General features: G+C 40.4%; 3 long non-coding RNA genes across 3 annotated transcripts; all 3 read left to right on the top strand.

Annotated features, from left to right (window-relative positions):
• Nucleotides 1-27,911: 27,911 nt before the first annotated feature.
• Nucleotides 27,912-29,677, top strand: LOC307267209. Its single transcript, XR_013845392.1, has 3 exons — nt 27,912-27,996; nt 28,737-29,007; nt 29,460-29,677. It is a non-coding gene; the product is annotated as an uncharacterized lncRNA (long non-coding RNA).
• A 3,650-nt stretch (nt 29,678-33,327) lies between these two features.
• LOC307267243 lies at nt 33,328-36,686 on the top strand. Its single transcript, XR_013845394.1, has 3 exons — nt 33,328-33,464; nt 34,196-34,494; nt 34,756-36,686. It is a non-coding gene; the product is annotated as an uncharacterized lncRNA (long non-coding RNA).
• A 239-nt stretch (nt 36,687-36,925) lies between these two features.
• On the top strand, nt 36,926-41,140 carry LOC307266984. The gene is made up of 3 exons (XR_013845388.1): nt 36,926-37,024; nt 39,494-39,801; nt 40,016-41,140. It is a non-coding gene; the product is annotated as an uncharacterized lncRNA (long non-coding RNA).
• Nucleotides 41,141-60,948: the final 19,808 nt, after the last annotated feature.

Below are 60,948 nucleotides of genomic sequence, written 5' to 3' on the forward strand. Positions count from 1 at the left end.
CTGCTACTACTACTGCTGCATAAAACCATCCTTAAAAATGATACAACCTGACTTCTTACACTTCTTACACATTAATTAATCCTTTATGGCAAACACAATTGCCACACTTATTGGGTTTTTCTTCACCATTTCAAATAACGTACTCAAGATGTTCCCACGCTCACATTTTTCAATTGTTTGTTTACAACACAGTTTGTTCAGGACAGCTAGAAATGTTAAATAGAAGGACAAGGACACACAGTTTCATTTATGAAAAGGAACCAAATGACCTTAAAAGGCCAATTTACCGAAGAGAAATTCTTCCATGACATAGCCTTGCGGATAATAAATATTGAGGACAGATAGTGTAAAGGCTTTGAGTCAGTTGCGACCCCAACTGAACTAAAGTATCGGTACATAGAATTTCATTTGTAGTGTTCCACACATTGACAATGACACATTACATTCACAAAAATGACCCAGCAACATCTCTCTTTACCAACAATGTCCTGCTACTCTGGATAGTTACCAAAAAAACATGTTCAAGTTGAGTAACTATGGCAATTTATTATTATATTCTGTGGAATGTACTATTATTTTATTTTCCTATAGAAGGACAAGTTGTCATTTTACTAACGAAAGACACATCATCCACAGTAGCCTCCACACCCCTGCATTTTTGCACTACATAAACATCAAACTACCGTCTTACATTGGCTCTAAATTTTACCAATGAATGTAAATTGCAACAGCGCAATAGAAACTTACAAACATAACTCTTAAGAGAATAAGAGTCCCCAATAACACTGCAATATAAACTACTGTGTCGTATTTTCACCAAAGTAAAAGCACATCAAATGCTGTCAAACAATCTATTGATTTCGGTGTTATCCTTCTTCAGGAACAGAAAAATAACAGGAGCCTGTGGCCTGGAATGGACTGGGCCTCACCTTGTCAAATCAATAACCAGTAAAAGAAAACAACAAAGATAGTCTTGAAATCATCTTCTTTTGTGTGTGTGTGTGTGTGTGTGTGTGTGTGTGTGTGTGTGTGTGTGTGTGTGTGTGTGTGTGTGTGTGTGTGTGTGTGTGTGTCTGTGTGTGTGTGTGTGTGTGGTGAGCGTGTGTGTGTCTGCGCTTGTGTATTTGACCACTGTTTGGTAGTGTTTTTTTTTTTTTATGGGAGAATAATGGTAGCGCCTGTGTGTGTGTGTTTGTGCATGTGTTTATGTTTATCTGGTGTTTGTAATCACGCTTGTTGCCCATCTGTCTCCTCCTCCAGCCCTCCTCTTCCCCGGCCTCCGCTCTTTATTTATTTACCCTGGTCTCATCCAATCGAGCGGCAGATCAGTCTGTGGAAAGGGCAGCTTGCCAAGGCAGCCCTGTGTGACAGAGCAATGCATTAGGACATTAAGACACCCGCTTCTGCACTGGGGGGAAAAAAAATCAATCAACCACCCCCGGATGCATTAGGAGAACCAGAGAAGGGCACCTCTTTTCTGAATGCCATGCAGGGCTGTGACTGGCTTTTGCGACTATATACGCTCTCATATAACTGCTGCCTCCTAGCTGCGTGCACACCTGGCTGAGCTTGTTTGCCTCACTGTTTTTTTTTCTTCTATCCGTGCTCATGTACCACCCAGGAGCATTGAGCTGGGGCTTTTCAAACAAATCGTTAGCCTTGTCTACGAGGTGCGAAGGGAAGCTTGAGTAAGCCAGTGCAGTTAAAAAAAAAAAAAAAAAAACGTACCCCATTTTTCCTGGAGATTCAGCAGATGAATGAATAGGTGGAATATAATTGTTCACTCTCTTTCATCTGTTTCCCTGTCTCTTGCATGGGTTTGGTTCATCCCTCTTCTGAAGGTTGGGGAACTATAGGAACTGTAGATAAAACTGACGTGCAACTTGCCAAACACATAGAGTTGATGGAGAGGCTTGGATGTTTGCGGATGTGATGAAGTTGAAGAGGAAAGAGTATCCAAGGTCAAAACAGAACACAGACAAACTGAAACAGTGTGAAAACAAATGAGACAAAAGAGTCGGATCAAAAAGAAATGGATGAATTAACTGAAGTCAGAGCCGTTGCTAAAGGAAGTTGCATGAGTGGATATGTAAGCTGAGTATACTGCCTGCTGTATCAACTTATAGCATTAGTCTGTCCATCTAACTTTGAGACAAGCGAAATACCAAAGTAGTTCATTTAAAGTAAACCCTGTCATTTCTAGGGGCACTTTATTTAGTGTGCAATAAGTCATTCATTTCAAAACGATACGACAGTTGGACTTAATGAGTGGTTCTAGAAAAAAAAATAATAATCAAGAATTTCATGTCCAACATTTCTAGGTTGTTTAAAGACAGGAGCAAACATGACTAATTATATCTTTGGAAGTTGTTATGTTTCTCAAAATGTGGCAATTATCACAAGTGGTATTATTGATATTTGTTGCTAATTGGTCAGGGAGAACATTTTAAATCCTTAAGAATTCTACGTATCACATTTTCAAAACATCAAAAAGCAAAGAGAAATGCTGAGAAAAGTCGACGCACTATTGAATAGAACCAACCTGTAGATATCTACATCATTACATACCCTCTACGGCGGGGGTCACTAACAGGCGGACCGCGGTCCGGGTCCGGACCCAGACGCCGTCCTATACGGACCCGGACCTGTAGTCAATCAATTGTTTAAGTATTTAAAATTTTGACGGGGCGCTTCTATTTTGACCGGCGCAGCTTTTCTAGACTTTACGGTACTGGTTTAGCGAATCAGGAAATGCTTTCGAGTTAAGCCATCCCGCCTCCTGCTACTCAGGCAGCCAATCGAATCTGTGCATTCCCGGCTCAGGCTGGCTCACAGACAGAGACAGTGAGCTATCATGCGAGAGATGACAGAGAGAAGTGCAAGAATTACGAGAATTTCAGCGAAATAAGTCAGATTAGAGTGAGAAAGACAGCGGGAGGAGAGTGAGAGACAGCTTTCTCTCTCGCTCGCCCGCTCGCTCACCGGCTCCTTGTGTCGCGAGCGAGTTAACGAGCGATCAACAGCTGAGTTTTTTCCTATTATTACTATCTATGATTTTTTCCCCTTTTGTAAGACTGGTGAAAACCGGTCAAGGTGCAATCATGTGGACTCTCTATTACCCTGATGTAGACCTATGTGTGAATGACACAGACATAAGATTGACATAATCACCAATCGCCAGCAGCACTGCATCTACTGCCCACAACAGCAACAGGAAAAACATTATTTAAAAAAAAAATTTGTATGTAGTTTCAATTATCTACATTTTAAGTTTTACATATTCTTAGTAATGGCAGAATTTATAAATACAGGTTAATTTTTTAGCAAGATATTTGGCAGTAGCCCCCACTAACATTAGCGAAAGCTAGTGGTCATCCGTCCCTCAGTCCAGTTATCTGGCTGCTAGCAAGTTATGTTGTTTTGTTAATTTTTCTATTCATCTTAACTATATTAAATGTTGACCTTTTCTTTTATTATTTGCACCAGAATGCTCCGATTACATTCTAAAAACACAAAAAAAAATGACTGGGGGGGAAACCCCCAGACCCTCCTACAGGGGTTTAGTTTCTGACATGTCACTTTTTCAGAGCTTTTCAAAATTGCAAAATAAAAATCCAGTATTAGACAAAGTGGGAGATTACTATGTTAAACAAACATAGTAGGTATAGTGAAGTTTAGAAATGATACATTGAAAATATTTCTCAAAATTATTTAATTTTTCAAAAATGAATTATATATTTTATCTTTATTTTAAGATTATTATTATATTTATTTTCACAATTTTATTTTTAAATGCAGCCCTTCTCTATGAAGAGATTAGTTTCAGTTGAGTCACTTAAATAATACATATATCTTCAGTATTATATATCTATAATTATTTAAAAGTGAGAATAAATATTGTTGAAATGTTTTTGAATTGTTCTTTCTATATTGATCTGACAGTCAGTTGTTAATTACATGCAGACGTTGATACAACTACTAGGCTACTTCACTATATATCACACTGAATCATAACGCAAGTTAGACATTATGATGTTCCGGACCTTTGCTTGAGGACATTTTCTCTAACTGGACCTATTTGAATTTTAGTTGAATACCCCTGCTCTACGGCATGAATTTTTTTTTTTTGTGGAAAAAAATATTTCACCCCACTTTGTGGGAGCTTGGGGGTCCCTGTTGGTATAGCCATCATAAAATCTGCACCCCCCCCCCACCCCCCCACTCAGATTTGGGTTTGTTGCCTCAGAGCAACACTGTGCTATGAGGGTACAAAATCACCAAGGTTTGCTATAATACACAGGATAATTGGAATATAGAAAAACAAGCAAAATTAGCATCAAAATAGTGAGTGTGTGTGTGTGTGTGTGTGTGTGTGTGTGTGTGTGTGTGTGTGTGGCTGGGTTTGTGTGAGAATGTGTGTGTGTGTGTGAGAGTTGTTAGTGTGGGTGTGTTGGGTTGTGTGTGTCTGTTATGTGTGTCTCTGTGTGTGTGTCTGTGTTGTGTGAGAATGGGTGTGTTTTGTTGGTGATGTTGTGTGTGTTGTCTAGTTGTCTATATCTGTGTGTGTGTGAGAGTTTTTAATGTGTTTGTGTTGTGTGTGTGTGGGTGTGTGTGTGTGTGTGTGTGTGTGTGTGTGTGGCTGGGTGAGCCGGTGTTTGTGTTGTGAGAATGGGTGTGTGTGTGTGTATATCTGTGTGTGAGAGTTGTTAGTGTGGATGTGTTGGGTTGTGTGTATCTGTTATGAGTGTGTGTGTGTGTGTGTGTGTGAATGTGTGTGTGTGTGTGTGTGTGTGTGTGTGTGTGTGTGTGTGTGTGTGTGTGTGTGTGTCATCCCTATGTTCCCACAGAAATTGGCGATTAGGTTCCGGCATCACAGCTGGAATAGTTAGAATAGGAGTGACACACACACACACACACACACACACACACACACACACACACACACACACACACACACACACACACACACACACACACACACACACACACACACACACACACACACACACACACACACACACACACACACACACACACACACACACACAACTATTCTCTATTGTGTAGTTACATTACTTAGACATGTGGGACCATCAGGCTGTGGGAACATAGACACACTCCTGTAGTAGTAATAGTAAAGTAAAAAACATTGATTATCATCAAAATTATGTATGAGAGTATTAGCTTCACTTAGTGATATTGCTGAACAAAAGTTGTCTAACTGCATATTGTTGCCCTCAGGCAACGAACAGAAAAACACAGTTATAGTGTATAAATAAAAACAAAATTAGTCTTTAAACAATCAAACATATGTCTTTACATACTTATGCACATGCCCATATGTTTTACTATAAAATTATTGCAATCTAAAGACATTTAGCAGTGATATTCAACTTGCCAATTTGAGGCGCTGTGTCCCATGCAAGTTCGGTTCCTAGAAGCCTGCTGCAACCCCAGATAAAATGCCACACCCACTTTTGTCCCTCATTTCATTGGACTGAGACATGTCAGGTGATATTATAAATACGTTTTGGGTTTTTTTCAATTAAAGGGCCTGTGTGATGACTAAAATAGTGGTTTGTTGCCTGAGGGCAACGCCATGCCATAGAGGGCTAAAGTAGAATATGAGTTCTTGGTACAGTGTATACTAGTTTTAACTTCTAAATAAAGATACGTTTCATTTTGTGTCTGGTTGGAAGAATAAGAGCAGTACTCTGCATTCCCTGCACACTTCATTGCATTGCATGAGATATCCAGGAAAAAAAGGAAATAAGGCAAGGACATTATCTGAGAGCAACCCATTAAAATGAAATGAATATTGCTTTTCTCTCCTCCCTTAGCCCTGCCACGAGATAGCGTCTCTAAACAAACAAATAAATAAATAAAAACTGTAAATAATCCATGCCTGTTTCTTGATTCATTTCTCTATTGCCTTGGCCAGTGGAGTGAGACCAACTTCTTTGTTCTCGCTCCAAGAACCAGCTCTCAATTTCGTTGAAAAAAGGGGAAAAAATAGATGAATTGGAGAAAAGCAAGGGAATGGGGGAATGGGCGGCGGAATGCGGTGACAATAATTGTTGCAAATGGATTTTGCATTCGCTCCAATGCATGTTGTCAAGTGTGTAAGGCTAAGGTTAAGTGCCAGGGTGATCAGTACCAATCTTTCAATAGTATGGTCACTTTCATATTAGGTGAATGTCATATTTAATTCATTACTATGTGCATTAGTAGGCTAAGTTCAACTGTAATAGCATGTTATGGATGAAATATTCTGGTCACTGTCATGAGCAGTACTAGTACTTTGATGAGCAATATGACTTGATCTGTTCTTTCTATGAGGCACTGTTTCTTTGCATTTACTTTATATTTTACAACACCATTTTTTTTAACACTTCGTATATTTCACAATTTGTTATTTCAGTTACTTTCTATTCGTTCTTTTTGTGTCTGTACTTTTAGAAACAACCTCTTAAAAGAATTTCCTTCGGGACGAGTAAAGTTCCATCTTATTGTATTCATACGCACACACACGCACGCACGCACACACACACACACACACACACACACACACACACACACACACACACACACACACACACACACACACACACACACACACACACACACACACACACACACACACACACACACACACACACACACACACACACACACACACACACACACACACACACACACACACACACATACTCATAAAGCTGACTTCTGTCACAGAGATGGTGAAAAAAGAAATAAAGATCCCAAATTAACAGATAAACTGTTATTACTTTAATGATTTAAGTAATTACTCTGCCCAAAGCTACAAAAACATAAAAATAGATAGATAAAAACTGCTCTTTTTAACAACAAACCCCCAAAGCTGTGGGGAAAGATAGTGGTTTGGCTAATGCACCTGTAATGAATCTAGAATCACAAAAAAACAGGATGTTGTTAGGACTTGGTTCAGTATAAAAGCAGTAAACTGGTGGAACCATTTGAACAATTAGTAGCATAAAAAGCCGACGCGAGGAGGAGGAGTAGCTCGGCTTTTGTGTAGAATGCACAGCCAACGTGTTTCAATCAATTCAACCCTTTGGCCTTAGACGAAAATAATAATTAAACTCTAGATGAATTATCATGCCACACCTGGCTCCATAACAGATTGATGGCGAGTGAAGTTTTGGCTTTTGTTTCGGTAAAAAAAAAGAAATGCGCCGGCCACTCTTTCCATCACAACTCTGCACTGGAAGCCTGAATCTGTCACAAGTCACGCTGCTTTCTCACTTCTGGAAAATGCTAATGGAGTTACGTCAGGTGTGCTTCACAGTTTGCATTTGACAGCCACAGCCCTCGTTGTGTGACTAATTAGCGCCAGCCCATTGTTCTGTTATATAGAGTGCTTCAGTTTATGGTGTGTGTGTTGATTGCGGTGTTAAAGCTGAACCTGTGTTAATTGTGTTAAGCAGTTACCTGGCATAGTAGTTAGCTCAGAATCTCACGCATGTCACTGCCATATACAAAGCTGAGGTGCGACTCCTTGAAAATGGAGCTCCACAAGATAGAGGGCCACGGTGACAACAACTGCAATCGGCGATGGCCCTGAAAATAATTAAGATTGAGGACACTATTATGAAAGTTGATGAAAATCTCCTTTTCAGTAACACAGTAACTCATTCAATTTAAACTTGCCGATTGAATAGGGATATCCTTGAACTGTTTAATTTAGTTTAATTTCCATTTTTCAATATGTATTCAGCTCACTGCCGCTCAACATCCCTAAGTGATAAATCAATGATTCACTGGATACCATGGATATCTGTACCACTTTCACAGCAATATATCCAACTGTTGTAGTGACATTGTGGACCACATCCAGGCATTGAAACACAATTTCATGCAATCCGTCCAGACGTTGATGAGATATTGAGTCTGAATTTAAAATATCGCAACGCTACTAGTGTTCCCTTTAAACCCTTGCTTCAAGTGCAAATCCCAAGTGTTTTGAACATATTGTACACAAATCATTTTACATGTTTGCAAAATGGGTATAGAATCGTCATATTTGAAATTTGAAATAATAACAATTATTGTTGAACACCTTTGTCACATCTCCAGTTTCACTGAGAGAATACACGGACATTGGAAATAACCGGAGGACACCTGAAATGATTTGGCATTCAGGTTTTCATCCTGGAGATTCCTTGGGGCCACCAACGTCAACAAACGACATTATGTAAGAGATGGGGCCAGTTGAGCATGACTTCAATCTAGTTCTGTGCCCGTTTCTGTGACAGTCACAGAGCCCAAATGATTCTGCCCAGTGGTTGAAGAAGAAGCATAAGGATAAGGGATAATGGGTTCACGAGGGTAATGGTTAGAAGACTGAACAAAATGAATGGCAGGTGCACACAGATGTATTTTATTGTCCTAATTTATCCTAATGAAGAACAAATGCATCAAAGTGACTCTGAGTGATTTCAATTATTTCCATGGATACTGCCTGCGAAACATCCTATATGTGATTTGCATTGACAGCTAAGTTTCCCAGAAAGACAATACACATGCACTAACAAACACGCACACATCCCAGCTGCCTGAAAACAACACCTGTTAGCCTGGCCGTTTGCCAGATGTGCCATTTCAACAGGTCTACAAATAACAATTTAATTTCATATCCAAGTCCCATTTACACGAGAAATAAATTGCACTTAGCCACCAGCACCGGTCTATGTATGAATGCACTTGTGGAACAATGGCTTGTGGAATGCTTTTAGCCGTGACATGCAAACTTGGCTTGACATAGATGTGACCAAATTGTTACAGTGTTGTATGATCCTCTCGACTTTTCTGCTTAACAGTTCAGGAAGGGAATTTAGAAAAAAATTTGATTAATCAAGATTTCAATGGTATAACACTGGCCTTCGAGCATACGGGAAGCAACTTCTACAAGCTCAATAGAGCCAAACATTTTATAGAATATTATTTTACACCTTGACTCTCTTTTTAAAAAAGGTGGCTCTTTCAGAACATTTAAAGGTCAGTTAGATTCAGCGGGAAATTATTTGCAGACACACACACACACACACACACACACACACACACACACACACACACACACACACACACACACACACACACACACACACACACACACACAGCACCCGTTCCTTCCCCTCTCCAATAGATTCCACAACTATAGCTCTTTGTATCACTGCTGGACAAAGCATGAAGCAGAAACTTGAGCTTTGTCCCAACATAGTATACTGCTAGTACTGTGTGGACCGAGTACTCATCCTCATACAATTGTGTTGTTCTCTCAGTATAAAAAAACACAATGTACTTTGTGCCATTTTGCACATGCAGGAAATGGGAAATGACAAAAGCTGTGCGCTGAAGGACATCAATCGAACTGCAACTTTGGAAAACTGAATGAAACATCACAAAGACACGGGTTTTCACAAAGAATTTAATAATTATTTTCTTTTCTGGATGTCCTTAGTTTTTTTTTACTTGTTCTGCTGTCGTAGGACATATGCCAATTCATTTTGCCGAATATATTTAAATGTTTAAGTTAGAACTAAGTGTTACATTAATTGTGATGGTGATGCTCTACAGAGAACCCAGATTGAAGTAGTCTTCATATTGTTTTGTTTGATTTATTGTATTATGTTTTCTATTAAGTTATAAAACTGTGTTCAGCATAACAAATGTATTGAAGTGCTTAGTGTAGTGGGAGGAAGTTCAAGGTTCAGCTTTGTTGACATTAAACACAACGGTGCAAATGAAATGCAGAAGCAGTAGCCATGTCATGACACACACAGTACACATTGTGTTTACCTTTGTGTAAATAGGACTCATATTGAATAAGAAAACAGGAAAGAAAATTTAAGATATATCATAGAAAAACCCGAGTAAAAGTGTCAAGAAATAATACTATAGATTTTTATGAAAAGGAGATGTTTGAATATGAATATACACATGAATATACAAAGATGCCTGTACAAGTACACACACACACACACACACACACACACACACACACACACACACACACACACACACACACACACACACACACACACACACACACACACACACACACACACACACACACACACACACACACACACACACACACACACACACACACACACACACACACACACGTAAAATTGTAGTGTAGGAGTGGTAAAAAAAATACATAATTTAGGGCTAAATAACATTGCCATTTCTCATTAAACATTCTGGGTGATGTGTATGTTGAGTATCACAGCGCATGAATTGAGCATCAGTAATGAACTATGTGTGATATCCTCCATTAGCCGTGTGAGGGCTTTTCTAATAAAGGTTGCAGGGAGGGATTTTGCCGTGCATATTAAAAAGTTGTTTTTCCCCCCACGTTCGCCTAGAATCCCATCGCCGGGCAATATTTCACCGAGCAGCTTGCATGAGGCCCCTGCTTTGGTTGGTAATTATTTGCTTATTAATTTTTAACCTCATCCCAACAGCTCGATAAATAAACAAATGCATTTAATGAAACAAATTGGTTCCATACCAAAATAATGGGTAATAAATCATTCAAAGCATGTGTATGGATTACACATGCTTCAGCCCTGATTTACATTTAAAAAAAGGCAGGGTGCTGAATTCTTAACCATTGCTCAGGGCCCCAAAAGGCATCTGCTAATCAATATGTGACTGGATTGTTTGAAGCCCGAGGGAGGGGGGGGGGGGGAGGGCAGAAACTTTGTGCATACTGTTGAGGTAAACAAAATCATTGTTGGGCTTTGAAAAAAAGTTAAACACAGAATTGATGAAGTGCTCTTGCCACGCTGTTTACAGAATGGGTAGAAGCAGAGTACAATGAAAACATGCATTAATATCTGATGCTCATAAAGTGAAATGGGCAATGAGGAAAATGAGTCCTGAATATGAAGGTTATAGTAGTACGGCACCATACCCAGTCTCCCAGGCAAACGTTCAAATGACTGAACTGAAGCCAAGCGCAGTGGAGATGACAGCGCTGGGAGCCAATTAAGATAACACATGGCGATCCATCATAGGGATGATATTTGGCCTTTGAAAAACACACGTCATTATACTCGTCTTTTGGTCTTTACTTTCAATTAGGGATTGTTCTTTGATACCTCAGGCCTTGAACCTGTTGCCTTTGGGGCTTTCCAGAGGGTCAGTTTGAGTCTCAATGTATCTGAAAACCCAAGTACATAATGTCTCCCAAGTCCATTAAAGGTCCTAACATGAAACACTCTTTGTATCTGTATGTCCACACATCTCTCTAATATAAATATATTTTTGTTCTTCTCACAAGCACATGGATCCTCGTCCCCACCCAGGAGGTTTGAACTCTAACTGCTTTCCTTTCTGCTTCTTTGTGAACACTCTCTCTGTCCTCTAAACAAGTCTATATGTTGGAGGGATTGTGGCTCAGGTCTTACCTATCAGCTAAATCCTCACTCATCCTTTTAATGTTACGATTAAAAATGTTAAACTTTTTCAAAACAGAAAAAGAAAAAAACGAGAACCAAGGTGAAAAAGAAATGGGTTTCAGTTCTTGGAGGTAAATTATGGAATGTTCTTAGTGATGTATAGAAATTGTGTTGCTCTGTTGAGTTTTAAAAAAGGGTAAATGTGTGTGTGCATTACAAAGGAAAATGAGTAAAATGCAACTAAATAAATTATTACAATAGAGTGAATTTTCAATTGATCTCTTTTTTTGCCATTTCTATTCTTGGATAAATTATGGATTATGAGAAAAATCTTTTTAGAGAAAGTGAAATGAACTGTTCTAAACGTATTCAAATTTAAGTTTTCTTTTTTCTTTGGGGGGGGGGGGGCATCCAGGGTACAAGGACTAGTGGGTGTCAAATGCTGCACAAATTCTTAAGCTATTTCTGATACTGGACTATATCAATAAACAAAAAAAAAGTGCCCTGACTTCGACTCGTACGACTTTCTGGGTGCTTCGAAGCACTGCAGTCATTCGCTATCAATTTACTTCCTTCCAGAGCCTCTTATGCTTGGACACTAATCAGGTTGTAGCTCCTGTGTGATGGGCATTTGTCATTAGCTGTCATGATTGGATACGAAGCGGTCCTGGGCTGCATTCTATCATGACTGTGACAGCCCCTCTGAGGTGCTCCATGATGGAGGGTCGCAGTGAGGTGTCAGCGTGTCCCTCTGAACCAGCCAAAAAGGTAACACACACACACACTCTCCACATCTGCAGCACATGACACATTATGGACTGTCACGAAGCTCTCAAGTTATTGCTGCACCGGGAATCTCGAGTCCCTTTGGGAGATTTTCAAAAGTTTGTCCGACAGATTTTGAGAGATGTAAGTCAAGGGAAGGTTAATAAATGGATACATGTGTGTTGAAGTGGGTTGTGTGTTGGTTCCAAGTTCCTTTTGTCAGGGGCCAAATTTGATGGAGCGATACAGTCACATTGACGATGTTTGTGCTCATTAAAACCTCCCCGTAACTGAGAGACTCAGCAGTTACATAGAGAGAGGGTTGTTTGGCAGCTCCAAGTAGGGTTTCCTTATTTATTATCAGCAATAAATCAGTCAGATCAAATCAAGTCAAGGTGATCATAGCAAACTGGTCTTGTGTCACGTAGACAAAACACAATGTTCAGCAAAAGAGATAAAAAAATATATTATATATTATAATATTTTCACTCAGAAAAATCCTAATGAAAAAAGGTGATGTTGGATGGAAGCGGTAGGCTTATTCCTCACAAGTCATCTCATAGTTCTATATCCAATCATTAATTCTAAGAGAACAAAATGATTACAGGCTTGTATTGCAGGCTTCTGCTGATGAGTGTGTGGCTCTCATATCATCATAGCAATCAGCTCCTTGGTGTAGTGTGTTAGTGCGTCACAACCAGACAGAATGGTACAACAACAACAACAACAACAACAACAACAACTCAGAGATCCCCGGGGGCATTCCCTACTGGAAACAGGAAATGCAAAATGCAAATAAAAAGTTTGTCTGCAAACATGGTTGGGCTGGTGGGTGACAAACTGATAGTTTGACTGGTATATGACGACCAAAAACTGGAGTCAAATTCCTTGTTTGCACACACAAAGCACTTTATAGTATACTAGTGCAAATAACTGATTCTGGTATCTTTCATGGCAGCTACCTATATAGGCTATTCTGTATAGCTGTAACTGACCAAAATGGGGGCCTCTCTGAGATCAGTTTTGCTCTCAATATAATGTATTACATATAGGGTTATTACTAGTACATTCTTTCAGTTGTAAGATCCAAATCATTGCAATTTCTTTCAGAAGGAAAAATCTATTTTCTGAACAACAAAAATAAGAAAGACTCCTGGAGGGGACTGTAAGTGCCTTGTTTTACTCTTTTCTCTTTGGGTTTTTGAGCTTAGGAAGAGAGGACTGTAATGGTGTCCTTGAGCCTTTGGTGTCATACTCATATGTCTACACAAGCAAGCCTGTGATGAGTCTGTGTAGCCTCCGGCCAGCCAATAACACAACATGGCGAGGCCCCCTGTTTGAAGGGATGAGATGGCACAGAAAGTCTCCAAGGAATATTCACTCTGGTCGGGAAGTGATGAAGAGCTAAATGCAGGACACAGAGTCTGATGGTCCCACCGGGGCTGCTAGGGGAATACATCAGTTTGTCGCGGCAATGTCTTGAGCATCACTCATTTCTGTTCTGTTCTAGAAAGCACCCTCTTGGGATTTTCTACCTTGAGGTGGCTACTTTGTCAAGCCTGAGTTAAATGCCTCGTGCAGACGGTTGAGCCAGTGATTCTGGAGAAAGCTTGTTGTCAAAATCAGTGAATATCTCCTCACAATCTCCTACTTTGCGCTGCAAAGAAAAATCCAGTTTTAATACACATCCTTTGCTAACATACCCTTTGTTTACATACTGCTTATTAACACTGGATTTTTGTTTTTCAGTGCACACACGGTACAGGTAGTGGATCCTGAGCAGATATTTACTGATTTTGACAAAAACTGATTTTGACAACAAGTGTTCTCCAGAATCACTGACTCCGCCTTTAACAGCCTTCATGTGTTCCGCTAGGTCGCAGGGTGACACCTCCCAACAGATGGCATTGGGGCCTGTGTCGACTTGTGGCACAGCGCGAGAAGAAAACTAACAAACAGTGTAGCCTTGAGGAAGGATGGGGAAGACACATGACAAAAACTGTTTCGCTTAATGCCTGGATGTGGTCCACACAGCGCTCTATGTGATGATCAAGCTTTATTTCAAGTGGCAACCCCCTGCCCACCTCTCCGTTGATTAATGAGGGCAGAGCAGATGCTGTGGGTACGCAGCGGTGGGAGTGAAGAAGGGAACGGCGCTCGTGTCATTCAACCCGCGCAACGACAGCCGTCATTTCTAACCCTTTGCATCAGCCATGTCTGGCTGTGTCCATGGGCGTGTGCACACCTGTGTACGCTGTGTGCATAGGCATCAACGGGCTTGTCCTTCAGCGATCATGCTGGCTCTCTTTGCATTTGTGTGTGTGTGTGTGTGTGTGTGTGTGTGTGTGTGTGTGTGTGTGTATGTACTTGTACAGGCATCTTTGTGAGGACCAGTTTAAGCTCCTAACCATCGGAGTGATGACATTTTGCCTGGTCCTCACTTCTTTTAATAGCTGTTGAGGGTTTAGACTAGGTTTTAAAGTTCAGGTTAGAATTAAGTTTAAGGGTTGGGATAACGCATTTAGTTTTGTTTAGGGTAAGGGGCTGGGGAATGCATTGTGTCAATTAATGTCCCCAAAAGTATTGCCGTATAAGCGTGCGTGTGTGAGTGTGTGTGTCTGACTCTTTCTCTCGTGCATGCAGGGCGTCTGCCAGCTGGGGTTGAGCAATAGCGACTGTTTGGCATTCTAATGTGAGTATATGGACATGAAAACACTACTTTGAATAAATACATGCCTGTACACATTTTCAGAGTGGCATTATTAATCTAACACAAAGCATCACTCTGAATGAGCATTTTTTTAACACGTTGAGATGGCAAAGCGTGGAGTGTTAGTATGCCCGCTTCATCAAGTGCAATGCACACTGACCCACGCAGCCTGTGTGAATGTAATCGCAAATACATTATTTGTCTTTTTGTCATTTTCACCAACAGGTGCGACCCGGCGACCTGGTAATTTGTCAATTGCAGAGCATGAAAAGCTCTTCCAATCATGCAAATGTGCCATGTGTTTCCACCGCACTCCATTATAAAAGGCGTGATGCAAGAATGATGAATTAATAAATAAACATAGGAAAAGCAACAACACATTGCCTAGAAATAACATTGTTTGTGTTTGTACATTCACACATATATATAGTTGACATATGGCGTATGCATACTAACGCAAACATCTGAATCTTCTTGTATTTCTCACCACACAGTGGATAGTGGCTTGATCTTGCAACGTTCAGTGTGCCGAAAATAAAATAAAATAAATCAATATTGAGAATATTGTTCTGAGTAGTGGGTTGTCTTTTCTGTTCACGTTGACGGGAATGTCTTTTGACTGACATGCTGGTGAAGCATTTTCCTCTCCTGTCACCGCGTCATAAATCACTCTGAAATATTGCCATGGAGGGATCACACCTCTTATTGCCATTTCTTGCCCCCGGGCTACTCCCTTGCTTTTATTTTATGGATTTTTTTATCACTGGGCATAAATTAGTTCCTACTTAAGTAGGTGGACAGGCTCGGGCCCCGCAAAAAAGCTAAGATGAGTGTCCTCCTAACCACTTGTACAGATTTAGAACTTACTTGTCGGTCAAGGGCATCTGAAACGCGGGGAGTCGTATATTAATGATGCTCGCTGGTAGCAAAAACAAGCATAACACCGCAGGACGGAAGAAAAAAAAACTCTCTGGAAATATGACGAAAGGCAGGAAACAAGCGTTTGGTACCTGTTTCCGATTATAGCGCCTGCATATTTCACCCAATGGATTATTTATGACGGAGCTTCATTTACATGCGGTGCTTTTTTGATGGTGGAGCGTCTATAAATACTTCAGCAGCCCTGGCAAATTAAGCAGTAAAACAAGCGGCAATGTCAATACTGTAAGAGCACACATGCTGGTTTCACAATTTGCAGTTGTGTTGATGACACACATAGAGACGGATGGGGTGGTTCTTATATAGTATATCTTATTTTTCAAAGGTGTGAAAGGTACAGTCTGCCTGGCTGCCTCTGGGAAAAGGTCAGGTCTAAATTGGGAGCGGGAAAAACAGATCCGTCAAGGTTTAAGTATCAAATCTCAAAAGTCACTTTAGCAAGCAACCTGTATGGACGAGGAGAGTCCACACTCCCTGAACCATACTGGGAAGAACTAATGACCTCTTCCACTGCCATACAAGAAAGAATGTGTATAGCGTATACACACGTAACACACGTACAGTTAACATCTCAGCTGTTTTTCTATCAAGGACAGACATCATCTCTCTCTCTCTGTCTCTCTCTCTCTTGCTTTCCTTGTCACTGTCTCTCTCAGTAATTGCTTTTTCCACCCAAGTATGAATATGTATGTAGACCTCAATATGTCCTTTTACCTCAATTATCCACTAATGTACAAATCGGCTGATGTAATTAACATATCACTGTGAGTCACTGTTTGCGTGATAAACAACCTTTTTTTTTTTTTTTACAGAAATGCATTTAATGTATTCTCATGTGAACAAAAGGCTCGTGGGAAAGAGCAGTGTGCTAGAGAATGTGAGAGGGCCCTTCATTCATTTATCCTCTATTTATGTTCCTCCCTTTAATTGAATTTTCGGTTATAGTCCCCGGCCATGTGGATATAAATCATGCCTCTCAATCAGTCAAGATAGCCAAAAGACGGTTCCTGCTACAGATGTACGAGAAGGGCGGGCAGGGGGCAAGAGCAGGGCCAAGATTTATGTCGCCAAGGAAAAACATGACCCTGGGTCTCTGCTGCCTGTCACCAGAGCATCTTTTCCATTACCTTGAGGATTCATACGCGCTATATTTCAGCCAGGGGTCCTTGAACAAATTCAGGAGCCACACAGAAAAAAGAAATCCCAAATACTTCCAGTGATGTTTGTCAGAGAAAATAAATGCAGCAATTCAAAACTTGTTGTTTTCAGCCCAACAAATCTAAAAAAATCTAGCACTGCTATCCAGTACCCATACTGTCTACTATTTAGTATGGTAGAAGAAAAAAAAGATTAAGGATGTCCCAATTCTTGTGGTCAGATTCAGTATGCCTAAAAATACAAACAACATTTGTTTTAGTGTCGAAATCAACATGCTATTTGAGCAAATCTGACCCACAATCCAGTGTGCACGTGATGTCACATCGACGGAGCCGCCGTATGAAAACAACGGATATAAAAGCAAGAGGCAAGATCAAAGCGCAATCTTATGACAAGATAAATAAGTAAAAGTATGTCCAAATTGTATTGCATTGCAATCGCATGCTAACTAGATAATTTGTATGGTCAGATGTAGTATGTAGAATTAAAAAAAGAAAGAGTATGCGATTTGGAACGCAGCCATAGTGTTGCTTACATGCGGTCAATCAAAAGCGCTGCCTAGTGGAATAGCATGCCTTTGGGTGGTTTTTATTTTGTTTTATGCCATCAGCATCAGTGATCAACTGTATTTTTGAAGTATGCCGAAAAGGACCATTATCCACTCTACTGAATGGCCCGCGACTTCGATCACCTTGTTTACTAAAAACATTGCGCAACATATTCATTACACACGAGAGCTATCTTTGGCTACAATGTTAAGTACAAGTGGTTGAACATTGAATTCACAGATAGCAAATACAGTTAGAGACCAACACATCCAAGGTGTTTTGTTCGTAGATATTTTTTCCAACTGATGCGGTATATTGCATGATGGTAGAAAAACTCTTACTCCATAACTAGAGTCTAGACATTGTATTACATTAGATAATCTATACAGACAAGGCATTAGGAAGTATAATATAATAGAAATATAATATTGATGGGTGCCTGTAAATAGTGCCGTAAAAGCTTTTTATTCCATCAGTTGCTTTTGTTCCTGTGTTAGGAATATTATGCTGCTGAGAGCATGGACGTGATCTATAGCCAGAAAATAAGTATTGGAGTAACAAAATGGCTAATCTCTATGCTGTTGCCATTTCCTTGATGACTGTTAAAGCCAAATTGAAGAGCTGTTTATTTTTGCTATCTTTGAGAACTTAACTAATCGACACACAGCTGCTCTGCATACACTCTCAGCTCAAGAGGGTTCATGAGAGTGGGTCTTGTTAGCGACAAAATAACTCGCAGTCCTCAAAATTCAATATAATCACTCGACTGATAGCAGCCATACACACACAGCCATCCACAAACATCAGTGTGTGCCCCGGCGTCCAATCCGCTCTCAGTGTTCTCCAATAAAGTCTCCTCTGACAAACATGATGGAGAGCCACTCTGCTTCAGAGCGGGATACTCAGAAAACGACTTGATGATAAAATATCGCCATCCTGGCAGTTGACTTGCCAATCCAAATTAAAAAAAGTTAGAGTGGCCAGGTTTACCCTGCACCCTTCAGCGACACGATATTTCATGCTTTTTACACCTGCTGCAGACTTGCTTACACACACACACACACACACACACACACACGCACACACACACACACACACACACACGCACGCACACACACACACACACACACACACACACACACACACACACACACACACACACACACACACACACACACACACACACACACACACACACACACACACACACACACACACACACACACACACACACACACTCCCCTGTCTCCCTTCAAGTAAAGGGTCGCAAAGCCCAATAACCTAATGAATAAGGCCTTCCAGCAATAAAAGTTAATGTTTCATCCTACCTTTAAAACTGAGGAAATCCTACAGTGCATGTACACTGGATCAACAACCTATAAACACAAGAATGATTGGAGAGATAGTGACCCACACTAAAGTCTTGACAGGAATGTAACTCACAGTAGGTATATGCTCCTGGGTCAGAATATAATATGTCAAGATTTTTTTTAAACATTATACAGCATATGGACTATATATCTTTTTCTTCTTACTTAAAACTGTAAACCCTTGTTTGACTCGCTTTACCTGACTCACTTCAGATAAGAGAGTCAGGGAATGGTTTATATTGTCAGTTTATATAATATAATAGCCTCCATTTTGAAATTGTCAAATGACCTTTATTGATCGAATACCTAATTTAGAGCGTTCAAAGTAGTTTACGTTGTTGCTTTTCAGTCAAAGTATGTGCAGACAAGTATGCACATTCAGCCTGCCTACACTCTCACAGAAACAAATGCACTGTGATCCAACTAACAACAGGAACAAGCATGTTTAAGATAAGTAAACGCTGCATGGACAATCCAACCATGACAACAGCATACAATCATTGATCCAAAAGATATTTCCACTTTAAGTTTGTTAAATGTATAATGCCATGCAGAAGTCTTCTGCTTTTTTTATTTTATTTTTTTTATTTTAGAAGCAACACACTCTCATGACATGTAAGTCAAATAGATATAATAAATCATTTATGCCAAGACATCCATGCTCAGTTTATTCCAAACTGTTGCCACTTCCATTCCATCATAAGAAAAAAAAGTACTGAAAAAGAGGTTCACGTACATGTAACCCCTTGTGAACGAAATTATGATTTTAACTGGGAAAAAGACACCTGGGATCTACAAATTGACAGCCATTCTACAAAGTTAACCAATTGATATATTTTGCGGCTCTTGCAACTCCTGCATATTAGTTGAGTCGAGAAAAAACTTGATTGTTTAGTCAATGTTGCTGCTGCTCTATATAGTCCTTCAACCAGAGTAGGGTGTGGAGGCCTCAGAGTGAGAGAAGAGAAATGGTTGCTATCAAGGTAAGTGCAACTTGCAGAGTGTTCCCTTTAATGTGGACAGACATGGTACGAATGTGTACGGTCCTCCATTATGTCACTGCAGCAGTACAATAAAACAGGCTCAGAGGTATTAGGACACAAATGCGAAGGCTGGGATTAGACACAGCAGAAGGTAACATAAAGAAACCTGGTCATCCGGTACGAGAGGTTGAGGTCAATGAGAATTCTAGCCGCGTGAATTAGAAGATGGACTACTGAACCGTCTCCCCTCTGTCAAGCACTTTTTAGAGCGCCGTTGATGAGGTTTAATGGTGTTTTATTGTGCGAGTTGGACATGTGAGGCCATGCGGGAGTATTGGAGGAGGAGGAGGAGGAGGAGGAGAGCTATGACTTTTCACTGATGTTTTATATCCAATTATCTTCATGCTGAGTGGAGGGAGGAATGGAAAACACGGGCTAAATGGTGCGTTTCATATGTGGTCAAACTCACTTCATGACCTCCAGGCAGCGCATATGAGCTGAGCATGTGCTTCCTGGTCGGGGTGGTTACTTTATCTCGTATTGGCCGATGCACAAGGACAAGAAGAAGGACCGCATATTACCGTATCGCATCTCAAAAAAAAATCAATGTTCAACAGATATTTTGGAATTTAGCAGCAAATCAGTATTCATTAACATTCATCAACATAATAGCACAATTGGTAGATATAATACAATATTATGGTGCACTGTTTTTAATCGTTAAAAAAGGTGGAGAAAGCTTGTTGTCAATCTGTGAATATCTCCTCACGATCCACCACCTGTCCGCATTGTGTGTGAGCTGGGAAGAAAATCCAGTGTTAATTGCTAGCTACGGTGGGCCTCCTTTGTTTATAAACCCGTTTACAGAGCCTAGGCTGTGTATTAACATTTGCTATTTTTTTATATGCACACACAGTACCGATCGTGAGGAGATATTCACTGATTTTGAAAAAAAAAGTGATTTTAACAAACAAGTGCTCCTGAATCACTGACTCCACCTTTAACAACCGTCAACACAGTGCATCATTCTTACTGATCACAGCTTTACTTTGAACAGTATATGATGTGTTACCAGTAGCGTGTGATGTCATGGTTACCTCCTGTCAAATCCCTACAAATGTCTTGGCTGTATTTCACTTCTGTGTCGCAGCAGAATTAATAGAGACACCGTGGCATAATAGATGGATTTACGACCGCCCCTTCCTCCCGGGCATGATCAAGGTCACATCTGCATGGTCATGTTTTGACAGCCTTTCCAACATCCACTGCTCCTTCCTATCCCTCTGCTCTGCTCCGATACAACATAGAAACTATATGCTATAATATCTGTTGCAATGATAAATTAGAAAAAAAACAAGACATGACTCTAGTTTGTTATATTATATGGTTAAAATATGAGCAATGGAAAAGGGGAGTGTTGCAGAAGAGTGATGGCGAGCAGGTAAACAAAGGAAAAGATGGCGCGACACGATAAAGACAGATACCCTGTATTAAGGCTGCGTTGCAAATCGCATACTGTTTTTTTTTTTTCTACATACTACATCTGACCATAATAAAAGATCTAGCTAGCATCCAGTAGGTATACAATTGGGACATCCTTTTACTTATTTATTTCATCATAACATGAGGCCGTGATCTTGCCGAGGCTCCATCGATGTGACGTCACTTCCGGTGCGGATGCGATTGTGGTTCAGAATCGCCCAAATAGCATGCTGATTTCAACACTCAAAAATCTTGGCCTGATGTTGTAGACATTGGGCTATTTTTAAGCACTCTGACCACAAGAATTGGGATATCCTAAATCTTTATTCTGCCATACTAAATAGCAGAAAGTATGGGTATTGGAACGCAGGGATATTGTCAGATTGAGAATAATACTTGAGGATAGATGGAATGAACACATGATAAAAAGCGTCCCAATTTAATTCCCAACACGAGAAGTTAAAAGCTTTCCCTCTGTTTAATTTCTGGTTGATTTTCAGTTTAATAAAACATAAGTGGAGTGAAACAAACATTTTTCGCACATTAAAAAGGCAATAACCTAAGAGAATATTATCATTTCAAATGAAGACGAGGTTCAGGAATTTACAACGGCTCCCCTGCTGAATCGTTCCTCGCATGGCAATCAACTGACGGTAAGCACTCGAGACTCGGCAACAGCAAATTACACATAATTAGTTTGTACCGTATATGCGAAGACATTGTGACATTTTATGTGTCGTTGAGGTGGATGATATTTTCCCTCCACTTGATTGTAAAGCTCCATTTAGAAGGGTAATGAGTATCATCTCGTTTCATAGTGTCAATATTGAGCAAATTGAAACCCACGTAACATTTCATCTCAGAAGGCCGTCATCACAAAGAAAGAAAGAAGAGTGAGTCCGGAGCTCATTGAACAAAAATACACTGAAACTGTCTCGAGTTGAAAAACAAAGATGTTGGCTGAGTTTACAGCCAAAGGCAGTTGAACCAAGGTACGAATGAAGTGAAGCCTGGCAAGGACTCAATCATATTAATCAAAACACCCTTTTTCATTATTGGCTTTGTACCTCTTCAGCGTCAGTTCTATGCTCACACACGTTTGCTGCCATGCCTGCTGCCACACACTGCTCAACTAAAAGCTACAAAGTCACCCGCTGCTATTGTTCATGTACTGTAGCATTTCAAAAGCCTCACCTCCACCCAGGACTCCATCTCCAGAAGCTGAGAATAGGTTCTCCTGCAAAAGAAGTTATTATCGCCACACTCCACTGTGCTTAGTTTGTCATAACCCTTGTTTGACGGGAATGATATAAGAGAATTATAATTGCTGTGCATGTTCTTCTTTCACATAACTCGACGTGGGTTGACTGACTAAACTTAAAAAGGGATAGTTCTGTATTTTTGAAGTTGAGTTGTAAAACTTAAAATGACTGTTGATCGCCATCTCCATGAGGCAACACACTAACTATAAGTACCCCATACAACCCTACTTAAAAAATACTGAACTATACCTTTAAAACTTTTTTTTGCCTCCAATTGACATATTCTTAAATCCAAGCGACAATGCCCACTAGTGGTCTTACTAATTATGACTTTTGTCCACCACTGGCAGACAGCTAAGAAGGAAAGTGATTGACCATTTACACAGGAGTACACAGGAGGTTAGGGTGGCCGAATGTGTCAACAAGGGTAGATTTACTTAAATAAACACATCGCTGTTTGTTACCCATTTCGTACTTACAGTTAGTCTTTTAAAACATGACCACAAATGTTTGCCCACTGTAACCAAGTATTCATCATCAAACCATTATGACCATTAGGTCCAATAATCTCAAATGAAGTACTGATGAAACTCAGACCACAATGTTTTCCAAACCATAATTGTTTAGACCTCCTTGAGCATGTCCATGCAGCCAACTTAACTTTTCGATAAAGCACACAAAAAAAAGAGCTGACTTGAGGTGTTTCAATGGAAGTGGTGTAAAAGTGTCAAATACTACAAAGAATATTTCTACATGTAAATAAATGATATGTATAAATATAAGCCATTTAGACAAATAACTAAGCATCAATAAACACCACCTGACAGTCAACACTTCTTAGTAATACTGGCATCCGAAATGTGAACAGTTTGTCAACAAACTCTACTTACAGCCGATGCTTCTTGACGAGCAAAACAAGACAAATGGAGGAGGATCGTCAGGAATCCTTGGTGTTATTAAAATGGCCGATTCAATGCCTGATAACTTTATTTGGTGCCTAAGCTGCACATAAACAATGCCAGCAGATGGCACTAAACTGCACTAACTTCATGAGGTACAATGTTGTGAGGACATTTGAAATTGTAGGAGCAGCAGAGCAATATAACCAAGAAGTTATTTGGACATTATCCATGATTTTTCTTCTAACCCTTACTACCCTTACTTATACAATAATTAAATATAAATTGTTGAATCTTACATAGTCAGTCATACAAACTTATGGTATGACAGCTTTCAACTTTTTTGTATACTTTTTAAGGTAAAAAAAAAAGGAAAAAGAGAATACAAGTTTAATTTGAAAACAGCTAATGGCCTTAGGTGACCTAAACAGAATTTCTTTTGGGTCTACCTGCAAGCTTGCACTCTCACTAGGCATAGCAACAGCACAGCAGAGGCATACATTCAACGCTGACACTTAGACAAGTGCATATGAAAACCAGTCACACTATTGTAAAGCTGAAGTTATTTGAAGGACCGCAAACCATATTCAAGGCAGGGCTCGTCTCCTGTCGTCTTGTGCAGTGTTCTTTGTGCAAAGGATGAAGGTGACAGGTGTACTATCAACCAGAATAATGCACAATAGCATATTCTTCAACATTACAGCTCAATATTTTCTTCAAGGGCTGGATCACTGAAAATAGTTGCTGTCGAAATGTTCAGAAACGCACCTGTGTCGGTGTACAAAAGCAGCTGAAAGAGCGCGTCTTGTGATTGTGGTGGCTGCATGGGCTCGTCCTCTGATAAGATGGGCTGCTTTTCATCTTTCTGCCAGATATAAGAAGATATTGCCTGATATAAAGCCACTGAACACACTAAAGGTAGTAGGCGGATATGCAAATGACAGAACATGTTACATGTCCGGCTGCCACACACAGTTGATTACGCAATGTAGTATGAATACACATTGGCTACACCCAGACACATTAGTTTTTGCTGCAGACTTTTTTTTCTTTTTACCTCATTACCATTACGCATCACAATATTATCATTAAACAGATAATCCAGGTGGTATGTTAAGTATTATTAAAATCAAAAAAAAATATGGGGATTTCTAAATATGGAGTTTGAAAATGACGCTTCGAACGATTTTAAAGTTGTAAAATCGCTTTGTTTTTTAATGAATTTTTTTCAATTGCCGCATCTCTATGCCCATACAGTACATTTGCAGTGTCGAACTATGATTACAATGTTTAGTTTCTAGACTCAACCGAATAGCAATCGGCATGTGTCTCCCCTTCCCTTTGTTCCCATCATTAGAAAACCCATCAATGTATTGCCTAAGGACACTTCAGCAGAAGGGGTGCTTGTTTTCACAGCTGCTTCAACCCCGGCTGCCCGTGTGAATTACAGTCTCCTCAATCGCTACGTAACATAAAGTAGAATCCTTTTCAGCCCCTTGATCTCTGATAAGGAATTGCATTTATTTGTGAATCACATTTTGACTTTAAAAAAAATGTATTCGTCCACAACTTTACTGTTTTGCTTCATACTCAATCAACATGGTTTTCTAGCCTGGTGCTACCAGACCATCATACTTCATTTCATTTGTACAGAAGGTCTGGAATCGCTCAATTGACAAACGTAAACTCACTTGAAGGCGGGTGTCTGTTGAAGTTTAAAACTATTGGATCTGCCCAGTGCCACTCCGGTTCTGCCAACCAATCGCATAACGTTTAGTCGTGACGTCATGCGCCATCTTCTGACTGAAACTAATGTTGCAACCTGTGATTTTCTTAGAGGGCTTCTGTTAAAGGTCACGTTTCTTGGCTAACCCGTTAATCTCTCATCGTTGTATCAGCCCTCGGGTGATACAACGCACACCTGTTGGCAATTCTCACAATTTCAAACTTCAGACTTTGATCATGACACTGTGGGAATGCAACATTGTTCTTTATGTGTTCAGATATTAATTGTTGTAATACGGTTTCTAATCAGTTTTCATGTGTTGTTGTGGGCCTAAGTCCATCCTTTACAAAATGTTTCACCCTTTGCATTTTCTCCAGTGGCACTAAAAAGCTCTCAATGATATTGATTTACTCTTTACTCTTATAAGTGCCACAATTGTGTGTCCTTGGATGGAGAAACACCATAATGTTGCGTCAGATGATCACATTATCATGGACAATAATAAGAGAACCTCATGGACAGTTTCTTTTTGTTGTCTCTATACAACCTGACACACACACACACACACACACACACACACACACACACACACACACACACACACACACACACACATTTATATTGCTGTGAGTTTGCCTCTCTTTCTACAGTATTCACAAATTAAAATGCATTGTCTTGCCAAGATGTATGAATCACAATGCATTTTCACATCGTCACATGTATGGATGATGAATGGTTCGGGAAGTAATTCCGCTTCTTAATGACATGCAATAATTTGAATGTATTCAAATTGTTTGTGCTTTAATTGCTTTCCCTAAATTACTTTCCTCAATTCATCATTGTTCCATGTAAGGAACTGTGCCGTCTAATCAATTCATTATTGCATGTAATTATTTATTCAAACATGACTGCTTTTACACGGTAACACTGCATGGGCCACACACTTTGAATGTATTCTGTTTTACCACTGAGGAGGAATACATTAGTCAATGTACTCATACAAATGACATGTCTCTGAAATTAATGTAATTCAAAATAATTCTCTTTAGCTGCTGTATTAGCAAAAAATAAAGATGTAGTGCCGTTCACTTGCTTCACATATTGCACCTAGTTTGTTGTAATAAAATCCTTCATGTCAGGGCAGAAAACTTGGTCAGACATGTGAAAACCGGGGTGCTCTGTGGTGTAGTGGGTAGAGCGTGTACCATAGAGGCCTAGTCCTCAACGCAGCAGACCAGGGTTTAAATCCAGCCCGGGCTGTTCTCTGCCTGCCATCCCTCTCTCTACCCCATATGATCTCTGTCATTTCTCAAATAAAGCATGGAAAAGTGCCAAAAAAAAAACTGAAACATGAGGACACACCCGACTGCGGCATCCGGCGCATAGTCACATTTTTCAGTTGGTGCGTGACGCAGGGTCTCTGTGAACGTGTTACTGCAGAAATATAAATAGGGCTTAACACATGTCAGATTATCTGTTTTATTGTTCATCAAATAATACTTTATGTAAGATTGACCTTTATGACCCCACATGTTGCACAAGCACACCATTCACGTAGCATGACTTCCATATGAGATGGAACATAATCTCCATCACAGTCCCCCACAATTGCTGGGCCCTAGAAAGCTTTCCCACTCTCTCCCCCTCATGGCGCAGCCCTGCATCTAAGTTTTACTATGGACTAAATTGCTGGTTTGTTGTTAATAAAACTCTTCCCGTCAGAGCAGAAAACTTGTTCAAACCTGTGACACCTCAAGACACACCTGCGTGTTTATATGAGTTGAGCCTGACACTCTGTTGTTGATTAGAGTGTGAGTTTCTTTAAGGTGTGTTCACTTATCTCCCCGAGAAGAGAATCAAACCGACAGACAGGCGACATTGAAAGCGCAGGGTAAGACCATTACCAGGGGCGGATCTACCGGGGTGGCATGGGGTGGCAACTGCCACCCAAAAAAAAAGCCTTGCCACCCCAGCTGCCACCCCAGTTGGCAGCGCCAAATTAAACATTTATTTTTGGCTGTTAAGAGACATTTACGAGCGCGAGTTTCAAATGTCCGACTGCAAGTGAATGTAGCCAGGTAATATTGCCCCACCCCGATCCCCCGCGACCCACTCCCGAGACTCCTAACCGCTCCTAACGGCACTGATTTTGAATACAAGAAAGGCGTGCGAGAGACGGTGTTGCACCGAAAGCTGTGACCTGTCAGAATGTGTGACCCTAGAGGGCGCTGTTCTTATTGATTAACCCAGTCTCATAGTGAAATATAGGCAGTAGCTTATGTGTAAAAACGTTGGTCCATTGCACAAATCGTATAAGTTTCTCAAAATTGGCACTGAAATAGTCAGATTGTTTTTTTAAAGGTGAATAACCAACCTAGTTAGTTACCCATCACAGTGAAATTTGTAGGCTGTACTTTTTCCACTGCACAATCATTTTAAATTGGAAGCAAACAATTTAATAATCTCTCAATTGCAGGGCTGTTTTTGTGAAACTATGTTTTCAGCTGTGGACCAACATAAGTATTAAAACATTTCACTGTGAGACTGGGTTGTTATATGCGTACAGTCTATTGAAATCAGTTAAGAAATAAGAACAGCGCCCTCTAGGGTCACACATTCTGACAGGTCACAGCTTTCGGTGCAACAACGGATCCAAACCTCTCTAGACTAACGAAGCAAGCAGCACAGGAGAGACTACACTCTCCAGGTATTAATGATCAACTGTCTATCTATGAAAAAATGACAATAATTAGAAAAGAGCAGGGCTAATGGAGTTGTAGTTTTCCTATAAAGTTAATATGCTGCTGTGTGGTGACAATGACTAGAGGTTAATAATAACCTTAGGAACTCGTGAATGCCTCGGAAAAACTACAATAACGTTCACATCAGCGAAGATTGTGCACTACTGTAGGCTACTGATCCAAATTCCACAACTCATTACTTGTGTTACAGTTTAGTAGGCTACAATATTTATTCATTTATATTTGGTTGCTCCACCCTAAGTCAGCCCAGGCACGACAGGATAGTTAAGTTTCAGTTTCGTTTTTCATCTCCGTGTTGGACAGCTGTTCGCTCAGCTGAAGGGCTCGAGTATGGGCAGAGATTTGTGTCAGTAGAACTTGAATTTGAATTGATCGACTTGAATATGAATTGATCAACCTGCATTTGAATTATTGATACTTGAATTGTTTTGTTTGTTTTATAATCGAAGTATCTTTTAGAACACTAATCACGTTTCAGTAATTAAAGTTAAGTTATTAATTAAGTAATATCGCCAATAGGCTATATCAATGAAAACAGACGGTCAAACAGCGTCCAAATGAGCTAAAATCCTAAATACAATAAACAGTAACATGGCTCAAAGTACCGTATTCCTTTTGGACATTCAGCTAAAGTTAAGCTGTAAGACACATACGATGTGTAACATTGTTGCCATTTTCTTCACAGATCTGATCCATATATCCTCCATCCATTATTCTATTTTTTTTTTTTTTTTTTAATGGCAAAAGTGAGGAGTAACAGTGAGGGGTGGGATGAAGAACAGCCCGCCCTGACCCAAACTCAACCCCAGAGAAATGAAGGCAACGCAGACAGTGAAAGAAAATGCTCCGAGGGCTGCTCCAAGTGTTGCAAGAAGACGTGTGACTGTCTGTGCAAAGGCGTCGCCAACTTTTGTATTGACATTTGTTGCGAACTCATATGCTCGACTGTTTAACATGTAAGTCTCAGCCTCACAAGCAAGAAGCTAAAATGCTTGTCCTACTGTTATAACTTTGCCTTGATCACAATGATTGTCACAATGTGTCAGAGTGTCTTTGATGGTCAATTACTTCTTCATTACAAAACGTTGGAAACTGAAAGGGATACACATTTCAAGCCAACACCTTAAGCTTCAATTTAATGTAGGAATAACTATTGAAATATGTTTTGGTGATGAGAAATTCCCACTAGAGTAAAAAGTGTACCTACTGTGTGTGTCACTCTTATGTCTTACACAAGGAACATTTCCTGCCGAGATGAGTTTGAATGTACGCAAACACAAATATAAAACCCTGCCATTTAAATGTGGATATGTGTTGAATGAGTTGTTCTATATGTCTATAACTAACTGAATCTTTCCCACAAAAGCACTTTGAAAACACTTGAAATTAAACTGTTTTTTTTTTACAGAACCAAAGCTTGGATATCAGGACCAGTTTTTCCAGGCTGTGTTGGCTCTCAACATCTTCCAGCACAACTTTATGAGATGTATGGTTATAGTATGAGAAAAATGATCAGTCTGTGTCCATTTCACCTGCTGACGTTTACTTTAATCCTCCATCAATGAGTTATTTATACGACATTAACAAATACACTGTCTGCATATGAAACAAACTAAAATAGAAAATTATTACGGATCAAAGATAGAACAATGTGATTTTATCTGTTTCTTTGTAGAATGTTGAACATTGTCCTTTTTTACTCAATAAATAAAATGTCTGTTTTGTTAAAATAAATTGGTTTGTTCAAAATAAAGTTTTGCTTGGTCAGGTTCTTGGCCTCTAAACACCATCCCTGTAGTGTGTGTGTGTGCCCTAGAAAGTGTTCCCACTTTCTCCCCCTAATAGGTAATAGGCTCCCTGGCGTCTGTAAGGCTAATGGCTTGTTTGTTGTAAATAAAACCCTTACAGTCAGAGTGGAAAACTTGGGTGTTTTCCTGAGGACAAACCCGCAAGTTCATATAAGTTGAGCCTGACACTTTTAATCATAAGAGTGTCAGTTTCTTCAAGGGAAGGTATGTTCACTAATCTCCTAAGATAATCAAACCGACAGACAGGTGACTCTGAAAGGGTGAGACCATTACTCGTTTATTCTCTGCTCTTAATGGGCCAGAACTTCATTTACATTATGTTTGAACAGCAATCGAGTTTTCAAAAGCTGAATGAGATGAAAAGATGCAACCCAAAAATGTAAATATTTGTGTATTACTGCGTTTGGTAATACTTTACAAAAATGTATACAACATTGTAGTACCTACTTATTACCTGCTACACAGGTTGTTTGTGTTACCTACTACATATTTGTTTTAACCTAGATAGCTAGAGATAGATGTCACCTTCACTTGAATAAGGAAGAACCAACGTCAAACAATAACAAGACCGCAGACTGATCCTATGTTTGTGTTATTTCTAGGGCTGTCAAACAATTAAAAAATGTAATCAGATTAATCACAGGATTCTGTGGATTAATCACGATTAATTTTACCATTCGAAATATGCCCGAAAAATTTGAATTTTCTCTGTATATTGTTGTATGAACGGAAAGATAAATGACAGAAGGTGGATATGTACATTTCCAATTAGTATGTTTATTAATTGAAAATCCAAATGATGGTTTTAATACTGAAAATAAGTTTAAATCAAACTAAAATATATAGGCATACCTACCAAACCATAATTCAATTGGTCTGTCTCTTTACTATGTCTTTAGGCAAAAATAGGATAGGCTATAGAATGGCATTTATTTGGTGAATCTATAGGTTGTGCATTCTTGAATACAACTTGATTACAGTCCGCGGTGTGTGTGCGTGCATGCGTTTGTACGTGTGACCACGTCCTAGGGGACTGTTCATTCATGTGTGCCAGGTAGCCGACGTTATGTTGATGTCTGATCACACACACCTCTGAAAACTGCAGACGTTTGTGTCCTGGCGGGCTCTGAACAGAGCGGACAATGTTTCTCCTCCTGTTGCTTCGATATCAACTGCCACCTGCAGCAGTTGATTTTATATACTATCTATGCCCGTGACACAGACGTGGCCGTTAGCAGTTTAACACTTTAAAACACGGCACGGGCTAACGTGCTGCTATGTTTGGCTGCGCACAGCTACTGATCCTGGGTCAGCCACAAGGAGTGACTGTAGTACAGAGCCGGTGGGATGTACGGGGCGGATCATTCTGCACATGCGTTAAATGCGTTAAAAAAATTAACGCCGATAATTCCAGAAATGAATCACCCTGCGTTAACGCGTTAACTTTGACAGCCCTAGTTATTTCTATTGTTTTGGCGATTAGGTTCAGGCCTCACAGCTGGACAGTCAGGGTTAGGGGACAGGAAGAGGTTAGAAGAGAAAAACTGTCCCGCGCCCGGAGATTTAAAAACCACACTACACCAGATTGATGGCAGTTGGCGTGGCAAGTGAGTTACGTATCGCAGTTGGATGTCCATGTCAAGCCCCAACCTCAGCGATTTTTACCAGCATCCAATAAGGAAGTGACCACAACTGTAGTAACCCGGAAGTGCCATGGTGACGTGGTACCAAGACTGAGCAATTTTTCTTTCACTCACTTGTTAGACAGGCCGTTTTCAAAGTCTTATTAAACCTATTTACAGCCTGGTCCACAAAACCATTTTAGTCTGTATGTTTAGGTCATATCTCCATGACAACACTGAGGGGGGTGAATTTTTTTGGACCACGCTAGTTTTTATTCTTTTGGATGTTAAAATGTATTGGCGCGATCTCTTGAGTGACAGCTCTCCGCCCGTTGTCCCTCACTTTGCCTCGGAGGTATACGTCAGCTATCTCCCTCCCCCCGACGTGAGGCGGAGTAAAAATCTCACAAGATGGCGACGCGCACAAACCAGGATTATTGGATGCTTTATGACACATACATTAGAAAACATTTGTGCCATTTTCTTTACAGATCTGATCCACCGATCCTCAATTATTCCATTATTCCATTCCATTCCATTTGATTTTTTTTTTTTTTCAATCGAAAATCATGGCAAGAGTTGTGAGTGAGGAGGTGCGGTATGAAGAGCACCCGGACGTGACGCAAACTCAACCCCAGAGCAACAAAGTCAACACAGAGGGTGAAAGCAAATGCCGCAAATGCTGCAAGTGCTGCCCTGAGATGTGCTGCTCTGAGAGGTGCTGTGAGACAACTGCCAATATCTGCGAATGCATCACGTTTTTGATCGTGTGTATCATCGAGCTCATTTGTAAGTTTCAGCCTCACACGCAAGCAGCTAAAATGCTTGTTCTGTAATTACTTGGCCTTGATCACAAGGGACAATTCCTGCCGTGATGAGTTTGAATGTTCGCAAACACAAATATAAAACTCTGCTCTTAAAATGTGGATATGTGTTGAATGATTTGTTCTATATGTCTATACCTCACTGAATCTTTCCCACAAAAGCACTTTGAAAACACTTGAAATTAAACTTTATTTTCTTTATTTACAGAACCAAAGCTTGGATATCAGGACCAGACAGGGGGATGTACTGGGACAGAAATTTGGCACGGGACTTTGGCATAGAGAGGCCTTTTAGGAGCGTGCGTTACAAGCGCATGAATATCACTTTTTTGAAGTAGTAATTTTGTAGGCTTTATAGTAATACTAAATAATGTAATTCAACAGTAAAACACAGCAAAAACTCACACAGGATCTGTGAAATAAAGGTAATCTGATGTTCACCTTCAAGACACATTGCCTCCTCAGTTTGTACAAACAACTCATCACTGCATTCACTACAAAACATGACCTGACTAATCAAGTCAGATGGAACACCAGGTAACCCTACCAGTTTACTGCAAACTACTGCTAACTACTCAACCAAAAACATGCAATCCGTCAATAGAGTGCTCACTCTGAAATTCAATGTATATTCAAAAACAACAATACAGTCACATCAACATATACAGAAAATAAATAGTGTGCCACTGTGTGAATAAAAAGGGAACAAACACAAATAGCATCATATCATTAAAATCTAAGCAATTTATAGCCAGAAGTAAATAGAGACAGACAAGTGTGTCAGGGCAGTTCACTGGTCTACTGGTCTACTGGTTCACTGCTACTCTGTGACTCCATTGTTGTCTATAAGAAGACGCTCCTGCTGTTTACATGTTTACCTGTTAACTTCTCTGCACCACTCATTCCCTTATAATCTTGAGCCTTTAACTATAACTCAAGTTCAGTCAGCCCAACACGTTCTAGGGCCCAGCCTCTAGGGGGTAGTTTTCTACCAGCAGAAAACTTGGTTCAAACCTGTTAAACAAGTAGACACACCCGCGTGTTCATGTGAGCTGAGCCTGACACTCTTTTGTTGATTGTAAGAGTGTGAGTGTCTTTAGAGGGTTACGGATCTCCGAGAATAGAATCAAACCGACAGACAGGCGACTGTAAGCGCAGGGTAAGACCATTACTCGTTTTCTCTGCCTTTAATCGCTGGCACTGCCTTTTCTAAATCGCCGGATTGACATTATGTATGACTGAAAAGCAATAAAGTTTTGGAAAGGTGCGACCCAAAATGCCAGTATTTCAGTGTTACTCTGTGTTGTATTGTATAAGGTCCTGTGCGTAGTGGAAGTGTTTTAGGCAGGTTACCTAGGTAATTGCAAACTTTCCTTTAACCACAGTAAAGCCTTGTTTCCACTGAGCACCTATTTTTGGGGTGGAGCTACACATTGCAGTCCATTGATTGGTCGAAAGAATCATTTCTGAATTAAACCATGTGTAATCTCCTCGGCAAGAGTGTTGAGGCTCGTGTTTAGTCTAAAATGTCGGTGTCTAGCTCTTTGTTTATTATGTGGCGTTTTTATCCTCTTCATTGCATTAATCAGTGGACTACACTGTGCCCTGCTGGCATAAACCCTGCTTAACAAATCCGGCGAAACCGTGCCATGCCGACCTGAAGTGAGGCATAAAATAAAGCACACAAGATTAAGCTCGATTAAAAAAAGATGAATTCAAGCACTTTCTGATGTAGCCGAAGCTGCCAAGTCTCAACAAACAACAAAATCACACCAACACAACATTTGATATTGTTATTGCAAGCAAAGCCTGTATTGTCCTTATGGACATTCAGCTGTAGTGAAGCTGTAGGACACACACGATATAACATTGTGGCCATTTTCTTCACAGATCAGATCCATCGACCCATCAAACCACTATTCCATTTGCTTTTTATTTGTTCAAAAAAAGCATCATGGCTAAAGGTATTGATGAGGAGGATTGGGATGACAAGCACCCGGACACGACTCACACAACTCAACCCCAGAAACACGAAGGCAACACGGAGAGTAAAAAGTCCAACTCAGGGAGCAAATGTCCAACGTGCTGCTTGAAGACCAGGGACTGTCTGATGAGTGCAGAGTGCAGCAGGGCATTGCAGATCTCACAAGTGATCGCCTCGTGTGGGATGTGCATCCGCATGTTCATGTGTAAGTCTCAGCCTCACAAGCAAGCAGCTAAAATGCTTGTACTTTAATTACCTAGCCTTGATCATTAGCCGCTCTTATGGCTTACATTAGAGAAAATTATTTCTTGCTTAGATGATTTTGAATGTACGCAAACACAGATATAAAATGGCATTAACAGGTGGATAGGTGTTCATTTGAGTATTTTTATCCGTCAATAAACCTTCCAAAGAAAGCCCTTCGAAAACCCTTGAAATTAAACTGTTTTATTTTCTTTCCTTACAGAACCAAAGCTCGGATATCAGGACTAGCGTCTTCAGGCAGTGTTGGCTCTCAACATCTACCAGCACAACTTCATGAGATGTATTGCACTAATCTGAGTTGAAGAACGTTAATTGTATGTGAATTTCACCCTGCCAAAGTTAACTTTAATCCTCTATGAGTTATTTATTTGAAATATAACTTTATTGTATTTGGTAGTATGTTCTTGCTAATGCTGCCGCACTTAATTTATGTAGAGCTGAATAGATATCAGTTCACCACTGATGTCCTATCATCTGCAATGTGTCATAATGTGTGTTTGGTCTCTTGTTTTATCGCACACCGAGTACTGTCTTGTTATTTTGTCAAGTGCTTCTGAGAAACAACTGAACCATCTTCTAACTGACCAGAACAGAACAGCCATATTCATTATTTGTTGTTCTATCCTTGTCAATGTGTATGTGATTCGTGAAAGGTTACCATGGCTATGTGTGGAGGATAATTTCAAATGTTGTCATGTGTTAGTCACGCAAAATGTTATTTGGAAAAATGCACCGCACTTCCGTTGTCTACACAGGTTTCTGTCATAGCACTAGTCATCTGATGGTGCCAGGTCCACAGACGAATATAATGGTTAGAACCCCATCAGGCACACAAAAAGCAGACTTCCTTAAAAAGTTACTCTAACACAAATTCAGGAATCCTATTTCAGATCTGCAGTAGGCTAAGTGTGCTTTTGGATTACTATCTGTATCTATTGTCACGTGGATTCACTTATATTATATGACTGATTTAGTTGTTTATTGCTGTTTGCTTTGTTTTTGTTTAATTGATTTAGAGTGATTTTATTATTGTTTTTTTTTATTTACTGTCACTTTCTGTATGGACCCAAAGAAGACTAGCGACCACTTTGTGGAAGCTAATGGGAATCTAAATTAAGAATAAGAGATAAACAAATGTGCTGTCTTTATTGTCGTGGAATTGAAATATCAGCCTCTTAAAAGATGAGAAGATGCCAATTAAATACCAGATGACACGATGTTTAAATACAAATAAACAGATCTTTAATGTTTGCCGAGTCGAGACAACAATCAAGCAATGGGATTGTAATGAATTGACTAGCGAAAGGCAGACTTTCCTCAGAAGATATAGCAAAATCTATAAACGCACAAACATCAGCCTACTTAATACAGTTTATCAGTTGAAATAGTGAGCCATAACAAACATACGTTGGCGCGATCTAGTCTCCAGTACATACTATCTAGGTTATAACAACCTGACTTTATCTTACATCGGACTCCAGTATTTGTATCAATCCAGAGTGTTGTATATAGTTTAGAGTTTTTCAAATATGTTAAATAGTTGTAATATTAATTGAAAACTGGATTGAACTTGATGTGTGGAACAATAAGTGCTTCATTGTAATCCCAATGCCCTCTCTTAATGGCTGAGCACCTAAAAAGATCCAGTTAATGTCCCCTCTTCATTAGTTGGTTAAAACATAGTTATTGGGGTCTAAAGCCCTTGCCAGTTCCCTCATTTTCTTGTCCTTTCTTTTCAGGCACCCTGGTTCATGTACTGGTCCTGGCATCGCTGAGAAGTAAAGTTTAATATTAGCTGTGTTAGCATGCTCATAGATACAGAGTGATGGAATGCTTGTTTGGTTGACGTTTTGACTTTGCACGCAACGGTTATGAGGGGAGTAAAACTAATCATACTATTTTTAGGTTTTGAAGATTACATACTGTATGTTACATACACACGCGCGCGCGCGCACACACACACACACACACACACACACACACACACACACACACACACACACACACACACACACACACACACACACACACACACACCTAAACACTTTTTGAGGCCTAGTGGCTGGGCCCTAGAACGTTTTTCCCACTTTCTCCCTGTAATGGGTGGGCCTGTAAAGCTTGTTTTGTTGTAAATAAAACCCTTCTTAGTTGCTTCTTTTATTCGCTTTTAAATGTTTTATAATGTGTTTTACGTATTCTAATCTTGCCCCTGTAAAGCACTTTGAGTGGCCTTGTGTCTGAATTGTGCTATATAAATAAACTTGCCTTGCCTTGCCTTGCCTTCTCGTCAGGGCAGAATACTTTTCAAACCTGTTAAACAGGTAGACACACCCACGTGATGTTCATGTGAGCTGAGTCTGACACTCTGTTGATCAGAAGAGTGTGAGTGTCTTTAAAGGGTAAAGGTGCGTTTACTAATCTCCCCTGAGAAGAGAATCAAACCGACAGACGGGCGACTCTGAAAGCGCAGGGTAAGACCATTACTCCTTCATTCTCTGCTCTTAATGGGCCGGCACTTCCTTTTTCCAAGTCGCTGGAATTTCATTATGTATGATTTTTAAAAAAGCAATGGAGTTTTGAACGCTGAACAAGATGGAAAGGTGCAACCCAAAAATGCCAGCGTATACCCTCCGGATGCCAGCAATCTGATTTACTGTCAGCGGTAATAAATGGGGGGAGCCACCGGATGGCACGGATAAGATGTTATTTCACCATCAGGGTTATCACTTAATATCCGATAATGTCTGCGGGGAGCAATTGTATTCGACAGTTAAAACAGGGAGAGGGGGGGGGCTCAATTCCTGGCAGGAGAGATGATCGTCACTGTGGAAAAATTGTTAATCTGTCACATCAATGTGACTTCACTCAATAAAGCCATCATTGAGGGACTTAAGTTAAGAGCAAAGTGTTAATGATTCACACTTGATGAAAGATGATTTCTCCATAATGAACCAGCTCTGCATATACTGTGTTACTTGCCCTGTTGTTGGAATGGACCAATACATAAACATATATAGATGTATCTGACAACAGACATCTGCGTCACACTGATTCAGTAGTGTACAGTAGGATTGATTTAACATTAAGACATGTGTTAAATGGCCAGTATTCGTGTGTTACTCTGTTTTGGATTTGTACGAGGTCTTGTGCGCATTAAGGAAGTGTTTGAGGCAGGAATGTTACCCGGGTACTTGCAGACTTTCACTGAAACAATGTAAGATAAAGCACACCCTAGTAGTGCAATGAACAACAGCTGAATCATTCATAGCAACAACATAACAAAAGCTTCCAACTCTCAACAAACAAATCAAAATCACAGGATCACAACTTGGTGAATTGTATACCTGATATTGTTATTTCAAGCAAAGCCTGTATTGTGAAAGCCTGAGTGTGTGGAAATGGAACATAACATTGATCATAGTATTGCCCATGGACACTCTGCTATAGTGAAGCTGTGGGAACCAGGGATATTGTATAGCAAAGGTATCACTCTTTAGAAATAAAGACAGACAATGAAGGTCTTTATTTGATTATCAATTAATTCATAGAAGCAGAATCTTGGTTTTATCTATTAAAAAATGCTTTAGTCGGAGCTTCCTTCATAGCAACAGTTACTGTGTATATCTGCAACCAAACATACTCACATAGTCTTGACTGGAGTCTTTTCAGACATTAACCATGACTAAATTTCCCTTCTCCCCTGATACATTCAAAGTAATGTTAAAAAAAGTATTTAATTGTTCTTCTAAGGAGTCGTTGTCATGGTCTGTCTTTGTCTTGTCTTGTTTTGGTGTTACCCGTGTTTCCTGTTTTATTTTGGTATGTCTGTCTTGTTCCTCCCCATGTCCTGTCAAGTTTCCCTCCTGCGTGATTGCTGCTCCCTCCCCTAATGTGTTGCACCTGTGCCTCGTTGTCTACACTGTCTTGTGTCTAGTATATATACTCCTTGTGTTCCTTTGTTCCTTGTCTGTGCATTATGGTTGTTTCGTGTCCCTGTTGGTGAGTTCTCGGTCTGTGTTCGTTCTGTGTTCATGTGATGTGTGTTTCTAATCTGAGTTGAATTTTATGAATGTTCATTTTATGTGAATTTCACCCTGCCGAAGTTAACTTTAATCCTCTATGAGTTATTTATTTGAAATATAACTTTATTGTATTTGGTAGTGTGTTCTTGCTAATGCTGCCGCACTTAATTTATGTAGAGCTGAATAGATATCAATTCACCACTGATGTCCTATCATCTGCAATGTGTCATAATGTGTGTTTGGTCTCTTGTTTTATCGCACACCGAGTATTGTCTTATTGTCAAGTGCTTCTGAGAAACAACTGAACCATCTTCTAACTGACCAGAACAGAGCAGCCATATTAATTATTTATTGTTCTATCCTTGTCAATGTGTATGTGATTCGTGAAAGGTTACCATGGCTATGTGTGGAGGATAATTGCAAGTGTTGCACCTGTCCCTCGTTGTCTACCCTCGTTGTCTACCCTGTCTTGTGTCTAGTATATATACTCCTTGTCTTCCTTGTCTGTGCATTATGGTTATTTTGTGTCCCTGTTGGTGAGTTCTCGTTCCGTGTATGTTCTGTGTTCCCTGAACTCCTGAACGTTTTGCCTGTTGTCCTTTTGCCAGTTGGCCTTTTTTTGTTGTGTTCTTTTGGAGCTATTAACTAAATTCTTGAAACGTCTTGCATTTGGGTCCTGCTTGCCTGCCTGTCTGACACCACCGTAACAGTCGTAGGCCTAACTTTTGGATTGATATGTCAGGAAGAGATGGATCAGAACAATATCCGTAGGTCCCTAGCAATGGTGAATTATCAGTAGCAGCGGGCATTATCGAGAAATAATTGCACGCAGAATGGCATGACTGACCAATCAAAACGCAGCATTTTTCAGCACTGTAATAATAAACAATATTCCATCCGTTGTCATTTTCTTCACAGATCTGATCCATCCAACATCAAACCACTATTCCATTAGTTTTTTTTTTCAAAAAACAAAACAAAAAAAAGCATCATGGCGAAGGGTATTGACGACGAGGAGGATTGGGATGGCAAGCACCCGGACACGATGCAAACTCAACCCCAGAAATACGAAGGCAACACGGAGAGTAAAAAGTCCAACTCGGGGAGCAAATGTCCCACGTGCTGCTTGAAGACCAGGGACTGTCTGATGAGTGGAGAGTGTGGCAGATGTCTGCAGATCTCCAGCGTGGTCGCCATGTGTGGGATGTGCATCCGCATGTTTGTGTGTAAGTCTCAGCCTCACACGCAAGCAGCTAAAAATGCTTTTAGTATAATTATGTGGCCTTGATCAGTTGTAGCTCTTAAGGCTTACACAAGTGGAACTCATTTCCTGCTTAGATGAGTATGAATGCATACAAGAATTTAGGCTATATATGTTTTTAATTTGAGTATTTCAATCCGTCAATAACTTAAAGAATTCTTTATTTTCTTTATTTACAGAACCAAAGCTTGGATATCAGGACCGGAGTTTCCAGGCTGTGTTGGCTATCAACATCTTCCCTCACAACGTAATGAGATGTATGGTTGTAATCTGAGAAGAAAATGTTTTCACTTTATGCCCATTTCAGCTGCTGAGGTTTCTATCTACAATCTATCCTATGTCCCTGACTTATTTATTTGACATTTTAAAAAAATCATTGAATGTATATGAAACAAACTAGAAAGTCAATGATTATGACTCAATGGATGGGTGAATGTGATTTTGATCTGTGTTTCTTTGTAAAAGGTTTATTCAGAAGTCTATCTGATCAAAAATGTTACAGTATTTTAATCAATCCAGATATGTATAGTTGAGAGGTTTTCAATAATGTTAAATAACTGTAATATTAGTTGTAAAATGGATTGCACTTGATGGGGTGAGGAATAATAAATATAACATTGTAATCCCCCTTCTTAGAAGTATGAGTAATTTAAAAAATGGCACAATGACAGAGATCTGTTATTAATTAAAAGGCTCCGAGAAGCATGATGTAACTAGATGACATCCTTTGCTGTCAACACCCTCATCCCAGGTAATTTTGGGGGAAAAGTTGCTCAGTGCACACAGTGTAAGCAAGCTAACAAAATATGTATTAGTCCATTTTAAATGTGATGTCTCAAGATGATAATAATAATTACACTATTAATGATGCTTCTTTTTGTTATTGATGTCCTTTTTTTCATGACACACTTACACTTGACGCACCGAGAGACAAATGCACTCAAATCTGGTCATACTTTGAGTGACAGCACTGGGTCTAAGGTGGCCAGCCTTTTACACAAGAGACCGCTGTATGGCAGACAGCAGAGGTATAGAGCTATCTCGGCAAAGTTCAGTGATTGGAAGAGAGATACTGTGCCTGGAAACTTCATGCACATGCTACGTGTTGGTATCTGAGTTCCTGGTCAAATAATGAGGAAAAAGCAGGTGGTTAGGAAAGTATCGCACCATATTCAAACGAATATTCAAATTGACAGCGACAGGAGAAGAATAGATTTACATTGACAGGAATGGGTATTTTCAAGCTTCATAGACTGTTGGTTCTATTTCTGATTGCAACAGCACATTTAGGCTAAATATATATACTCTGTCCAGGCTACAGCTGAACAGGGCAGAATCATATAATCTTATCATATAGATAGGCAAGTATGAATGTTAGTCCGATGTAAAAAAAAAAAAAAAATAAATAAAAAATCTTTTTAGATCTGTCTGAGCAGTCTGTGTCCTTCTAGGGGGCTCCCTCTGGGTAGCTGTGACATTTCAGAAAACGACTCAGTGGATAGAGCAAGACTCTGAACTCTAGAATACTGGATAATCATGCTTTGATCAGCTTGTGCATTCCCAGGTTCGCCTTTGCATGCAAACGGCAACTCCATTCATACAGTATCACAGACCAGAGGGGAATGATGAATCCCATTTCACTACTATTCTTTAGATAGATGTCTTATCATCAGAGCTAAACTATGGTACAAAAAAAACAACAAATGTTTGGTAATTTGCAATGGCTGATGGGCAATGTTGAGGTTATGCACATAGGGACAAGTATAACGTGAGCTGCTCTTTTTATTATTTTCATATATGTGTTTAATTAATTTTTCCCTGTTCTCTTTCTTTTATACTCCATTTCTCTAATTGTCTCTGCGGCCTCTTGTGTGGCACACTGTGTCAGGGTTGGCATCACAATACAGGGGTGACATTTCAAGCAGACAGATTAGGGCTTCTCTCCAATTAATTTCGCTTTCCCTTTCCCCTGTTAAATACACAATCAACCAAAGACAAAATGTCAGTGAAACAAACGAGGAGCCGCGGCGTGGCTGACAATTACCACCGAGCACCTCAGAAATGCCAATATGTTAAAGTGGGAGCAGTGTGTGAGATGGATGGGGACGGACGACAATCTTTGCGGAGGCTCGTGGTTGCAGCAGCAGCAGCAGCAGCAGCACTGAAACAAGGCATGTCTGTGCTAAACCTGCCAGTGTTATCGGATGTAGTGACAGACAACACGTCTGTGGAAAGGTTAAATGTTCCTTAATGTGCATATAGATGCCATCTAATATGTCCACTAATACCCTTATTGATCCACATTATTTGTAATAACCATTGCAGGGACGGACGGTATGGATGAGAAATGTTTTTGTCTCTTTAATGCCTTGAAAAGAATTTCCAGCAGATCCTTAAAAAGGCATGGAATTCCTTATTTTAAACTTAGGCCTTATTTGAAAAAATCTTCCCATAACATTACCTCCCACGCTAAGCTAACACGACCAGTCTGTGTTCAATTTTAAAAATGGGAAATTTATATAAACCCCCCAATTCAACCCTTAGTAAGACAGCAAACAAACCGACCATCCACACTATCAAAGTACGCGAGTATAAATAACTGTAAATGTGACAAAATGACTAAATCCAAGACTGCTCAGTTCGAACCTCATTCCCTCACATTCCTGCAGGTAAATATCCAACAGTATGTGTTTGAAGGGCAAACACAGAACAATGTGCATATCATATGCAAATCAGTTGGGCTTGCCAATTTGCTAAATGTGAAGATCAAATTGTCGAGAGAAACCAAGCTGAGGGGCAAAGGGAATTTGGTCCCCCCCCAAACACACACACACACACACACACACACGCACACACACACACACACACACACACACACACACACACACACACACACACACACACACACACACACACACACACACACACACACACACACACACACACACACACACACACACACACAGGCGGGGCATGGACTGTGTTGAAGGAAACCCAAATCTCCTTCAAGAAGAGGAAACGCACATTGAGGTTGAGCAGGATTTCAAGCTGTTCCTGTTGTGAACACACACTCCGGCCCCTCGGCTCACATTGCCAAGTCCATCTGTTGCTCCCGCTTTGAGCAATCCACCTCTCTGCCACGCATACCTCCCAGGGCAACGTGTGCCAACCCTGGGTAAAGTTTACACACCTGCCTCCTCCTACCTTCCAACGCAGAGGGAGACAAGAATAGAATGGAAGAAAAAACCGGTCAGGTGTATGCTGCAAGCGGCCCACATCCTGTTTGTCACAGTGGAGAAACAGAAAGAACTCCTTTGGTTTAATCACTTTCTCTTGCCAAGATGCACAGCCGGCCCCAGCCTGTGTGATTGACTTGGCCCGGAGCCAGCCTCGATACAATTTTCTGCATAAATGCTAAATCGATGGGTCATTACACTAATGAAATGACACGTCGGAGGGACATGATAGCACGGTAGAATCAAGGTTCTTCGCTGCTTCTGGCCAAAATTGGGTGCCACGATTCTAAAAAAAAAATTTTTTAAATGCTAAATCATTGAAATTCCTGGAAGTTGGGTGGTGACAATGGCCTATTTATCGAGCATTGGGCCATTTCTCCCTCTCTTAATAATGTGTATGTCTCTTCACACGCGCACACACAACAACCGTTTGTCCTATTACTTTTCCATGAGAGCCCGAATTAAAATCGACAACATCTTAGCGCTTATTGACTGGGATTAGCTCTTAGGGAAAGAATACAGATTGTATGATACAAAAGATCTTCTTATGGTTGTTCCGACTGGGAATTAGTAAAACTCGGATAATAGGCAGAGAGGAAGTACACTCTGCCTATTATCCTATTATATCATCATTTACATAGACTTTTTTATTTTTTTTTACCTTCTACTTTTTTTTCTCTATACCTTTTACTACCACCATGAAGATGAAATGGGAGGGGGTGAAAGTGATGGAAATGTTGCGTTACATACTGTGTGTGTGTGTGTGTGTGTGTGTGTGTGTGTGTGTGTGTGTGTGTGTGTGTGTGTGTGTGTGTGTTGCACCTGTGTTTGTGCATGTTGTGGAACGAAAGCGAGAGGGAGACGGAGAGGGAGAGAGAGTATGTGACAGAGAAAGAGAAGGAGACAGAGAAAGAGATGAGATTTGTGATCTCATCTATCCACCCGGGGCCCTCTCTCACCAGAGCGGCCTTTTACCGTCGTCAATCATCGGCGTGTCATGGACATCTTAAAACTCGGATGGATGGAAAAGCTGCGATGCATTTCAAACATGCCTGTGAAGATACACACTTATTGTGGATGGAAGTCACTCACCATGTGTTGTCCCGCAAGGCAAACAACACACGGACCTCAAGTCCACATGTGTTAGATTTAAATGATCAAGGCATACAGGCAGTGCTAACCGGCCATACCAAAAAGATCGACCCTCATAACTGTCCATTGAAGTGAAGCTACGGAAAGAAAATGGTTACTGTAGCTACGCCTAGAGTGAGAGAAGGGAGAAACATACAACAAAGCCTTCTGCTTTTAAGGTGGGGTATGTGCCATGCTTATTCTTGGCCTGACACATTGGAACCCCCCCCCCCCTCCCCTCATAAAACCACAACTTGTAGTTATACTCTTAATTTTTTGGACGGTTTGAACAAACAGGGTATAGAATGTTATTTAGAGAGCTCTAAAGTTTTTCCCCTGCTCATAGTTGTTATGCTAAACTAAGCAAAAATGTTCTTAGCTGCATACTACATCATTTTTAATGGACAGATCCAAGAGTATACTAACAATCTCCTGGATTTTCAGCAAGGAAGGAAAAAGTGGATTTCCCAAAAGGTCAGATTGTTATTTTAAAGGGTCTGGTTGGGTCCTGAACGCAATTGTTAGTAATGGGTCATCTTAGGTATTGAGTTTTGGGAGCTGGTGGAAGACTTTTGCTGACACTGGCTCAATAAAAACAGTCAAAAAATGGTCTTGAAATTTATTTAAACTGGTGATTTATCATTTCTCAGATCTGTAATGGTAGTCTTATTCTGGTGTCTTGCTATTACGGTGCATTTATTTCTTACTTATATCTTTATCTTGCTTTAAAACATGTTTTGGTTTATATTTTTTTGTGTTACATTATTGGGCCGGTGTGTCCTGGCCTTAAGCTGTTCAATTGTATCAAGAGCCTTTATCACAGAGCTATACATTATTAATCAGTGAAGTGTTAAAACATTTAAAATGTGTCAGTAGTGATTCTAAACATAGTATATTCAACCTTAGTATGGAACAAGCAATACGTCTTGTAACTGCTTCAGTAAAAATAGAGCACATAGACTTTCAAGGTTGCTTGCACCAGTGGACCACAGAACTGTAGTAAGGCACAATGCTTCAAAAAGAACTGCCGGATATACCCAGTTTTACAAAGGAATAGTAGAATACAGCCTGTAGTGTATAGACAAGTGTGTTAGATACTTGTACATAATTAACAAAATGGGATTGTACTCAACTCTAATGTCATCCATTTTTTAAAGGTGGATTCACCAACAAAGTGGACAGGTGAGGAAAAATCTCTTTCCTATAGGGAGGGAGGGTAGCTTGTTTTCAGTGTGTTTGGGCCGATAGCGTTGGAAGATGCCCTTGTCTGTTTTTACTCCAAGAACAAGGTCTCTGCGCCTTGGATTGTTCCCCTTGAAGCAAACAAACAAAGCTGGTGTAATCCTTAGCTTCCTCAAAGTCTGATCAGTGTGAGTCAGGGTCAGTAGGACCAGGCCAAAAGAAATACACACGGCGCATCATTAGCGTCACAATGGCTCTCTGCAGGATTAGCCCGGGCTGCTTTCACTGCATTTTCAAGAGCCAAGACCAACTTTAACACACGGCTTTGTTCCCTAACCCAAGGGATGTGGACGGAGAATTCAATGTACTCCTCTCCTGTTTTTTCCTGAAATTTAATGGGAACTTCAACAAGTCTTGTCTTTTGGCTAACGGCCTTTACATCACTTACTTTGTCAGCATTATTCATTGCCATTAGAACAGGAGATATAAAAGGACACCCAAGGCCGACTCTAGAACACAAGTATTTTCACTCAATCTTGCAGCTAAGGACAAGAAAAAGGAGCAGATGACGTTCCAAAGGCTGTGGCAATACACTAGAGAGAGTTTTCCTGTGAAAAAAGAATCACTTAGTTTATGTTTTTGAACTTGAAAATAGATGGCTGTCACTGATGTCATTGATGGCAATGGATTGCAACTTTATTTAAAATTCACAAAACTGTGGCTAGCAGTAATACAAATGTGTGATGTATTTTAGTTTTTCTTAACACATCACTGTCCAACTGCTGTATACTGTATTCACACACAAATGTAGAAACAACCCATAACACACACACATAAAAATGTCTTTGAACTATAGCATACTACTAAGATCGATACGCCAACAGGCTATCTCATGGCTACACAATACAGTGCCTTTAAAGGTGTATAGTATGCATCAAAGCAACTCCTGTCTCCTAAATATTGTGTAGTCAAAAACCTATTTAGATTCCACCTATATGGTGGTTACCCAAACTCTCCTCCTCCAAGATCACTTGTTCTTTTTGAAGCTGTTTTGCTTGTATTCACCAAGTCATTAATTTATTAAAAACAAATAAATAAATAATTTCCTCAGTCCAAATTCGTTTAATGATCTTTCTTTTCATTTCAAAGGCAGACGAAGTGCAGATTGTGGGATACTTTACACACAAAAAGACCTAGTACAAAAAGGTAAAGTAGTTTGTGAACTCTCTTTCTCTGTTTCCCATTTCCCCAGCCGCCCTCTGCCTGTTAGAGGAATGGCATCATTGGGGAATAGTTATAACCGCGACCAAGGTTATTGCTTCTTCAGAAGCATCATTTGTTACTTGTACTGTGAACCTTGTTGGATGGCAATTTAATGGCATTATGTAACTGTGAGGCTAAAAATAAAGATACTTCAAATAAGTGGAACAATCATAGACCATTAAATCAGTCGACAACCTAAGAGCTTTCCAGCAATTACAAGAGCAACCTGCACACTCTTAAACCACATTTGTGTTACCTAAAATTGAAAAGCAATTTTGAATCCACTTGAGTTTGAACGTTGAAACTACAGTAAAACGTAACCATGAAATGATCAACTCTTTATTGATAATGCCAGTTGCTTGTTTGATATCATCAATGTACAGTAAACAAATGTAGGGTCAGGACAGACCAGATACATATCTGGATGGGTGGAAGGATGGATGGATGGATGGATGGATGGATGGACAGACAGCTATTATCAAACTTAGACATCACTAATTTGATTTGTGAATGGAATCCATGGCCAGAGCACGACGATTAGCTGAGACAAAAGTTTTGCATTCAGCGGATGATGTAGTAATAATGGCATATTCTATCAGCAGATTTACATTTCAAGCCTTTCACAAATTCGTTCACAACTGAGGTCAGAAGCATGAAAGTGATAACAAGCAAAAAATAAATCCAATAGGGAAGTTGCAATGAATATTAAAGAGAGGATGCATATTCTGCCAAAACAAAGAGAAAATCAAAATGTGCTACAGTGATAAAAAAAAATATAACTGAATCACTGATAAGATGCAAGCCACTGGCCCTTTCTCTAGATAGGACGGAAAATGACTTTTGAGCAATTCATTCTCTGTGGAGACAAAGTTCTGAGCTATTAGGTACCTGATCTTTGGGACGTTAATGATCATCTAAGGCTTAAGCATTTGACTGTCTGTAAAATGCTAATAAAACAATTTGTGGATTAATGATGAAATCTTCTCTCCAGGAGCAGTTGCCTCATTTATGACATTCAGCACTTTGTACTTTCCAGCGTAACTCATGCACATTGTGTTCCCTGTACAAAAACAGGAAAAATCTGGTATTTTGGTGATCCCACACAAAACCGATTTAGTTGCGGTAAAGGTCTATGCAATATCCAACTTACAACTAACTTTAACGCAGTGGAAATAATTCAGACTATTTGGACGTCTGACTTCTAGGATGGCACCAAATTGCTACGACAACCTGTGATGCAAATGTTTTTTAACCTTGTAGCCTATATTCTAAGATGAATTCAGATTGAATTTAAAGGGAGTTTCAAAATAACCAATGTTGGGTATTTGACTTCAGCTAGCTACGTAGCAATGTCCACATTTTTTATGTTTTTAATCATACCTGTGTTTTTTTTCTATGGTAAGTCAAATATCTATTTATATGTAGCCTTTTTGTTCATGAATGACATATTATGTCTTTGTATAGGCTTTTTTCGCAAAAGACATTTCAACACTTTTTCTCACTAACTACCTAACACTGACTTCCAGTCACAATTCCATTCTGGCCAGTTTGTGGGCATGAACAACACCTTGTCACGTTTGGCTCTCAGTCAATTTCTCACCGGCTTTCAGTCCCTTCACCTGCCCTGCAGTCACCTGAGGGTCTGCTTGTTCACCTGCTCATCTGTTCTCGCTTCCATCCTCAGCCGCTCACCACACATAGCCTACCACACCCTGCTCCTTTGTTTCACTGCCAGTTCATGTTAGCTGGCCTAACCACCTTCCAGTACCTGCCTGAAAGCTAATTTACTCATAATAAATAATTGAACTAACCCAGTATGCCTGTTGTGTCTGTGTTTGAGTCCTTCCCCTGCTGCCTGCACTTTCCACTGTAACATAGCCTTTCCCGGCCCCTTGAACTGACACATCTAAATGGAATGCAGCCATGAATAAACGTGATTAATAAAATATGGTTTTATTCCACTATGACATTCCCTTTTGACTTTGTATGCCATTTCAAATGTGTGTCCAGTCGGTACACATCTTAAAACCTTGCTTTGCCTGCAGTCTGACTATAGTTTCTATCAATTCAAGGGTTGCACACTGTAGGCTACATTACCTCCCAGTTATTAGCATCTGTCATTTGTGGCATAATTTCTCTCATTGCCCGGTGTGGATTACTACCTCAGAGACGTAGCATGCTGTTATTTGTGTTTGCAGGGGCATCAGTGGAAGCCAGCAGCACTCTGGGCAGTATGGATGGTGGCCTGGTTGAGTTGAGCTGTGGAAAGTGACCTTCTCCGCAGTATATTTTACACTAGGCCCCAGTGGCCCGCAGTCCTCTGTTCCAGCTGGAACACAAACTGTTGTGCGACAGATGCCACATTAAGCAGCGCTCCCCTTTCCCTTCACCCAAAACCCGCTTCCAAAATCCCTCCACTGTCACTTTGCAATGGCCTCTCCGATGGACCGTGTGTGTGTGTGTGTGCGTGTGTGTGTGCATTAACCAATGAGGTGAGGGTCTCAAAGGCTCAGCCCCATTAGAATCATATTGAACATGTGTCCCTGCGTTTACACTGAGACACTTCTAAAAGCTCTCATGATGTTTTCACTCATCCCATACAGACGGAAAATGAGCTGTATGTGCTGTAGAGATAGTAGTAGGGTCATTTTGTTTCTGTGCTGTGATATTTCACCTGAGAGCTACATCTCATTATACAATTAGCTTTCAACACAACACAATATAGCTGTAGGCCTACTTTTATATCATTATAGTAATTTACAGAGATGGATTGGAAACCTATTTCTCTTGGCTAACCAAACACATGTTTTATCGCAATCACAATCGCAATGTCTTCCTATTACAATGCACCACTTCTACCCGTCAGGTTATGGAAGAGAAGAGAATACCCAGTGGCTTCACTGTAGCCATGACATTTGACCAAACAGTCTGAAAACATCCACCACTAAGCCTGTAGAAGGCTTTTGAGCTGAACCTGTCAATATGTTTTGTAAAAATATCCTTGGACAGCTCTATAGACCTGCTTTAGAAGTGAGGGAATCAGGGAAAGTGTTGGAAACTGAAAGAAATAATGTTTTTCTCAGTGGATATTAATTCTTGCTTTTGAGTCACTCTCAGAATAGCAATCGGAATGGACAAGAGAACGCCGCACATAAACTTGAGGAATGATATTGATTTCCTACAGTTTGCCAGTCGCAACAACAAAACAACAACCAAACAGTTGCTCCAGAAGTTTTTATTTACTCCGCATCCCATATCGTTGGTGCTCTCTTGAACCTTTGTAGATTTTTCTTCGATGGCCATGTACACACATGCCCCGCCAACATAAGCTCACATTCAAACATATGCTCATAGTCATAACACACACACACACACACACACACACACACACACACACACACACACACACACACACACACACACACACACACACACACACACACACACACACACACACACACACACACACACACACACACACACACACACAGATGTTTTCTTTTTTTTTTCTTTTGCGAGGTTGCACACCAACTAAAGTTTAATTCAGGGCTTTGAAATAAAATACTGAAACCACAACATCGTCAATAGATATCCATAAATAACTTGGCAACAGTAGGCCTACAAAGTGAAAGCTTAAAGATTTTTTTTATTTTTTTTGTAGGGCAACAGTTAGCAAAATAATTTTTTTTTTCCATTCTGGCTCTTTTCCTTGAATTGCTGTGTTCGGAGCAAGTGTGATATGTCTGGAACAGCCAAACACACAGTATTATTAGCTGGGAGGAGCGGCTAACACACACCCAGAACTACCACGCGGTGTGATTACGCTTGCCCCTGCAGTTCAAAACAGATGCTCTTCGGCAGCAGTACTGGCAGCAATGGAAGAGCCCAGGGCAGGCAGCTATTTTGGGCAAATTAGTAAAGACAACAGTTGCTCCCCACGGTTGATGCTGCCATGCTGAGGTGAGCTGCAAGGCGACAGAGTGGAAAACAGACTGAACCCGGGCAGCACAGCCCCGCGGGCGTCTGTCATTTGGAGGCTCTCCAACCGACAGGTGGCTGCCGTGCTCGACTGCTCCCCATACACCTTCTTCAGTTAATTAGCCATTCAGCTCGGGCACGTATAGGAGACCAGGGCAGTCGTACACAGAGGCGGGTCTGATGAAGACAGGCTCGCTGTAGAGACAATTATTTGTGAAGGTCTACTCTTCTTATGGTCATATTCCTGAGTGCATCACTACCAATGTTCAATTTGGATTTCCCTTTATGACACATGTCATTCTATGGTGCAAGTATAGTGTTACAGATAATTGACCAATGAAGGAAAAATTGTATTCAATGATGGCTTTTTGTTCACCTACATACATATGTTACTTGCGAAGCTTATGTCTAGACTTGTTAACACCACCAAATACAGTTTTGCGCTCCAGGTGAAATCAATTTAGTTTTCAGTTCAAATATGTACAGCTACAAACACAGCACTGCCCAGCCTTCATCAGATCAATAGCAGTGTATTCAACCTAGACACGGTTTTGACGAGGGAGAAGGATGCGTGAAATAGAAAAGACGATAGCTTTGGTTCTGCTGCATCAATTGTGGTCCCCCTTTTTTCTTTCAAACTGTCAATCATGCATCCAACAATGGTGCAGGATTAGCAGTGATCAATCAGTGGTGGACCATTGAAAAGAGTTCTCTCTTGCCCTCAAACTACTGATCATGGTCAAGGCCAAAAACTGAAGGTGAAATTCTACACATTGTATGCATTGGGCTTGTCTGTCTCCTCTGTTTGCTCTGTTTATTTTCTCTCTTTCTGTCAAGCTCTTTGAAACTCCAGCTCAAAAGGTCTTATCACTTGCCTGGAAATCCAGACCTGCCGCTGGCAAATTAAATTTGCTGCACCTGTTGGTCTGGACACTCTCCATTGAAGCTCATTAAATATGTCAGAAAATTCTGAGCTACGTTATAATTGGTTCTATCTGATATGGGCGGACCAGAGCCCTATGTATGGTTCTCTGGGGCAGACGTAACCAGATGACGACAGTGCTGTGCATGCGTCGTCAAAGCTGTGATAGTAAACATCAAAGATGGCTGTGGATATGTTTTTTGAGTTTGGACGGCTTCGGCCTCGACGGCACCCAAAATTTCATTAGCAAGAAAGAGGAATGTTCTGTTTTGCCGACTGACCACGGCAAAAGTTTAATTTACCAGTTAACCCCGCTGTTTGCTAAACAAACAGGGCTTTATACTTCACCTTGTTCATTGCTCTGAGTGGTTGTAGTGCTATCCAATTGCGTGTAGTGGTATTTGAAATGCACATGTAGGTGCCGCCCCTTGAGTTGGAAAGGTCTATTGATGGTGGCCGGACCCTATATCGTTTTAGATATGGGTCTGGATTTCCAGGCTACCTTATCACTGCTTCAACTTGTGTATTCTTTGGCAACAACTGCATTTACCATTCGATGTCTGCCACTGTTAGCACTCTCGTTCTGAAATTCTCCATTTCTCATTCTTATGCAACATACTGTTGAAAATGAAATTATATTAATTAAAAAGACATTAGCTGTATGTGTATATTTTCCTGTCCTTTCAAGGAGAGAGAAGTTCAGCGAGTTGATGAGCATCATTTTCCTATTGGGCACCGGGCAACATTCAGCTTTGGTTCATTAAAGGCTTTAATTACCTATATTATGCTATCTCGCTCATATTCCGCATTATATACTAATTATATGTAATCGGCAAGTCAAACCCTCCAGTGCAATATGAAAGCATTGACCTCTACCAACAAGTACATAGACCCAGTAGTGGTAATGAGCAGTTTCTATACGCCTTAATTCTAATCATGACTTTATTTATGCCCTTTTGGCTGTGTTTTTTCAATCGGTCTTTATCGGTAAGAACGCTGAAGGCGATGGACGTGGGTAAGTCACTGTTTCAATGTTCATCACACAGTCAGATTTTTGGAAGTTCTATGAACAGTTTAGAGGATCGTTGTGGTTGAGTCAGTCAGTGTTGATGGGCCTTAAATAGGGGGAAAGGGAAGTATGTAAATGGAAACCTGGCCGATACTGGTCTGTTGGGAAATCAGGCGGCCATTTGAATATTCAACCCCAGGGCCAGTCTTCTAATTCCTTTCCCCTCAACATGCCACACAAGGAGAAAGGAAGTGACAAAATGGCATGGAGTGCACAGGCAAGAATTTGCATTTTAATGTGCCTGTCGGAATCACTTTGGATAAGAGCTGGGAGTGTGTGGGACCACACAACCCCGTGGGTCGGCACCAAACAACCTATAATAGCCGCCGTACATAAAAACAACATCCTGCACGAGGGGAAGTTGTTGAAGGGGGAAAACAGTGTTGTTGAGAAAACAGAATAAGTTAAGATCCTGAAGGCGGATAAAGGCCCAGGTGGGCAAGGTGGAACAAGTGGAAAGGCTTGAAATATGTTTCTCATTTAGAAACTTTTCTACCTCCAACTATAAAAACTAAACAACCGCAACCTTGGAAGAACTCGCTCTACAATCAGTGGTAAACATTGTCATTAATTGCAATGATAGTCTAATTATAAAGATTGTTTTTCCTGAAGGACATTTGAGTTTCTCACGTCTGGAAAAACAAATCCAACTCTCATTACAATAAAAGTGAAGATGAGATATTTGAAGCAACCACACTATACAAACACCGATTGTTATTCTCAGGCCTTTGAACCTAAACACTGTGAAAATATGTTCCTTCTGCTGATCAACGCCAAAGTACAAACATTGTTTTTACATCTCTTCAACTCTTAAAAGATGAAGATGGCAATTTGATGGCTAACAGCTGCCTGGGAGTTCATCTTCACACGGTGGCACTCTCTTATTGCTGTTTAACGTCCTCGATCACATTGTCATTTGGCAGAAGGTGAGGTGAGTATCGAACGCCTTGATTAAATCAGTTCAATTTTATCCCCCACCGTTACTGAGAGTATCTTTCCACCTATTGATGAGTGTGGCAGACGCAAGGGCACTGAGTGAGTGGCACTCAGAAACTTCCAGTGTCAGGGACGGTCAGAGAGCAGACAGCCAGGCAACAAGGCCACATATCAGAATGCTATTGAGAAACCAGAGTCATCCAACAGATTCACCTCTTTGATGGGAGTCATTTGGTGCTCTCAAGGTCCTCCGTATAGTACAGCTTAAATAGGCTGCAGTCTACTTGGGTTACTATGCTGACTCTAACTTCCCTGCCTGTCAATAGTTGATTGATTGAATATATATACAGTATATTTGTCTCTGAATTTTGCTAACCTTGGCATGACATTTCATTTGGACTGTTTTGCTGTAGCCTATGTATCAGATTTCCTCACTTTCTGACAAAGCTGTTAACGTGGGGCCAAACTCTTTCACCCTTTATTTCTGGATCAGAGATCCCACTAAATGGGTACATAACTTGACTAGGAGGAAACTTAAGTTTTTGACGATTCTGGCGGCCTCTTTGGACAAAAGCAGAAGTGTGTTCTCATCACAGGCTCCCGCTGTCCTCAAGATCTACACTTCAGATTGATCCATCAGTGTCCAATGTTAACGTGTTTTATCCCTACCAAACTTCCTGTTTCAACAGGAAGTAATGTTGCAACGGGACCTCTCATTCTCACCTATGAGCGTATTTTTATTCCACTTCTAACACAACAAAAAAGGGTCATGCCCTACTTCCTACAGAGGTTCAAAAATGACTTGTAATGACCATTTTCTGTAAGCCCCTTGATGTGTAAAATTGCCTTCACCATTGGTTAATTCAGAAGAGGAAGCTTTGAATGCCTAACCAATCCTCTTGACGTCCCTGATAAGTGTTTTCATAGGAGTTTAAAAACATCATTCTACTTCCCCTGTGTTACTTAGAGGGCAGTTGTTTAGATATTTTTCAGGGGAGATTTTACCACTAGGCCACCATAAAGCCGAGCAGTTTTCAGACATTTTTCCAGAGGACTTTGTTGTTCAAATGCACAACACTTTTCAAACTTACCCCATTTCTCCCTCCATTTGACATTCACTCCATTATCTGTACTTCCAATACCTTTCATAATTTCTGTTTACCCTCTCAGTCAGCCTGCTGTCTTGCTCTCTCTGGGCCCTTCCTCTGCACTAAACTCTTTACCACCCTGTTGTAATCTGACCTGGCCTTCCGTGCCATTATTGCAGCAGCTCTCCCAGATCCGGTCTTAATGCAATTGGAAGAGCCTCTCCTCTCTCACTGTTTCCCCATTTTCACTTAATAAGCCCCATCTCATTGTTTTTAGGCCATAAACAGAATTCCGCCTCAATTGAATTTATGCCTCTGCTCTTGGCATTGCAGAAACGACACACTTCTTGCTCTCCCACTCCTCAAAGTAGTTTGTTTGCTTGTTTGAAGCTGTAACATGGCACATAGAAGCTGGAGGAATGAAGAGGAAAATAACTGGAGCTTTGCAAGATTCGCAAATGCATCGTTCTTGGATTCCACCTTTTATTTAATGCAATTTTCATGGATTCCAATGGCTCATTATTTGAATTTCATGTGGGGATTGAGCGTTAGTCTGTTTGCAAAAGGGCTGGAATGACAGGGCTAGCTCAGGCCTTTAGTATAACGATGTTCTATTTGATCTGGCTCAATCTGTAATTGTTGGTGCATCAAGCCAGCAAATACTGACACAGACACCAATGCTGTAGATGGAGCCCAGATTAAAGGTGGATCCAAAACACTATCCAGTGTTAATACACAGCGCACACACACAGTACGGACAGGTAGCAGATTGACAGGATATATTTACTGATTTTCCCAAAACAATCAAGTGATTTGGACTACAAACATCTCTAGAATCGCTGACTCCACCTTTAAGGAGTCCTTGATTTGATGATGGCATTTCTTGCCATACAGTAATCTAGCATCTACACCAACAAATACATGCTTTCGTCTTCTTCCTCTTCTTCTTCTCCCCTTAGGGCTTTATGTACAAGGCCAGAAGGGGACACTTACTTAATGCAAACTCCAGTCGTCGGAGATGAGCCCCTCACTGTGCTCCTGAGCAATCATTTCCTTGAGGGAAAAACGTGTGGGTTTAACATGCGGCTGATGGCTCCCTTGATTGCCTACACTCTCTCCACTTCCGTCCTGTTGTTTTCCCCATCCACTCTCTGCTGGTTTCCATCCTCGTTTGACCCGATCGATTTGCCCCTATCTGAGCTACCCCGTCCGCTCGCTGTCTCTGTGTTTATTTGCACAGTTAATCCGCAACGAAGCTTTGACCCATCGTCCTGACAATGAAGTCCAAACAAGGCCGGCAGAGGCTGAATGAAAAGCATGGTGATTGTGTTTCAATTGCATCGGCAGCAGCAGCAGCAGGGGAAGTGGCTGTGTCACAAGGTTAGCCGAGCAAAAAATACTTCTAGACCCGGGAGCCACACCAACACAGTAACCAAAGAAGGATAGGGACAAATAGTTTATAGACTATTTATACGATGATGGGAGTACAAAGAAGATGGAATAAGGTTTGGGATATGTGAGCTCCAATGTAAAGTTAATTAATTTCAATAACAGTTATTCATAAATCCCTTAATAACTACCCAAAGTGACCCTGAGTCATCGTATCCAGATTAAGGGGCTCTGTTTCTTTTTGTTCCAGTTCAGTACACTACCGGCAACACTGGAGGACACAAAATGATTTCTGGGATGTTGCACCCTCAGAATGAATAAGGCTCAACACTCAGCGCCGCAACTTTTATTAGAGCTTTGATTTGGTAATAAAGTTTTCCCCGTCTGCCGTCTCATTCCTCTTGTTGTTTTGTTGCTGGGAGAGAACAGCGAGTTCTCAGGAAATGAGAAATGACTGACTCTTGCACAACACAGTGAGATATTGTTACATTTAAAACAAATTCCAAACAAGTCTCCTTCAGTATTAATACATCAAACAAATCTTCAGTGCCACAAATGCACAATATATCAGTTCATATTTTGTGCTGCTAGGCTTCATATTCTCTCAACAGCAAAACATTATGTTTGTCACTTGTTACATTAGCCTACTTTTTTTTTCCAAAACTTTGTCAAAGGTGTGTTTTATCCCCTGCAGTCACACCATTACACAGCCTATTCTGTCTGTATCGTGCGAGGGAATAGTATACGAGATACAGTGGTTAAACAAACAAACAGCCAATGTTTTGGAGCTATTTACTGACCGCTAACAGCTAAGCTAACAATAGCTTAGCTTGGTGGCTGCACACAGCAGCTCTCCAGAATACAGTGGAACCACAGGGTTCACACACCGTCCAACTCCAATCTAAACCATATGATTCCTGAATGTAGGCTTACCTGCGACTTACTTTAGCATGCAGCGAAGAAAATAGGAATCCCATTTTTCCTCTTTTGGTCCTTGCTAATTGCTATCCCCTGCTCCAGCCACTGTGCCAAGCTAATACATACCCAACGTTCTCTCCACAAACTGATATTGCCATTCATTAAGAAATCCAAACCTGTTATGTAATGAATGAATTTCTAATTCTAATTCCTTATACTACTTCTGCAGAAAGCTATGACTCAATTGTCATTCAGCAAATTACTGAGAGAAGTACAATAAAATGTCCAGTCTCAAACACATACTGCTTCTGCATATTAAAAGATTCACATACATTACTGCATGAGCTATGTAAGACATTCTGTTTCAACCTTCTCTATTTATCCCACTGTTGGTGCCTCCTTGTTTGACTTCCCCAGAGCTTTTCCCTGTTAAATTGACACTAGTGAAATCAGCTTATTATGACAAGTACATTATTATTTCATAAGCCAGAAACCTGTAGAACATGCTGCATTATTTCGCTGCATGAAGGCTCAGTTGCTCTTTTAATAAGAACACATAGACTCGGTGAATGACTTTATTGGTTTGAATGGGCCATACTGTAGCAATTGTTTCACATTATGGATTTTCCAAACACTGTTAATGTTTCATTTCTTCGGAACTGGTTTAGGATTCCCATTTAAACCCAGGCTCCGATGTTGAACGGTTAGTACTTAGAATATGTCTCCAACTTTTCTGTTTCGTCTTTCTCAGCGTTTCTCTTTCTCCCTTGTAGCTTGCTCTCTAACAGGCTTCAGTTGGTGTCTTAATTGGCGGAGGTGATGTGTCAGTGCTTCAACCACTCATACTGTGAGTGTAAGACAGGCACTGGCAGAGGGCTATCGGAGAATATGAGCAAAACTCTGGGAAACATCAGGCAGACAAGACTTCTCATGAGTCCAATTCTTTTGTGTTATATTTGAAAGGCCTCCGGAGACAAAACTCTCCAGGGGGTGTTTCATAGGTGTGAACTTAAGCGCTAAAACAAAGTTGCCCGTGCCCTTCGATATCCGCTGCTCTCCCCTCAACCGTGTTACAGAAAAGGGCAGCTGAAATTGACACGCCATGTTTGGACCCACCATTTGACAGTATCAGGTTTATTGTCATTCTCATTATCGTAAATCATTTGAACATGTTGGCCAAACTCACCCTATAATTAGTTGTGCTTGGCAAGGGAACGACTACACTTGGCTGCCGTGGATGCTCATTTGTGACTCTGGCACGCGGCTTGCAGCTAAACTGTTTGCCTAATACTCTCAAAGAATCACTCCGCATGCAAGTCCAACCTGTACGTCTGGACTCCCCCCAGGTTTGGATTACAGTTTGAAAGCTAGATGGGGCTTTGTTCTATCTTCACTGAGATGCAGTCATAATATTTATTTTGACTGCATCTGAATTTTGGCTCTAAAGCCTTCTGCGAGCTCCAGTGTTTGCAGAAGAGGTCCGGTGACTCTAATTAGTAACGCAGCCCGACCGTGAATTTTAGCTCCGATAAAAATGAATAAAACTTCACAAGTTATCCACAGCTAAATAACAAAAAAAATAGCCAGCCCCATTTGCATATCTTTCTTTCGCTGGTGTGAGGCAATTCCCAAATGCAGTTTTTCCTCAACATTTTTGGTGTCTAACTTGCAAACTTTACAAACTTCATCATGCTTTTTTGAACACATTATTTAGGCATACACAATACTTATATGAGGCTCTTCAAATCTACTTTTTTTCCTTTTACAGCTTAACTATCAATATCCTTTATGTAAACAATGGATCCAATGTCTGATGTGAAAAGATATGTCTCTCTTTTAATGTTGCTCCATCTAGCTGATGTGTAACTGTGCATGTTACTATAATGTTAGCCATAATGAGTTTGTAAGCAAATATAATAACAATACCACATGGCCAAATATAATTGAATGCAGTCTTAATCATTCTACATAATGCTTCCTAACTCCAGGTTTATTTGCGAGTGCCACACACATAATATCTCCGGTGGTTTTGGTCCTAAGCTAAAAACACACTGTAGTATTACCATCACATTAAAAGTTTACTCTCTAAGTTAACAGTGGTGTGACAAAAAAAACGTGTTCTACCGTCCCTAAAATCTTATTCTTAAATTGCCACATTAATAATTACTGAGCTAGGTCACCACACGTTATTGTATTTCTGTGTTTCATGAATAAGACAGGTGAGTCACAGGCTGGTTGAGAGGCCACCTGCCGAGATTAAGAACCACTGCCCAGTTTTGGCATCCAGAGCAGAGCCATCTGTTGGGTGTCAGTGTAGGTGCAGCTTAGCATCACGCTGTGTGCTAATGATCATAATTAGATCATTGAAGCATCCACATCCCTGTAGAGTTCCACGAAGAACATCTGCATCACTCCATTTGGTTATTTTAAGAAATGCATAGGGGCGAGTCTTCAAAATTGTCAAGGTCTGTGTAACATAATCGAGGTAGAACAGGCTGTTTAAGAGCTTTACTGCCCACTCTAGTATAGTCATGTTTAATAACCAGAGAGGTTTAAGTTTCTTTAACATGCAGTTTTCATGAATTGTGTAAAAAAATAATTCACTACACTATGTTCCACTTTGATGAACATTTATTGGTGAGAAAAACAGAATAACTATTATGCTTATTCATAAAAGGGGTCCTTTAAAATCCTAATGATGGTGCATATCTAAGCAATAGTTCCAGTCAACATGTCACAGTTACTAAAAGCAAAACTCAGCCTTTAGATTCAGAAGAAACTGTGGCAGCAGTGCCCATGCTTTACACAAGTTTCACTGGTTAAACTCAGGAGTTGATAATTAAACCAAAACTTGGGAAGTTAGTGGAAAGAATCGGAAGTTTTGTAAGTGGCTATTAAATAAGCACAAGCGGTGCAGTGTCCCGAGTCCCGACATGAAAAAATAATGAAGTCAGTGGAGGGAATGATGAAGTGGAGTGGCTCCACCTCCGCAGCATCCATTATTTTGGGACCGCTCGTCATGTTTTATCCTTTACATATCAGTCATCGTGATGAATGCATTTTTAAAACCGATGATTAAGAAAGCAATACAAATGTTATTCGAATAAAGAGTGGGATTTCCTTTCAAAAGTTGTGTGATTTTCCATACATTTCCTGTATCATTGCAGTGATACAGGGTAACCTACTAAGTTTATTCAGCTGGATGCATTTCATTGTCCATATATGTATAGCTCATCTTCCTTTACTATCAATGTAAGCTTTAGGAGGCTTACAAAACTACTGTCTATTAACTGTCTCCAAATGGTTAACTTTTCATTTTACATTTAAATGCCAACGCAAAGTGGGTAACAGTTTCATAGTTAAGCAGCTGAGATTTCTAACCGGTCAACTGTTGCACTGCCACAGTTTCCTAGAGATATGGTTGTGACTCAAAAGTACGACACAGAGAGAGTCATACTAGCGGGAAAAAACTCTTGGAATATTTATCTTAAACCAGGAGATCAATCAGAGAAGGCAAACTTAACCAGGCAAGAGTTCAGGCAGGCAGAATCAAAAAGGGCTGGATAGCTAGGATTGATGCATACTAGACAAACTAGTAGTTGAAACGAACCTGTGTAAATAGCGCTGGGCTAATCAGGGGAAGCAGGTGTGTGAGTGGGCGGGGAGTTCAGGTGATGGACACGGCGGAAGATGAGTTCCAGTAGGACAGGAGGGAGTGGGTGGATCTGGAATGACATGACAGAGAGAGAAAATGGAACAATGTGATGTTGTGACACCTGTCAATGAAAGCTCCAGCTTTACTGTCCGTCACCCAGTTTGTATCAAGTTTATACAGTGAAAAAGTGATTTTGTGAATAATGCAACACTTAGACACGATCACACTTAATTTCGTATCTGATCTGTTGCAAATCAGTGGTGGATACCTTGCCTTGCCTGAACAGAGTACACTTTTAACTTTTTATTCATAATGAAGTTATACAGTATGGAGTGAACCGTTTAT

The sequence above is a fragment of the Ammodytes marinus genome (genome assembly GCF_949987685.1).
Source record: "Ammodytes marinus genome assembly, chromosome: 20".
In the NCBI taxonomy this organism is placed as follows: domain Eukaryota; kingdom Metazoa; phylum Chordata; class Actinopteri; order Uranoscopiformes; family Ammodytidae; genus Ammodytes; species Ammodytes marinus.